General features: G+C 57.8%; 1 protein-coding gene across 1 annotated transcript; it reads left to right on the forward strand.

The window, feature by feature from the left end:
* The first annotated feature begins 1651 nt into the window (after positions 1 to 1651).
* FIBCD1 (fibrinogen C domain containing 1) lies at positions 1652 to 50143 on the forward strand. The gene is made up of 11 exons (XM_075559553.1): positions 1652 to 1750; positions 2931 to 2989; positions 16844 to 16983; positions 17067 to 17203; positions 17415 to 17837; positions 27486 to 27965; positions 32465 to 32624; positions 33005 to 33141; positions 43422 to 43518; positions 49009 to 49188; positions 49652 to 50143. Exons 1-11 carry the CDS (start codon positions 1652 to 1654, stop codon positions 49909 to 49911), a joined length of 2172 nt encoding a protein of 723 aa, XP_075415668.1. The 3' UTR covers positions 49912 to 50143.
* The last annotated feature ends 3079 nt before the right edge of the window (positions 50144 to 53222 follow it).

Genomic DNA, 53222 nt, shown 5'->3' on the forward strand with positions numbered 1-53222 from the left:
GATGGGTTAGTAGGGTGTCCTGGGTGGGGTCTTGAACAACTCACCTGGTGTTAGTGCCAGCCCACACGTGAGGAGGTCTCGTGGAGATGGGTTATGGCAGCTCACGAGACACCTCATCTAAGAGCGGGACGAGTGCAGCGTGGAGACGGCTCCTACAGACGGGCAGCGTTCCAGGCTCGTGGGGACCCAGAGGAGGGGATGGCACTTAGCAGGGTACAGCTGAGGGAGCTCAGGGACATCTGGAGTGGTGTGTCACGTCGCTGGGTGCTTGCTCAAGAAGAAGCAGGTGTCCTGGCAGCAGCCTCTCCAGCTCCCTTTGTGTTCCCACCCCTACCGGATGCCCCCTCAGCACCCCCGCCGGGCTGGCAGGAAGAAATCTGTCTCCTCACGTCTGGGGAGCATTTCCAGTTCCGTTGCCATTTGTTTGCGTTTTCTCCCTCTGCTCTCGAATGTTCCGCAGTATCTGGAGGGCCTGTGATTACACGGTACTAAGATGCGCTGCTTCTCAGGTTCTGCAGCTACGCGTCAGCGATGCCCATTTCTGCATCTTCAGGGCGGGCAGGCAGGCACAGAGCAGTCAGTGATTCCAAGGGCAAAGACATGGGGTGAGCAGCGCCTTCCAAGGGGTCACAACTGTGTCAGGACAAGGTCCCAGCTGCTGGTTTCCACCCCATCCCGGGCACAGGGGGGCCTGTCCAGTGGTCTGGATTGGCCCCAGGCCCCTGATGGAGCCACCTTGCTTGAGGACAACCAGCAAGCACTGACCCATCAGAGCACTCAGCCCTGGCTCTCTGCTCTTCCTTCTTGGGTTTTGAGAGCCACCCTCCACCCCTGTAAAGGTTGAGATGGGTGGTCCGGGTGGCTGACTCCAAGCAGGACAGCAAAGCCAACCATCTCTGGCCTCTGAACTTCTGGGCCTGCTTTTTTTAGGGCCTCCCTGAGGGAACTGGGCGTATCCGAGAGCAGAGCCCACGCTGCTGTGGGCAGAGTAAGCCTCAGCTGTTTGGAACTAGGCAGAGCTCTCCACCCAACCACAGTCAACCCCCACCTCACCTCCCATCACTGCCACTGTCTTCCTTGTGGCCTCGAGGAGGGGGACAGCCAGGGCTGGAGCAGGACTTCTGGGTGTAGGATAAACCATCGCTAAGTCTCACTCCTTTCCAGGGGACCTGGGTCCCACGGGGCATCCAGGGGTGTCCCTGGGGGTAGAGTCTTGGGATAGTGGGAACCACTGATTCCGTGCATACCCTCTGTGAGCCCCTCAGCTCTGACATTACCATTTATGAGGAAAGGTGAGGGGCACAGTAGCAGGGGGGAGAAAATCTGGGCCAAAAATAGGCACGCTTTGTAATCAGCCCTGCAGGGTGGGCCTGAGCTGCAATGGCTTTGGAGGTCGGTAATCAAGAAATTAACGCTGGACCGGAGCGTTAACTCTTTGCACACTGCTCAAGGGTCTGTTCAGGTTTGGCCCAGCCCCTGGGTGGGTAGTTCTCCGATGGCCTATGGAGGGACAAGGCAAGGTGTAAGAGAGGGAGGCAGGACCTTTGCCTGAGAGGACAGGAGGGTGGTCGTGGAGGTGTAGTGACGGCGGTGGTTGTATGGGGACTGCAATGGAAGTGTGCTAGTGACAGTCCTGGTGGTGGTGGTCATAATGGTCAAGGTGATGGTGACAGTTGTGATGGCAATGGTGGTAGTGGTCATGGGGGTCATGGTCATGGTCATGAGGACGGTGGTGATGGTGATGGTGACGGTAATGCTGGTGGTGGTAGTGGTCATGGCTACAGTGGTGATGGTGTTGGGAAGGTGACAGTGGTGATGGTGTTGGTGGCAATGGGGGTGGTGGTCATGGTCATGGTGACAGTGTGATGGCGATGGAATAGTGACGGGACAGTGGTGATGGTAGAAATAGTTGTCGTCATGGTGATGGTAATGGTGGTAGTAATGATAACAGTACCAATGCTAGGAATCCCGGTGGTGGAGCAGGTTCCGAGTTGGGCTGCTAACTGTGAAGTCTGCAGTTTGAACCCACCACTTGGTCCTTGGGATAAAGATGAGACTCTCCTCCTGTCAAGATTTACAGCCTCGGAAATGCACAGGGGCAGTTCCACTCTGTCCTGTAGGGGTGCTTTGAGTTGGAAACAACTTGAAGGCTGTGGGTAAGAATCAACATCTATTGAGCCTCTGCTGTCTTCCAAACCCCGTCCTCTGAGTGGATTTCCTGTGCACTAGCTCTTTGCATCTTGATGGCCACCTATCGCAGCGCCGTCATCAACCCCACTGACAGGTGGCAAGTAGCAAGTCTAGGACTACAATCCATGTCTGTCTGTGTGTCTGTCTAGCCAGCACCATGGTAAGCCCTAACAAGCAGCCTGTGCTGCACGGACACAAAGTGGCCTGCCCACTGGAGGAATCTGGCACACCCTCCCCATTGACGCGCCCTGGGCCACCTCACACACTCGGTCAGCCGCCTGCTCCATCAGCATCTGAGTCTGTGATGCCTCACTAACCCATCTGCAAAGTGGCCTTTCATCCCTATCTTCACGGGCCTCCATGGGCCGGAAGACCTAGACCTGATAAACAGGTAGAGAGCCTGAGGTCAGGGAGAGGCCACGCCTCTCACCCAAGCTCTTCTCCTCTCCCTGTCCAGCGCGACCCCGGACTGACTGCCGCGGACTGACTGTGAGCTGTGGGGACGAGGGACACCTTGGATGAGGGTAGTCCAAGGTAGTGATGAAAACACTTCTTGACCATGCACCCCTAGACAGGTGTCTCCGCCTCTCTGAGCCTTTGTCAGGATTTGACTCAGGCGCTGATTCATATGAGAGCTGTCTACTAGAGCTTAGGAGAGACCCAGGCTGACTCCAGACACAAAGGTGGAAGCCCTGAGACTCGAACCCATGAGGACAGTCACCCCTGCCGTCTTTGCCCAGGATGGAAAGTTCTGTGACTCCCGCAGAAGAGTAGTCCTCGTGCTCCAAACCGGTTACAGGTGAGGAGGCTCAGAGACCACCCACATGAGGGAGGGGGCTGCCCACTCTATTGGGATCTGACATCGCAGACCATGCCCAGCCTGCTCGGAGGGGGTGAGCCCCGTGTCCTGATGGCACTCTGGTGGCCAGGCCACCGGGCAGAGGGGGAAATCCCAGCCAAGTGGCAGCCCCTTCCACAACACCCAAGCTGTCGGCACTGGAGGGAACGAAGAAACACAAAAGCAGATGCTTCTCCGAACATTCCTGGCACTCAGAAGGCAAGGCAGTTCATCCCAAAGGCAGCTCTCCCCCACCCCATCCCTGCTGCCTCTCACCTCCCCCTCCTGCAGGCCCAAGCCCAGCATTACGGGGGGGGGGGGGGGAGGGCTGTGCCTCGCTGTGGGTCTCAGCGGCCCACCCAAGCCCACACTGCCCCCACCAACCCCTGCAGCCCCGAGCTCTCCACCTCTCCATCTGAAGTGCTCCGTCTTCCAGCTCCGATCAGGGCTCCAGCCTCCCCTGGGAGCCACATTCTGGGCCAGCTGGACAGGTCCTGCGCCTGGGCCCACGTTTTTGTTACTCCCCCTTCACCTGCCCCCTCCTGTGCTGCAGAGAGGCCGTGGCCTTTGCCAACCTCAGGGGAACTCCTGTAGAGGAAATGAGAGCCGTGACTCATGGCTTGGGGCTCAAGCCACCACCCTCCCCCACTCCTGGGCACAGCAGAGAAGGGGCTGGTCCTCTGGGGGGCTTCAGCAGGACTGTAGCACTGAACTGGAAGGGAAGTTGGGCCACCTGCCAGCTAGAAGAGGGGGGAAACACCAGGACCCCAGGTGTAAAGGCCCAACCCCAGGACACTTGTTCCAGGGTCTGGACTGGGAGAAGTCTGAGGAGGGGGTCCAGGCACGTGGCAAGTCCCTAGGGGCCTCAGTCCCCCACCTAAAGGGGTTGAGCTAGATGGTCACTACCAGCTCTTCTAAATCTTCTCTTGTAGAATTCTAGAAGAGTTCCCCTCCCCACCCCACCCCCATCTCCCTCACTAAGTGGGAAGAAAGGGAAGAAAAAACACCCACCCCATCTAATCCTTTCCCGGCTTATACCATGCAGCTCAGCTCTCTCGCAGGCTCCTCTGGGGGATGATGGAAATGTGAATTTAAATAGAGTTATGTTGAAAGAACATTACCCAGCACGGTCCCAGCAGGGAGGAGTCCCGGGTTTCGGTCGGCTGGTGCAGGAGTGAGGCCAGCACCTTCGGACAATTACAATCAGGATCGCTTGATTAGCCTTCCTCCCTGGCTCACCCCCTGCCCATGAAGCTCCTTAATAGCCCACTGCTTCGTTCCGGGCACTGCCGGGGGACTAGCCGGGTGTGGATAATCTCCCGGTGGCACCCACCACCATGACGGCCACCGAGACAGAGCGGGACTGCAAACCTGCTTGCTGATGGCTGGGGTGTACTCCCCACAGGGGCGGCCACCAGCCCAGGATAGGATTATTTCCACTGCCTGCTCTGAGCCAAGAGCGAGCCACAGGGCTCTGGGCAGAACAGAGCTGGTGCTGAGAAGGTGGTGGCCTCCTACCCCACAGGGCCTCAGTGACTGCCCCTGGCCTGAGTTCTGCAGGGAAGGGATGGGCAGGGTTTGAACTCAGCTGGGATGACCCTCCTTTGTCTCATTTTGGAACAGACCCACCAGACTCACTGCCACCCAGTAGATGCCTATTCACAGCGACCCTATGGGCCTAACTGCCCCTGTGGGTTTCTGGGACTCCCATTCTATCCGGGGGTAGAAAGTGCCAGCGTTCTCTCAAGGAGGGATGGATGGCTTTGAACTGCTGACCTAGCAGTTCACAGCCCGATGAGTCACCATGAGGCCACCAGGCTTCCTTCCACACCTTCCCTACCGGGGGCTTCACACAGCGTGAGGAGAAAGCCCACAGTCTGCATTCCATTGTCCCCTAAATGCGTTGAAGCTCCTTGCATATTTCAGCAAACTTGGCTATGAGGGGGCAGGACTGGCCGGGGGCGGGGGGCGGTGGTCTTAGAGTAAGGTGACCAGACGTCCCGCTTTTGGCAGGACAGTCCTGATTTTTAACAATTTGTCCTGCAGCGTTTTTAAAAAGTCCTGATTTTTGGAAAGCACGCACAACAAGCTAGGGTATACGGTTTTCGGTTGCCATGTGGCTATTTCTCCAGGATATGAAGTTTATCAATGGTGTCCCGCTAGTGTCCCGCTTTACCAATGTTAAAATCTGGTCACCTTATCTTAGAGGTACACCCTGGGGGCTCTGGACAGTCCAGCTTAGGCCAAGGGGACACAGCAAGCCTCCATGGAGAAAGCCAGGAGCTGGGGTCTCCTACGAAAAAGAATGGGGGGACACCAGAACAAGAGCAGATGGGCCCAGGGGACCCGGTCCTCATGCCTTTCAGAGTCAAGGGTCTTCTGATCATGTGTGTGGTCCCAGAGAATGCTGTAGCCCCCTGCCACTCCCTGTTTCCCCCCACCCAGCCAGCCCTTCCTGATACTGTGGGGAGCCTGCCCTGGTGCCCCAGCCCGACCTCCTCCCAACGCAGCTCCCCTGGCTGCACTGTCTGGCAAAGGAGCCGGGGCCACGGGATGAAGAGTCTTAAAGCCACGACTGCCTTTTGCCCCGGCAATCCCCTTCCTGGGAACCTGCCCTAAGGAAATAATTAGCGAGGCCAACAGCAATCGAGGGCAAGGTTATTTATCGACTGTAGTTTTCCCAGTCACCAGAGAAGAGAAATGAACGCGCACAAAGTAACGAGGATTTACAAACACCATGCCCCTCCGCCCCACCTGAGTCTGCTGGCCTGGGTGTGAATCCAGTGTCCCAGCCGTGCGGCCGCTCCGTACCTCAGCTGCTCCCCCGTAAGTGGGGGTGAGACAGGACTTAGCAATGGCAGCAGGCATGGAATGCACTCCTACATGAACCCAAGCGGTTGGCTTGAACTTGCCCCAGCGACCATGAAAGACAGCCCTGGGGACTGGAAAGAGGCTGCAGGCCAGTTCTGCCCTGGGACACACAGGGTCAACGTGAGGCAGAATCGACTCCGAGGCCACAGGTTTGGTTTGGGTTTGAAGGGGCCACCTGTCAAGGTCGTCTGCTCTGTCAAGACTGAAGCCTGGGAAACCCGGCATAGGACTCTCTCAGTCAGAATCACCTCCACGGCGGGGAGTTTGGTTCCGGGAATGGTAAGGAGCATTTAAGAGTTGGGCTGCGAACCACAAGGTCAGCAGTTGGGAACCACCAGCCGTTCCGCGGGAGAGAGAGGAGGCTTTGTGCTCCCATCAAGAGTCACCGTCTCAGAAACCCACCTGCTGGTCTTCTGGAGAAAGAGGAGGCTGCCTGGTCCCATCAGGACCCACCCAATAACTCAGCAACACCGTGCAGGGTTTCCGTGAGTCAGAACTGGCTTGACGGTCTCCAGTGTGGTTGGGGAAGCACTAGGGAGCTTGCCTACGTCCATGCCAAACCTTGTTTCTGGCACCTGGTAAAGGTTTGACACCTATTAGCTAATAGGTCCATTCTTAAGTGGGCTCTGCTTTTGAGACGAGTGTTTAAAATTGGATGCACATGAGGAAGCTCTCACACTCAAGCTGTGAAGTGGGATCGACTGTGACACCTCAGCTGGTAACTGGGTGTGAGTCAGCAAGGATTCCCTGGGCTTTAACCTAGGCCCCTTGCTGGTCCCCGGGGCGTGAACGCTGTGTGACCCCCCCCCCCACATCATCACACCTGCAGTGGTGGGTGCAGGGCAGTGGGGTGCTACAGAAACACGGGGCAGTTTAGACTTGGCTGAATGGTTCTGAGAAGGGTCCCCAGCAGCAGACTCTGGGACAAAGATGGAAACCCAAGTCATTTAGCGGGAAGTGAATCCAGGCAGCCCCGGAGGAGGAGTCGGGAGTGGGACAGAGAGGGTAAAGCAGTCAGTGTCAGGTGCTGTGTATCAGAATGCACCTATGGACCCAGCCCACTGACAGCTCTGGTTAAACACACCCCCCCACATGATCCCTCCCAATGGGAGGGAGGCTGGGATACACAGCTGCTAACTCATTCCAAGGACTGCCCGGTGGGGGCGGGTCATTATTACATGTTCTGGGATGGAGAGTGCCAAGGGGGTGGGAGATGAGCACCATCAACGTCGGATGCCGTGGGATATAGTAAATGTTGATTTAAATGCTACTGACATCTTCCCATTGCCACCCAAAAGCTATCCCCCCAAACCAACATGGGAGCCCTTCCTCCATCTGCGTGGCCTACTGGGGCGCGCAAACAGATTCCCCCAAAGTCAGCCAGGGCTGCGATCATGCTGACGGATCGTGCTCCCTGCATGGGCACAGCGTGTCTGACAGCAGTGTGGACTTTTCTGGCCGGCTGGGCTCCGGGCGGCAGTGCCTGTGTCTCAAACATCTGGGGGAGAGGCCCCCAGGACAGGTTCTTCTTGTGGCTCTGAGGGCCGTGCGCTCGGCTGCCATTATAGGGACTGGGCTCAGAACAGCAATGCGTGCTGCTACCCGCATGTTATTAACGCCAAGTCACAGGGCCAAGTCCAATCGGATGGAGTGGGAGCCCCAGAGGCCACCAGGATGAGTAATTCTCGAAGAGGGAGGGAGCAGAAGAGCTCCACCTCCCCCAGGGCCATCCTTGCTCCTGGACTGACAGGCAGCATCACATCAACAGAGAGAAGACTGGCTTCATTGCAACGGGCCCCACCATCACGATGGACCCCCAGTTTGCAGAAGGCTTCGGAAGGCAGCGGAAGCTCAAACGCTATTTGCAGGGCCTCCACGTGGATTCAGCTCCTGCCCGCAGCCCAGAGACGTGACTGGCCTTGTTCTCAGACACAGAGCAGCACTGTACAGTCGGTCATGTCAGGGGCAGTTAGGTTAAACTGCAGCACCCTGTCATCTGATCGCCCCTCGGACCCATTTAGAACTTGCTTTGGTTTTCAACAGTCATGCTTTCTTGTCCACTGAGGTTTTCCTGTGTTTTATTTTGTGATTGTTGTTGGGGGTTTTGTCTGTTTTGATCTGTTTCTTGATTTTGTTCTGTATGTTTCTTCAATTCATGAAACCCAGGATAGGTAAAGCTGCAGAAGTAATAACTGGATTAACAATTACCGAGTGACAGGGATGGCTCTGGTGGCCTCGTTATGTGTTGGGCCGCTAACCGCAAGGTCAGCAGTTCGAAACCACCAATTGCCCTGTGGGAGAAAGGCTGTAAAGAGTTAGTCTCAGAAACTCAAAGGGGCAGTTCTACCCTGTCCTTGGGTCACTATGAGCCCACACATCTACTCAACAGCAGCGAGTTTGGTGTTTGATTTGAGGGGAGGTTGGGGCCAAATGGGAAGCTAACCACAAGAAATATAAGAACATGCTTTACAATGGATTGTGGTACTGATTGCTCAACCAATCTCAATCTGATTGCACTATGGAATTGCATGATATAGGAAATATATGGTAATGAAATGAATTAATAATAATAATAATAAGAAATCAAATGGCATCTCGCATTGGGCGAAGGAGCTACACAAGACCTCTTCACAGTATTGAAGAGCGTAAATGTCCCTGTGAGGATTAGAGTGTGCCTGTCCCGAGCGAGCCAGGGTGGCTTCAATGGCCTCATGTCGTTGGAGCCAGACAATAAAAAAGGGAGAGTGAGGAACCGATGCATTGAAATCCCGGAGCTGGCAAAGAATATTGAATATGCCAGGGACTGCCAGTGGATCTACTGGAAGAAGGACACACAGAATGCTCCTCCGAATGGAAGGTGGTGAGCCTTCTCGTCAGGAGGGACCCATACCTCAAGTTCATCATGCTGAGTAGAGTCAGCACCCCCACCACCCAAATAAGCCCCCTTATTGATCTGGGTGTGCCCGGTGTCTGCAACAACGGCCTGAGACACAGCAGCCTTGGCGAGGATGGCACAGGCCTGGCAGCATGTTTAGTGTTGGACATGGGTTGTCTGTGAGTCGGGACCGGCTTGCCAGCACCTCACAGCTGGCGGGGTCCCGCTTGGATCACAGGGTGCCTCTCCGCCCACCCGACTGGACCCCAGACCCAAGTATTTGTTTGTTGTGAAGAAGTGTGTGTGTGTGTGTGTGTGAGAGAGAGAGAGAGAGAGAGAGAGAGAGAGAGATCCCCTCTCTTCCCACCTCACTCTTGGTAACCGTCCTAGAATGTCTCTTCAGTGTGAAAGCCGCCCTTGGTGTTTCACAGTGACGTCCGCTACCCTCTCGGGTCCTTTGTGATGATGACTCATTCCGCCCGGCTTGAGTGCCCTCTGGGTTCATCGCCTGTTTCTTTGTTCCATCAGTTTTCCCTGCCAGGTTCATTTCACTTGTGGGTTTTCTGCTCGTGTGCTTCCTTACTGCTAGTTTCTCCCCCAGCCATCGCGCCCAGGCCCACTCCTCTCGGCCGGCCGTGCAGGACAGGGTCGAGCTGCCCCTGTGGGTCCCTGAGCTGGCTGCTGGTGTAGTGCTCACTAAATCCTTGCGGCTTTCCTCTTTTCTTTTTTACGAGGTTGGTTGATTCATTTTTAGGTTAATTTCCGCCCAAGTTTCAAGCAGACTCGGGCTTAGGTTGTCTGTCCCATGGCCTTCTTCTCTGTCTGACAGGCACCTGCAACCTAACAGGGACTAGAGCTCCTGCGGCCGCCGCTCTGCCCCAGCCCTGCCATGGCACTCAGCCTGCAGGGAGGTGGCGGCTGCAAAATGATTTGGATGGTCGAATGAGTGAGTGAGTGATGGGACATCCGTCAGACACACCACCCAATCCATCCCCCACCGCAGCACCCACGGGAACATTGGGCAAAAGCCAGGGCTGAGACAAGGGACACCCAGAGCCCCACGCACGGCTGATGGGACGTGAAACAGCGCAGCCATGTCGGAAAGCAATCTAGCAGTTTCTTATAAAGCAGAACACACGCCTGTACCAAGAGCCAGCAATTTCATGCTTTTTAAAAAAATCATTTTATTGGGGGCTCTTACAGCTCTTATCACAATCCATACATCAATTGTATCAGGCATATTTGCACATATGCTGCCATCATTGTTTTCTAGACATTTACTTTCTATTGAGCCCTTGGTATCAGCTCCTCTTTTTTCCATCCCTCCCCACCCACCCTTATGCCCCCTTGGTAAATTATGAATTATTATTATTTTCATATCTTACACTGTTGTCTCTCTTCCCCACAGTTTCTGTTGTTCGTCCCCCTGGGGGGGGATGGTGGTTATGTGTCAATCATCATGGTCAGTTCCCCTTCCTCCCCTCCTCTCCGAACCTTCTGTTACCAGTACTCCTAATCCTGTTCCTGGATTCCATGTGTCCTGGGCTCTTATCTCTTATCTGTACCCATGCACATGCTCCGGTCTAGCCCACAGTGAAAGGCAGGACTGGGGTCATGATAGTGGGGGGTGAGGAAGCCTCAAAGAACCAGAGGACTATTGTGTGTTTCATCGGTGCTTTACTGCACCCTGGTTGACTCATCCCTTCCCGGTGACCCCTCTGTGAGGGGATGTCCCAGTGTGGACAGGTGGACTTTGGGTCTCTGTTTCAACCCCCCTTGTTCTCAACAATATGGTTATTTGTTTGTTTGTTTGTTTGAGGTCTTCTGATGCCTGTTACCTGGTCCCAGTGATACCTCATGATCACACAGGCTGGTGTACTTGTTCCATTCATTCTTAAGTAGACGCCCAAAGAACATATTCATATGTACGCCAAAGGGCTCAGGGCAAGTGTTCACAGCAATACAGTTCTTGGCAGCCCCCTCTAGAAACGACACCAACGCCTCCCAAATGGAAACTGGCGAATGAGTGGTAGCACAGCCATGCGATGACATGAGACCTCTGGCAATGTCAGAGCACGGACTGTGGACACCGAAACCATGTGATGACTCTCAAAGCTGAATGCTGATCAGAAGCAGCCAGGAGATAGATACTACAGGGTTCCATTGACAGAACCTTGAAGGAAGGGTAGAGCTGAGCTATGGAGCCAAGATCACCTCTGGGGGTGGGGAGAGGTGAGGCAAGAACCAACACCAGGGTACTTTCTTTTTTTGGTAAATTCTCTCTTTATCTATTGATTTTTAACAGTTTTATTGGCAAGTCGTTCACATGCCGTACACTTCAATGATTCATTCCCATCCGGAAGGGTGGTACAATCGGGACCACGATCCATCCCAGGCCCTGGTCTTCTTCCCGGTGCTCACTGTGATTCACGGATGGGGAGCTTTCGAGGCTGACGGAGATCTTCCGGTCTTGGTCAGGGCGGTGGTCAAAATGGATCGAGCTGTAGCTTTAAGATCTTTGCATTTGATGACCTGCAACTTTTCTTTTGCAGGAAAGAACAATAGGCAAGCAAGGGAAGGGATCTTTGTTTTCAACCCCATGGCAAACTGGACACCCACAAAAAAAGCTCTACACTGTTGGATAAGCTATCACAAACATCCTTTTAAGTAGGTGGGCCAGACTCACTAGCAAAGAGGGTGGGGTCAACAGGGGCCAGAAAACAAGACAGGGCAGGGAGCCTGAGTGGAGGTAGCGATGACACCAGGCTGCCTGATGGCATCTGACTACCTCAGAACCCGTGCCCTGTGCCCCACGGGCTAGGAGAGAAGGCCACCTTAGGGTCTAGCCGGCGGGGCTGGGATCCAACACAAAGGACAGACCCCAAACTCCTGGCCACGGAATCACTGCCGATTCACAGGGACCCTAGAGGATATGGCACGCCCGCCCCGGTGGGTCTCTAAGACCATAAATCCCTATAAGCAGAAAGCCTCCTCTTTCTCCTGCAGAGTGGCTGATGGCTTTGAACCGCTGGGCTTGTGGTTGGCAGCCCAACCCATCATAACACACGAAGCCACCGGAACTTTTTGAATGGCCGGAGTAGGAGCGCAATCCCCTGCAGAGTAGGGAAGATGGCAAGAATACTAGGAAGACGACAGAAAGGAAAACATTTCCCTACAAAATAATGACCAGAGGCGCACCCCCGTGAAGATGGGGAGTCTGAGTCTGTCCCACATGCCAAGCACGCAGGAGAACTTAACTTCAAGTGGTTCCGGGTGCAGCATGCCCTTGGGAGCCGAGCAGAACCAAACAAAGCCTTCAAGGAAGGAGGAACTTCCGGCTCCAGGCACACTGGGTTCCCCCTGACAGACCTGAAACTACCAAACCAAGAGTGCACCCACGTGCAAGTGCAAGCCACCATGAGGGAGAGTCCGCCGAAACAACCGGGCCCAGACATGCCATCCCACAGGATCCCACAGCCGCCCCGAGAGATCAGAGTTCAAGATAAAAGAACGTGTTTTCAAACTGGTAGTGGCGATGATTGTACAAGGACACTTGATCTAATTGAATGATGAACTGCTACCATATCTGTAAGATAATAAAATGATTAAAAACGACAACCCCCACAAAAGACAAAACTTTAAAAAGAGAAATGGACGAAATGACACACATGCACACAACACCAAGACAAGAAGTTGGAAATAGATGCACGCGGGCTTTGAAAACTTGCTCACTTGTAGGGCACGATGACTTGACGACATCCAGACTTATGAGCAAGGGTTTGTGGTCTGTGTCCAAGTCCTCTCACTCAACAGCCGCGTCTCGCTGCCCCGGGGACCGCAGACACCACAGCTGAAGCTTTGCAGGTGGGCTCTTGTGTCAGACTTCCGGGGGTCCGTGGCACGCTTTGAAGCGTATGGGACACGGAGCCTGCAGCAAGGTGCTTGCCTGCCACATCCTTCGGGGTTTCGTCTGTAGAGTGGGGAGAACAAATCATCGGATCTGCTTCTTTGGTCCCTGTGAGGATTTCAACGAGAAGACCCAAGTCTGGTGTGTACGGCGCCTGGCACAGTCTAAGGGCAGCTGTCACCAAGCCCAGCCTATGTCCATTTAAACAGCTTCAATGCATGTGTTCCTGAGTCGCCTCGGGCCCAGATTTCCTGCCATGCTGCATCCTAGGAGGCTGGGGCATCCTCCCCGCCCCTGTGCTGCCCTGGGCATGGGGCGGGGTCTACTCCTTTGGCTTCCCCAAACCATCTGTGCCAACTTCTACCAATGGTGAGGGGCAAACAGGTGGGCTCCTGCTGCAGCATCACCCTGGAAACCCCTTCCTACTCGTCCATGAGAAGCTTCCCATTCACCTTCTCCCCGGCTGCCCCCTCCCCACTCTGCCTGGGCCCTCCCTCACCTTTCCTCTAGTTCCGGGGTCCCTGGCTGTCCCCCGGGGGCTTTGACAAAGCTCTGTTCTTCCCTGGGCTTCCTGTCTCTCTCTCTCTCTCTCTCTCTCTCTCTCTCTCTCTCTCTCTCTCTCTCTCTCTCTCTCTCTGCTCTCTCCCCCTGGCCAGCCTTGAACCTCTGCGTAGCTCATCAAGATGTTATGCAGGATGAAAACCAGGCTTCTCCCTAAGAAGAACCCAGCTTCCGGGCTGGAGAATGCCGTTTTCCCCTCCCCGCTGCGGCATCATTGCACGCTGGCTATGCTTCGGGAGGAGCATAGTGACAAACAAGGCAGATTTGGCCCTTGTCCCTAAGAACCACGCAGTCCTGGGCCTGGGTTCCAGCATTGGTTAGCCTTGGCACACGTCTCTCTGGTTACATCTGGCAGACCTGCCACAAGGTGCCACATGCAGCCTCTCAGTGGGCTGGAAGAGCAGACCCACCACACTCATGCACAGGATGCTGGCACGCACACGCGCGCGCACACACACACACACACACACACACAAACACACACTCTCTCTCTCCTTGCTAATCCTTGCTTTGATTCCAGCCTCTAATCTGTCATCGCCAGTCAGTGTTGATAAAGCAAAAAAAAAAAAAAATCAGCACCATCATCATCATCATCAAAAGAAAGAGAAAGAAATCCACCCTGTCACTTGGACTCCCTCCCCGCACCCCCCTGCTCCAGGACTTGCCAGCCCCCACCCCACCCCCGCCATTGTATTATGGGTTTATGTCAAGGTATGTTGGATTCTAAATTAAATGTCAGCTCACTGTACATTTCTGGCTTCAGCCGCAGAAAATGAGGGGCTGGCGCTGGAGAGTATCCAGTTGTTTGGCTCCCCGTGCCTAACCGTGAGGGGTGACAAGCCCATTGAATCACTGCACAGAAACTTGCCAGGCCACGGGAAGCCAAGATAAATTTGTTTTTAATGATCCATGTGGCTGTCAGAGTTAACTTGAGACAGCTTAATGGTGAAAGCTGAATGCCCTCGCCTGGGTAGGGCACAGGCTGGGGGAACGAGGGCCAGCAGTTCTGACCTCTGAACCAGCCAGGTCCCCAAGCCCCAAAAGACCAGCCCATTCAATTTCCAAGCCACGTCACTGATCCCCGCCACTCTGTGCACATCAGCTCAGTGGTACTTGTGCACATCAGCCAACTGAGAGGGATGGAAGCATTTGGCAAAGAGAGATGGGTTCTGGATGTGCAAAGACCTGGACTCAAATTCTGTTCACTGACTGCTGTGTGATCTTGGGCAAGTTACTTAACCTCTCTGCCCTTGGATGGCCTCATCTACAAAATGGTGAAGATTACGTGAAATAAGAGGGTATTGGTATCCAGCACATGGGAAAAGATATTGAATGGTAACTATTAGTTACATCATACTGGTAATACATGATGGGGCTTCAGAAAATTGGTGGGAAAATTAAAAGATAAACAAAAAAATTCTGGGTTCCAGCTTTCCTGAGGTCTCAGATGGTCCCTGAGAGTGGCTGGCTGGAAGCCCCGATTCCGCCCTGGGGAGGCTTTAGAGCATCCCAGGCCTCGCCCTTGGTGAAAGCAAATTACAGGGCGAGGGGCTGTCCAGTTGGTGGGTCCTTCAGCACACAGATCTCTGGATGGAGGGCAGATATGATGCTCCCTCCTGGGGTCCACCTCCATCTCACTCCCTCTCTACCATGCACCCTGTGGCCCCTGAAACACCCCTAGTGTCTCAGGTGAGCATGGTTGGTACACAGTGCTGAGCAGATGTCAGACCCACATCAGCACCAACCCCTCTCTTAGGGTTCGGAGCAAAGGCATCAACAAACTCTGGTGTGGTGGCAGGGTGAGAACCCCACATACCTTCCCACCCACCCCCGTGCGCGCACACGTGCGTGCGAGGACACACACGCACAGAGGCATCGCACCACTCCTGACAGGAAAGTTGAAGCGCCTGCCCCTGAACAGGTGAGAAACTGGACAGCAAACAGTGCTGGGAGGAGCCACTAGGTGGCGCCAGCTTACCTGTCCATCCTCCCTGCAGCTGACATGGGAGAAGATCCCCCAGAGTCCGTCCTCCCTGCCAGTTTGTCCTGTATGCTGCTGCCTCCCCTCCCCGTCTGCCTTGGCTTTGCAGGCCGGGCACCTGAGATGCCTTCCTCCCTGTCCATCCAGATACACCTGACCCTCCCATGTCCATCTCCTCCAGGATGCCTTCCCTGATGCCCTGCGGCCTCCCACTGCCCTTTAGTAGCCCTGTGCCAGTCCTCAGCTCAGGGCCCCCAATCAGACCGTCAGCCTCGGGAGGCAGTGGTGTGGAGGCAATGGCTTGCACGTGATGGACAGGGTTGGAATTCACATCCTCTCCCCAGTTTTGCAGTCTCCAGGCACGTGCCTGCTTCTCTCGCTGGGCAAGGCCGCCAACCTCGCAGCTCACCAGAAAGGGCAAAGGCTGGCTGCGGGTCCTTGTTGGAGGCGGAAGCTGAGTCTCAGGCTGTGAGTCTGCTTGAGCTCACACAGCTCCTCACTGCCACAATGTCTGAGCTCCTATCCTGCACAGGCCCTGTGCTGAGTGGTTGGGCCCACACTTTCGGAACCTCACTGGAGCCCTTCTGAAGAAACAGGGCGTTGTTAGCTTTTGCTATGCATGGGGAAACTGAGGCTCAGAGAGGTGCAGTCGCTTACCCAGGCCATTAAGTCAGGAAGCATGCTTACTGCCACATTTCACTGAAGAAAGGTGTGTGCTGGGGGTGGGGGTGGGGGCGGGAATGGGTGTGAGGAGAGGAATCATCTAGTCTAGAAAGTGCTCTGGAGCCTAATTTGCTGACTGCCAGCCAACACCCCTTTCCACCATGTGGGCAGCGGAACTGGGGCTTCAGATAAGGTAGAAAGACACCCTCCAGGGGAGATGGGGGGGGGCCCTCAGTGGTGCACGAGCACCTATCAGGTGGTGACAGTTCCCCCCTCCCCCCCTCCCCCCCTCGACGGAAGACGGCATAGGGCCACCGGGTCGCTCCCCATTCAACGCTTGGGCTCAGATCTGGCCCCAGACTCCTAGGAATGGTAGCCCAGCTTCCCTCTACACACCCGGGCAGTTCCCACTGCCCGTCAGGGCTGCAAAGGGCCTGGGAGGCGGATGAAGATGGGGGACAGCCTGGCAGCCCGCGGGGGAGAGACGAAGCCTGCGCCAAGGAACAGCTTGGCGGGCCAAGCGCCCTGGGAATCGGGAAAACAGCTTTGGGAGAAGCTGGGGGGCGGGACGGAGGGCGGGGGAGTCTATTCTGGAGCTGGGGTAGAAAAAGAAGATGGGGGGCCCCCCCGCAGGAAAGAGCGGGGGAGGGGAAGTGGGCTGGGAACGCGGCTTTGGGTCGTGTGGGCACCTCCTGGTCAGAAACCACAATTGCAGCTCGTTAACAGCACAGATTAAGGACTTTGTCAATTACCCCGAAGGCCGCTCCCGGCGGATTAAACGGTTTTAAAGTACTGCGCATGAGAGGGGCAACTAAGAAGCCCCCTCCTTGCACAAATCCCTCTTCTCCTGGACCAGAAGAAGCAGTGCGCACCTGGGGAGCGCGGGCGATCGGAGAGGAGGGCGGGCAGAGCGCTGGGACTCCCGACCGAGGCGACAGCTTGGGGTCCCCCATCCAGTGCAAGCTGGCGGGGCAGGGAGACGTCGGGCGGGCTCCCAGTCAGCGCGCGCCAAGGCCGGAGCCCGCGGGCGCGGGCGGGTGTCTCCCAGCGTGGGGAGCTGGAGGAAGGAGGTCCCCAGAGGCTGGACGCTGCGGGCAGTGCGCACTTGCCCGGGGGCGGGGGCTTAGCCCTCTGAAACCCGAAGAGGGTGCGTCCCTGCCGTCCCCCCTCCACTGCCCAGCCTGTGTCTCCGAGTGGACACTGCGCCCTGATACCGGTGGAAGCCTGGAGGAGCGCAGCTCCCGTCCCCCGGAGGCACCCGACGGCCCGGCGGGGGCGCCCAAGGGGTGCACCCCGGAGCCGCGCCTCCCGCGCACGGTGAGTAGGTGCGGGTCCAGCTCGGGAGGAAGTTTGTGCCAAGGTGTGGCTGCGGGTTTCAGGCCCCTCCCGGGCCCGGCGAGGGCTTGTCTGCCAAGGGCTGTCTGCTGCCCTCCCGGGCTGCCCGGGGGTGCTGGGGACGGCGATCCCGGCCTCTTTGGAGGTGTGGTTGCACTCTCAGCCCACGGGGTGTGCGTGTGTGCCTGTGTAGTGGAGAGCCCGGGAGAGAAATACCGGCAAAGAGTCCGAGACCAAAAAAGGGCCGGAGATGGAGGGGGAGGAGGGGGAGGAAGGAGGGGGAGACAGCGCGCGCGCAGAGGGAGGCGCGGGAGCCGCGGCCGCGGACGGCGGGCGCGTAGCGCGAGCGGCAGGCGGGCTCCGGCGGCCGGCGGCTGTCGCGCTCCCGCTCCCACTCTCGCCCGCACTCCCCGCCACGCACACCCGGGCGCCCGCACCCACTCACACGGCACCTGCGTGCCCGCACGCCCGGGCCGCCCGGAGCCCGCGTCCACCTCGGCGCCTTTGCGCTCTGCAGCGGCGCCCCCGCCAGTCCTGCCGGAAGATGGTCAACGACCGGTGGAAGACCATGGGCGGCGCTTCGCAACTTGAGGACGGGCCGCGCGAGAAGCCGCAGGTAACGCGCGGGCCCGGGGCGCGGGGACGAGGGCCCGCGCGGTCGGTCAGGCTACGGCCGCTCCAGCCCGCCCGGCGGACGCCAAGCTTGGGGGTTGGAGTTCGGGGCGCACCCACGGGAGGCTCCGGGCGGGCGGTCACTCTCCCCGTTTTCTGCCCCCTGCCCGCATGGAGGCTTCAAGTCAGGCGCGGATGGGGCGGGGCCTCCAGCAGGGACCCTGGGGCGGGTGTGTGCAGAGGAGGATGGGCTTTGAGACTGACCCTTTAGTGACCACACTTTAGTGACAACACATAAGTCACACCCCTTGATGAAGCGCTTGTCCCTCACCTCTATAATGGGCATATTAAGCACTTACGAAGTCCCCACTCTGGGCGTGACCCTGCACGAGGCCCCTGCACGTGTAACCTGAGCATCAGAGCCAGGACCTGGTCCCCGGATTTCTATGAAATGCTAGATTTTAGACAACCCGCCCCCACCTGCAAGCAGGGCAGATCAATAAATATTCGTCTCCTGTGAAAGTATTGTGATTCGTCAGCGTTCGTGGCCAAGGAAAGGGAGGCTCAGAGACCGTTGGTTCCTGCCTGAGGCCACTCAGCTCCGCTGGGATTTGAACCTGGGCCTGTGTGCTCCAGGGCTGGTTCGCCCTGCATTTCCTACTGCCTCTTTAAGAGCAGAGAAGGAGCAGCTCCAGAGGGTGCCTAGGGCCGTGTCCCTTAAGGAGGTGAGGGCCAGCGCCAGGCCTGGCCTGAGTGGAGCTGGAGGAAGGACAGGAGGGGCTGCCCTGGGGCTGCTCCAGGCCAAGTGACAGGGGACTGGGGCAAGCAGGCAAAATGATGAGGCCCTGCTCACCGAGCAGAAGAAATAATGGGGCTGCCAGTTTTGAATTTTAAATTTCTCCCAGGCAGATGTCACTGGGGAAGGAACAGTTCCCGTTTGCAGAGGCAGGAGGGGGGCGGAGGGGGCGGGGCTTAGCCGCCCCTCTCTTAGGACTGAAACCTGATGGCTCTCGCTGGGCTGACACGGACTGCCTTGGCATGGGTAAAGCTTGGCCTACTACAGCTTGTAAGACCCTATCCCATCCGTGGGCACCACCCCCTGCCCAAAGCAGTCCTGGAGCTGGGCAAGGATGCAGAGTCTGATGCCACAGACCAGGGAGGTCAAGCATGGACCCCAGTCGCCCAGCAAGTCAGCCCGAGCACTAGGATTCCCACCTGCGTGTGAGCCCGAGCCTCTCATTGAACCTCCCTGGATCCCCACCGGCCCTTGCACACGCAAGCTGTCCCAAATAATGGCAATTCACCCCTGGCTGAGATCCGACCTCTCCAGACCTTCCCACACCATGCCTGCTCTGTCGCACCTCCACACCTTGGCTTGTCTTGGCTCCGTCACGCTCCCCAGTGCATGCGCATGTGTGTGCACTCACACACACACACACACACCTTTACTCAGGCAAGGCTGTCTGCAAAACTCAGCCCAAGTGCCACTTCCTCCCAGAAGCCTTCCCAGATGCCCCGTGCCTGTGCCTAGAAGCCTCTGCAGAGTTGAATCTCTGCCTGCCTGCTTCCTTAATCTCCTTACCTTGTCCGCTAGCCCCACGCTGACTCCTCCATCAGAGCGCCTTCTGGATGGGTGTGAGGGGTCTCCCACAGCCCTCCCCAGTGCTCGTCGAGGGACCCGAGGGGCATTTGATGAACCGATTCCCTGTCCAGGAGGAGTCTCAGAAGAGAAACCAGCAAGCCCTGGTCTCTCTGAAGGGAAGGCGGCTTCTGAGCGCTCTACTTGAAGTGTGGCTTCACTTCTACTTGAAGTGTGCCTCTGGGGCTGGACCCAACCTCTCTGTATGTAACACCCTGGGGACACAGGTGGCAATTAACACCAGGCCTGCGCCTGGATGTCTGCCCGTCGGCATCAGAGGTTGCAGAGAGTTGTAGCCCCAACTACCCCATCAAACACCTGCCTCCCTTCCCCGCAGATAAGCTGTTCCCTGAAGCTTCAGACATGTGCCCGATGAGGAGGGAGTCTTTCCTCCCCTGGCCCCTTGGGGCTGGCCCTTTCTTGGACCCCAGCCCCCATCCTCTCCCACTTCGACTTTCAGCTCAGCCGTGGACATGTTGCGTGACTCCAGGCCTGAGAAACAGCATTGCCTGTGTCTCTTCGCTCCCAAGGGCTGTTCTGGGGCCAGGGGAAATGCTGGTGTACTTTGTCAGCTGTCAAGCACGGTGCCCCTGTGAGGAGGACAGGTCTTTGAAAAGAGCAGCCTGTGCCCTCTTGACAGGCTCCCCGAATCCTGGGCTCCCCTTCTCCCATCAGAGGCAGCAATCAATCTAACCAGCCAGTCCCCAGCTGGCTCTCTAACAGTGGACCGGGGCACTTCTTCAAAGGGAATAAAATCCAGCGCCCCACTCTGGGCATCTCTTTTTTGTTTGTTTGTTTTAAACGTTTTATTAGGGGCTCATACAACTCTTATCACAGTCCATACATATACATACATCAATTGTATAAAGCACATCTGTACATTCTTTGCCCTAATCATTTTCTTTTCTTTCTTTCTTTTCCCTTTTCTTTTTTTACATTTTATTAGGAACTCATACAACTCTTATCACAATCCATACATATACATACATCAATTGTATAAAGCACATCCACACATTCCCCGCCCCAATCATTCTCAAAGCATTTGCTCTCCACTTAAGCCCTTTGCATCAGGTCCTCTTTTTTTTTTTTCCCCTCCCTCCCCGCTCCCCCCTCCCTCATGTGCCCTTTGTAATTTATACATCATTATTTTGTCATATCTTGCTCTATCCGGAGTCTCCCTTCCCCCCCTTCTCTGCCGTCCCTCTCCACTCTGGGCATCTCTTGGTCACATATCGCCACCCATCATTTCTTAGACTCAGCCACCCTGGGAGGTTGGTGGCGGGGTGAGCAACCCAGTCAGCAGATGAGAAACCAAGACTAGGAGCTAGAGGCGGAGCCTAGCTGAGAAAGGCGGGGCTCTCTATCCCACCTGCCTATGCAACGCACAACGAGGGGCTGCGGGTACAGGGTGCCCACAGCACTGCTGCCCAAGGAAGGCCTATGCCCAAGTGCTCCCACCCCAAGGACCACTCAAGCTGCTGGGCCCCACCCTGTCCAGGCCCAGTTCTTTTGCTGGATGACCTCGGACAAGTAGCTTGATTGCCTTAGCTGTCTCTCCACCTGCGGAGGAAGGACCTCTCCTCTCGCACCCTTGGGGCAGGGAGCCGAGGGTGGGGTGATTTTTCCCAGGAGTGTGGAGTTGCTTACATGAATGGAATTGGAAATAGACATGAGTCTTCCTGTGGCCGAGTATGAGGCAGGGAGTTGTTGGATCAGTGATCACTTTCTGCTGCCTCGTTTCTGGGCAGATCTCTATCCGAGCTACCTGACAGGAAGTCAGCCTTAGATTAGTGCTGTGTCTCTGAGCAATTTGAAACTTCTAAAAACATTTTTAGAAAAACATTTTTCTCATTGGGAAGTTCTTTCTGATGTCTCACCTAAATCCCTGTGGCATCTCTCAACGACGTTTGGAGTCTCTGGAGCCCTGCTGGCACAGTGGGGTATGCCTTGGGCGGCTACCCAGAAGGTCAGCAGTTGGAAACCAGCAACCACAGTAGAGGAGAAAGATGAGGCTTGTGACTTGAGTCAAGAGTCACAGCCTCCGGAAGGCCCGGGGCAGCTCGACCTTATCCTGTAGGGTCACTGTGAGTTGGAATTGACTTGATGGCAATGAAGCGTTCTTGTTCGTTTGTTTACCGTAAGCCCTGGCTGTTGCTGCGGGCTGGGTGTGGTGCTCTGAGGAAGAAGGTTGGGGCTGTGTGCTCTCTTAAAGATCTACTCTTGGAAACCCTGTGGGGCAGCTCTGCTCTGTCCCATAGGGCCGCCAGAAGGAGGGGGGCAGGCAATGTTGTTTCGTATTGTGCCTGAAGCCAAGAGGTATAGCCGTGAGCCTGGTGCATACGGTCGGTACTTCAGAGTGCGGATAGTCTCGGGGAAACACGCTCCCAGTCAGGTATTGTCAGTAAGCATGATGGGCACTATAAGGAGAAAAGATGTCTGTCTCTCCCTCCCGTTGTCCCCGCAGCTAGCCTTGTGGTTTGCAAGAAAGATCTCCTTCCTATACTTGGGGTTGCGCTAGGGTCTCGCTCAGGGGTGTGGGCTGGGGTGGGGGAGGCCCAGCTGAGGAGGGGACCAGGGAGCCCTGAAGGACTCCTGGAGGAGATGATTGCTAAGTTGTGCCACAGTCAGGGAAGAGCATGTGCCAGAGCCTGGCTTTGAAGGAGATACAGGTGTGTCCGGGGGAAAGGGAAGGAGGTCAAGGGGTGGAGGGGGAGGCAGAGAGCAGTAAGGCTGAGATGGAGGGAGGTGGCCTGAAACCTGGGCCACTTGGATCGATGTGCTTTTAGCAAAGGCCCTTAGAAGAGCAGGCTGACATGCGAGGGGGCAATCGGGAACCATCGAGGATGGCTGAGGGGCTGACGATGGACCTGGGCTGGGGCAGGAGCTGAGGGCATCGGGGCAGGTGCCACGGGGAATTGGAGGAGGCGGAGTGGACCAAGCTAGGTACTGGTTAGGGTTGGAGGATGCAGAGTGTAGCTGGGGCTATCCCCGGTTTGAGATCCTTGGCAGGGCTCCGGCTGGGTGAGAGAGGGGCCGTCTTTCAGGGCATGTAGTGCAGCACTCTGGAGAGGGGGGTGAGCAAAGCCTTTACAGGAAATATCTGGGGGACGACACTCCCCAGAAACGGGCTCAGATCCGAGCGGGGACAGTTCGGGGAACTCAGGGTATCTGGAGTGGCTCCCTAAAGCTCCGTCCCCTGTCCCTTTGGGCACCATCAGGCACTTCTCCTGGCCTCACCTGGGACCTGAGGCTTCAGGCACCCCCTAGTATCAGTCCCACTTTAAAGGTCGAGCAGGACAGGGGCCTACAGACACTTCCCTTCCCCCCACCATCCTTAGCCCATAGGACTTAAAGGCTTTTTAGCAGAACAACCAGCCCCTCCCTCCCAGGGATGCTCCAAAACGCTCTTCTGGGGCCCGGGGGGGGGGGGGTCAGAGTTCAATCCAGGTGTGGGGTTGTTTGCTCAGGATAAGGTCAAGAGGAACCCCTCTCTCCCCAGGGGCATTGGATCAGAGTCCCTGCCCTGCACCCCTGGTCCTTCACTCAAAGCCACTAGAAGCGCTTGGTACTGAGAGCTGGGAGACAGGCTGGGGAGGGAGGAGAGCGGCCAGCCTGCACCTGGTTCACTCACACCTGCCAGGTCCCCTTCTCCCCCTCAAGGCCAGCGGACCAAGGAGACTTTCTTCTCCAAGGTGTTTGATCTCTGGATTCCCACCCAGGGAACCCTGCTGCCAGCCCCTTAGAAAACAAGGAAGGAAAAAAATTTTTTTTTAAGAAAACAAGGAAGGCGGAGGGTGGGCAGGACTATTCCCAGTGCAAGTACCCAGGGCGACTTTGAGTCTGAGCCCGTCTGCCCTCCTACCACCACCTCTGCTGAAGGCTGGGGACTTAGGTCAGCAGTGGAGGCCCCTCTAGGAATATCTCACCCATGGTCAGCCCCCCTCCCTGCCCGCCTCCTTCCCCCTGGCCAGGGTTTCCCGGGGAGTCACAGATCCTGGGCCAGGCACTGCAGGTCATCCAGAGAACAAGCCCCAGGTCCCTCCAGTGGGAGCTTAGGTGAGTGGCAGAAGAGGGTCTTGAACTCAAGTCTCCTGACTCCTCATGCCACCCTGGGGAGGTGGGCGTTTCCTACGCTCCCGCCTCTGTCTCCTGCAGAACCCAGGCAGCACCTAGGCTGAGGGCAGGGGAATCGGTCCCTGAGCAGACTCAGTTGGGCTGCAAACCACAAAGGACACTCCCCCACGCCCCACCCCTTATTATCTCGGGCAGATTTCTTTGCAAGGCACGTAAAAGACGGCCTATAAAAGCAAACCGTGCTGCTGTTTTAAGGGGGCCTCCGAAGACTCATTCTCCTCTGCTGAGTGGCCTGTTTCATCTCCAAGCTCCGTCATCCCCTGCTCATCCGTCTGTCCCTCCTCGGACCCCTTGCAGCTGCTGCGAGCCCCTCTCCCCCTCCTCGACCCTGTCTCTCCCCAGTGGCCAGGACGGAGGTGGAAGGAGGGGAAGAGCCTGTGAGAGAGCTGCTAACCTGGACACCGAGAGGCGTTGCACACACTCACACACACACACACACACACACACACAGCCAGGGGACCTTAACCCAGGCAGTCTGAGGATACATGCAGAGCTGCTTGCTCAGGGCAAGGTGCCTCTCAGGGTGGGCAAACCTGGGGAGCAGGCGCAACACGGACTTGCTGACACTCAAATTTGTCCCTCGGACCCCAGCCACACTTCCGGCAGAGGAGAGAGCATTGGAGGAGAGTTTGGCAAACAGCCCTGGCAGAGATGGGCATGACTCCAGGGCCTCTGCCCTGGGTTCCAGTGCTGGCTCTGCTGCTGGCTCCTGGCCTGAGCTCAGGGGAGGGTCTTCTGCCCCCAAGCCTCAGGATGCCCCTCTGCAGAATGAAGTCCAAGAGGGAGCATCCACTGCAGAGAGGCTGGAAGATTCCCGGGTGGGGAGATGGCCCTCAGGGATGACAAGCTTCAGGCCATACCATCTGAGCACAGTAGGCAGTGGGTCGGCACGGGAGTCAGGCTTAGCAGGGAGGTCACACGCCCCGGCCATGACAAGTGGCTCCAGTCCCAGGAGCGCCCCCACCCCCGCCCCGTGAAGCATTGGCCCAGCCCAGCTGTCATCCTGCCCTCTCTCTCTCTCCCAGGGCACAGCCACCAGGACCACTCTGTGCCAGGCCGAGAGCAGGGCAGCACCCACTGCCCTTGAGGACCTCAAAATCTAGGACCCACAAACCCCAGAAAATGTGTCCACCACTTTCATCCAATCCCAAAAGGGATTGGCACCCCAAAAGAGGGAAGGCGTCACAATCCAGAGGGTGTGAACACTCCGGGTGCGGGGGCCAATCTGCCTGCTCCACTGTGCCGCCAGCAGGCAGCAGCCTAGAACCTGGCTCCGGATGAGACCCCGTGAATGTGGAATGAATGGAGTAAAAGACGTGACTCCGTCTTGATAAGCACCAGTGGGGGGATCCCTCACAAGTCAAGGAAGCCTTCCTGGATGAGGTGGTAGATGCCTCCTTTCCCCTGAGTCCTGAAGGGGGAGAACAAACAGGGCATGTGGCAAGGATTTCTGGGAAGGGAGACATTCCAGGCAAAGGGAGCAGGGAGCAGAGCCTGCCAAGGGAATTGTATCGAGTTCTGGTCTGGCTAGAGGCAATTGATTGGTACCACGGATTGCCTCCGACCCCCAAGCCCCCAAAGAAACCTGGGCTGGGTGTGGAGACAGGAGAGATGAATCACAGAGCCAGGCAGGGGGTGCCATCACTACGGAGACACCCCAAAGGGTCCCTTCCTCAGGGGGTCTGCTTGTAAACCTTCACCTCATACCCCCTTCCTCCAAGCAGTAGACTCACGAGACGCATGCAGAACTAGAACTTATGGAAAGGAGGCTGTTGCTCAACTGTCATTTGTCAAGTGGTGAGATGTAGTGACGTAAGAGGCCTCACTAGTTTATGCTCCAGAGGACCCCAGGGTCTCGGGGGAAGGGGTGCGAGGCTGAGAGAAAGCTGCCTATGAGTGGCAGGTGTAAGGTGTTTCCCAAAGCCAGCGGACAGCCCGATGTGAGGCGGAAGGAGGAGAGCTCCGGCACTGATACACAGAAATAACGCTTTGGGTGCAACCCGCCGCCCCCCCCCCCCCGCCCCACAAAAAAAATACACAAACCACCAGTCATCCAGATGCACGGAACACATCGATCATTAGAAAATAAAACCGGCCAGTATTTACATGCCGTGCCTGGCTCGGCTCTAAGAGGTCTGATATACTAACTCACCTCAGGCCGCATCTCCAGTCCAGAAAGTTGAGAGAGAGTCAGAGTGAGAGAGAGAGTCAGAGTCTTAGAGCTGAGGTAGTGCTGCAGCCTGGTCCTGGGAGAGGGATGGCAGGTCTGGGGCCCACCGAGCTCTGCTGCCCACTTGCTCTGTCACGGTGGGCAGGTCCCTCAGCCTCTCTGGGCCTCAGACCCCATGGGTGCAAATGCTCAGGGTGAGCTGTGCTCCATGCTGTGAGGGACTCCGCCCAGTGAACCTGAGCCTCCCCATCCCAATGTCCCTGCTGGGCCCCTCCCCTGCTGAGTGCTGGAGGGACCACCCAGGAGCCCACTGCTGCTGACTTGACTCTGACTAACGGGGACCTCTCGGGTAGGCTAGGGCTCCCCGAGGGTCTCCAAGGCTGAACTCAGAGCCGACTGCCACGCCTTCCCCTCGGGGCAGCTGGTGGAAGTGAGCCCCTGCCCCTCAGGACTCCTCATTCCACTGCGAGGTGCACTTGGACGTCCTCTGTGGTGAGGGCCCTTGTAGCCACCCTGCCACTCCCGGGACCCAGTTTTAACCAGGCCTGCTACTTCCATTCGCTGTGTTTGGGGTTCACAACACCCCGTGGCCCCAGGCAACCCCAGCCCAGGTCTAGGTGGAAATAGACAGAGGTGGCCATGACACCTCTCTGCCCAGTTCCTTGGGGCCTGTCCCATCTCTTGCCTGCTCTGGGAAGGAGGGGAGGAGAGGGGAGGAGGCTAGGGGGGAGGCCTGGAATGTGGCTGCCACGGGTTGCAAGGGACCGTCAGTGACCAACACTCACTACCCCCAAAGCCCCTGGCCTGCTGTGACAGTGTGGCCATTTCATTGTTGCCACCCGAGGCCTGAGTCTGAGTGGCAGGTAGCTAGCTGTGAGATCTCAGTAGCCCAGAGAGGTGGGTGTCGTGGTTACCTCCATTTGACAGGTGAGGAAACAGGTTCAGAGAGGTGAGGCCCCTTGCCTGAGGTCACCCAGGTGGACACAGCAGTGCCAGGGCCTGAGTCCAGTCCGGTCTAGCTGCAGGGCCAACGTTCTCACCTCTAGCTGGGACCAGACCTGGAAAGGCTCCAGGGATCTCATTAAATCCATGCCCACCTCCTGCCATTCCCTCCACGTACCCTTGGCCACTCCCTCGCTCCCTCAAACCCACAGCTCCTGGCAGCCCTCCTGAGACCCAGCTCTGCAGAAACTCCCGGCACTGGCAGCCTGCTGGATCCCTGGTATCCTAGGTGCACGTGGGTCCCCCACCTAATGATGTTGTGTCTCTGTGCAGGGTTCCCAGGATCTATGGCCCACAGGGGTCAGAGGTGACGAGGGATAGGAGGGGTGCCCACACCATACGGGGCACGTGGGGCAAAGCGCTGGCAATGGCAGATGGCCCATCTCTCCACTGGTCCCCACTTCTCTCTGCTTCGGTCTCCATTTTGCTCCTCTCCACTTGCTTTCCAGTGTCTTTTGCTCTGGACTTTCTCTTCCTACCTGTCTCGCTCCCCATCTTCTCTCTTACCTGCGGCCCCGTTTCTCTGTCTCCCTCTGGGATGCTGTCTCTCATCTCTGCCTGTCTCTGTAGCTCCCGGATCCAGAACCGAGGGCCTCTGAGCCTTGTCCAGATTCCACCAAGGCCAGAGGCCCAGCCCTGGAGCTGCTTGAGCTGAGGCGCAAGCCCCGCCCTAATGCTAAGTCTCTTCTCTCTGTCCGTCTGTCCAGCGGCCCAGCTGCAACACCGTGCTGTGCACGGTGCTGCTGTCGCTGGCCGTGCTGCTGGCGGTGGCTGTCACCGGCGCTGTGCTCTTCCTGAACCATGCCCACACCCCGGGCACGGCGCCCCCGCCCATCGTCAGCACGGGGCCAGCGGGACCCAACAGTGCCCTGGTCACCGTGGAGAAGGCCGACAGCTCCCGCCTCAGCATCCTCATCGACCCGCGCTGCCCCGACCTCTCAGAAGGCTTTGCTCGCCTGGAGGGGGCCCAAGCCTCGGTGCTGCGGGCGCTGACGGACCACCAGGCCGGGCCGAGGCAGGTGGGCGAGCAGGAGCAGGCCCTGCTGGACACGCTGGCCGATCAGCTGCCCCGGCTGCTGGCCCGGGCCTCAGAGCTGCAGACTGAGTGTGTGGGACTTCGGAAGGGCCACAGCCTGCTGGGCCAGGGGCTCAGCGCCCTGCAGAGTGAGCAGGACCGGCTCATTCAGGTAAGGAGCCAGCTGGGCACCTCGGCGTCCTGGGGGGTGGGGGTAGGGGGCATGGGGCTGCCGTTGCTTCGTGCTGGACCTGCTCTGGGCACTGATGTCCACAACTTCACGAGCTCTCTAAGTGCTGGGACACTGGACATGGGTTATTCCCAGACAGCGGTGAGCAGTGAGACCAGAGTGGTAGTATGTCTTACCCCAGGCCACACAGCTCCTGGGGATGTCCCCCGGATGTCCAACAGTCAGATGGAGCCCAGGTCTGGGGAGGGGTGGCCTTCCTGGTGCCCCATGCCCCAGGTGAGATGCAGGAGAGGGGCATTGCCCCACCCATCAGTGGATGGGCACCTTGAGGCTGGAAGAGGGAGGCACTGGTCAAGGGCACATTGGCAATGTGCTGAGTGATAACCCCCCCCGACATTCCCACTGGGCCAGAGTTGTGCCCCCCTCCTTTGTGCCCTAGTCCACTGCCAAGTGATGCCCACCACTCTTCAGGCTAGGAGAGACATGTGGAGAGAGGCCGGCAGGACCCTTCTCCCGTCTACACCCTTCCCACCTCTACACTGCATCAAAAAAACAAAACAAAAAACCCCTCTTTACGTGAGGAGAAAGCCTCATCGTTCTCCCTTCGAGCTGGCTGGTGGTTTCAAACTGCTCGCCTTGCAGCTGAGCACGTATCCTCTCTGCCACCAGGGCCCCAGCCCTGCAGGCAGACTCTTTGTGCTGGCTGGCTGGGTTTCCGCTATTGGCTTAGAAGACACACCCCATCGCCAGCAGGAAGTCTGCCTTTTGCCGAATCGGGGCTTTCGGATCATCTCATCTCTCCTGCCCCATTTTCCAGAAAAGAACACTGAGGCCCAGATAAAAACTCAACTCTCTATCATCAAGTTCATTCCGACTGATAGTGACCCTATAGGACAGAACTCCCCTTGTGGTTCTCCGAGGCTGAAACTCGTTACGGGAGTAGAAAGCCTCATCTTTCTCCTGAGGAGCAGCTGGTGGTTTTCGAACTGCTGATCCAGTGGATTGCAGCCCAGCGAGTAACCATGACACTACCAGGGCTCCGGGATGGGTGGTGATTTGTTCAAGGTTCAGCACTGAGGCTCGCCTGGAACCCCATCTCCTGTCACCCTGCCCAGCCTCTCTCCTTGCCCCTGTCATCCCTCTGACTCAGATCCCCAGGGAGCTCGAGGCCAGGCCGCACTCCACATGCCCCACCAGTTCCTGCCAGCCCAGCTGCCCAGCCCTTCCGCCTACCCCCCACCCCCACCCCCACCAGGAGGCCCAGATGACCAAGCAGTCCGATCACCCAACAGCCTGTGAGCAATGGGCCTTTTCGCTCCCTCGGAAGGCTGCAGCTGGAGAAATAACGGTTTTCGTCACCCTGTCTGGGTGACTGATGGGGATGGCAGCTTCCTGCTCCCGGGGCGGGGTGGGGGTGTTGAGCTGCCCTTCCGGCTGCCCCCACCATCTGCAACTTCCCCAGGCTCAGCAAGCCCAGGGAGACCACGCCTTGCTCTCCAAATGCTAAGCCCCAAGTCAGCTCAAACCCAGGCCACAGATGCTTACTGCTAACGCTGGGCGGGAGCCTCAGGGTGCCCTGACCCATAACCTATGAAGAAGCAGAGAACCATTTCTGAAAGACTAATGGCTTTTCTGGGGCGCTGGAGTTCTGCGGCTTCCCTGATAGGTTTACTCCTCGAGAAAGGCCTCATTTGACTCACAGACTCGGGATGACTTCACACCTGATTTGTCTTTGTGTCCCGTTCGAGCCAGCCAAGGCTCCACACTCTTCTCCAGGCTTCCCGGTTCTCAGCTTGGAGGCCTGGGTTCTCCAAAGATAGGCCCGTGGGCACCCAGGGCAGTAGTGCCCTTGTGCTCATTAAAAAACAGGTCCCTGGGCCCTATCACCTGAATTCTAATGGGAGGGAGCAGGGGAACCAGAGTCACCCCCATGGAGTTCATGGTTCATCGGGACCCTACAAGAGAGCAGAACTGCCCCTGTGGGTTTCAGAGATTGTAACCCTTTCTGGAAATAGAAAGCCTCGTTTTTCACCGGCAAAGAGGCTAGTGGTTTCGAACCGCTGACCTTGTGGTTTGCATCCCAACACATAACCCACTATACCACCAGGCTCCTTAAATCGAGAGAGAAGGCAGGAATTGCATTTGACATGTTTTGCCCCCTCCCACCACCCCGTCCCCTAGTCAGTGAATCATACATGCACTAGCCTTCACGGTCCCTGAGAGTGCAAGCCAGCAGACCCAGGACTCAAGCAGGCCTCCAGCTGTGGGCGCTCGGGCCAAGAGTGTCCCCTCTCTGGGCTGGGCTCTCTCATCCATAAAGGGAAGAGGCTGTGGGCACCGGACTCCAGAGGGCTTGGCTGGCAGCCGGCACTGCCACTGTCTACAATTATTTGTTCCTCCCTATTATTACGGTGGAAAGTGAAGTTTAATGTCACTGGGGAGATGCAATGTAAGATCCCTTTTAGAATGCCAGTTTACGAGATTCCAATTCACAGCAGAATAAAACCCTGCCCCTTCGGGCTTTGGGCGGCTGGTTTCGTGGAAGCAGGCCTCCTTCTGAGGCACCTTGAGTCTGTGCAGACCTCCAGCCCTCTGTTAGCAGCCTAGCCCACCCGGGGAGTTCCTCCCTGTACACTAGCGAAGGGGAAACCACCATCAGCTTCCCATTCTCCGGAGGGGCAGACTGAGTCCCCCCGCCCGCCGGCCTTGTCTAGGCATGGCCCACAACCAAGAAGTGCCCGAAACAGCACCTCTGGCTTGCTGCCTCATCGGCAGCCTCAGCTCGGCACATAGGACCAACTTGCCCATTAATTCAAGTCATGTCTGTCTGTATGTATTCAGGTTGAATCACTTGCTGGTTTAATCTGAGGTCCTTCCTGCCCGTTGGCAAGAAGAGGCCAGGCCACGCTCCTCCTCTATGGCAGAGCCTCTTCAGAAGAATGGCTTTCAGGCAGGACAGGGGTAGTGGAAAACATTGAGTCAGGAGCCCAAGGAAATCTTCGCTGCTCACATCCTGCAGGCTGGTCTGACCCCCTGCCTGCCAGAGCCCCTCTCCATGGCTCCCCCAGAGCCTGCTGACAAGACAGGGCAGTGATGCCCAGGAAGGAACCCCACCTCCGTGCCCTGTGAAGCTCAGACCTGGCCAAATCGCCTGCCTGCAGAGGGGACGCAAACCGCTTTGCAGGGCATGTGCCGTGGATGAACCCGAGAATGACATTTTGTAAACGATGGAACTGTGGAGTTCTGTCTCATTCCTCCGCGGGCTATCAGCTGATCACTGGCAGGTCTGCATGGGAGGACCCAGCCACTCTGTGCCGCCTGCCCCCAGGACCCTGCCTCCCCCCGCTGTCTCCTGAGGCTCAGCATGGGGAGGCGAGGAGTCGCCTGGAGAAGCAATGCTACTCTGGATGAGCAGGTGGAAGGGGCCCCAGTGGGAGGAGGAACAAAATAGATAACATTTCTGAGCAAGGAAGCTCCCGCCCAAGCCCACGTCTGCTTGCCAGGTTTAGGGAGGAGGGGTCTGGCCGCCATTCCAGAATCACACGGATGGTGTGCGGGGGAGGGGCTGGAGTAAAAACCCAGGCCACCACCCTTAGGATCTGGGTCTGGACCACTGTCCACCACCTGGCCCCTCCCAGTCCTGCACTGTCTCCCACGCTGGGTTCATTTCTGGTGGCCATCCCTGGGAATGGGCTGAATCGCAGTCACCTGTCAACTTTCACTCTTGGGGACCACTTCCTCTGGGTCTCCCATGACAATGTCTCTGTGGGGCGGGGGTTGTTGGGGTGACCTGCTGAAGTTGTGGTTCTCAGAAGGCCGAGGAGATCAAAGTGCAATTTGCATGAGGGGCCGGGCGGGGGTCCCTAAAGCGTCCCAAGCCTCAGGGCCGCCATCTGTTAGGTGCAAATGAGTCACACTGCCTCCATGACCTTGAAAGGGGCTCAGAGAGCCCTCAAAGGGGAGGACGCTTTGCAGCTTGTGTCTGTCCACAGAATGAACCCAACCTCCCCACCCCTCCACCACTACCCATGTTGTCACTGGTCTTGAGAACAAGCCATCCAGGGAGGTCACAGTAACCTCTTGCCCAATCACACAACTGGGTAATGGGTGAACTGGACTTTGGGTGAGCCTGGTGCTGGGGTTGCCTTTATGCATGGCAGGTCCTCCACCAGTTTGCCCTCCCTGAGCTGAAGGCACACAGCAATGGTCGAAGGACAGAGCTTGAGGGCAGCAGAGGCCTGCTGAAGCCGCCTTGTCCCCTTTTACCTGAGTCCCCTCTTCTGGGTACTCGTGATTCCAGACCAGCAGGCTTTGTGAGACCCAGAGTCTGGGGCTTGGACAGTACTCAGGCTGCCATGACCCCTAGAGCCCACCTCTGCCTCTGTGAGGGCTCGAATGGCCCAGGACCTGGCCGGTGACATGCTGTGGTCCCTGCAGGCCACCAGAGTCTCTACCCTCTGCTCACCCCCTGTGCCCTGCAGCTTCTCTCTGAGAGCCAAGGCCACACAGCTCACATGGTCAATGCTGTCAGCGACGTCCTGGACGCCCTGCAGAGGGAGCGGGGTCTGAGCCGGCCCAGAGCCAAGGCTGATCTGCAGAGGGCGCCTTCCAGGGGATCCAGGCCTCGGGGCTGTGCGAACGGTGAGCGGGGGTTACTGGGGAGCAGGAAAAATGGGGTGAGGCTTGCCCTGTCTCCTGGATTTCATGGCCATCACACTCTGACCCTCCAGCTTCCCACCCCACCCTGCTGAGTGTGTTATCTGCACTCTCAAGTGACCCTCCTCCCAAGCCCAACAAGGTGGGGCATGATGCCCATTTCCCAGAGGAGGAAATCAAGGCTCAGAGAGGGCAATTCACTCACCTCAACTCCCACAGGGAGTGGCAGGCCCAAGGCGCCAACTCAGGCCTGGATTTGTGGCTGAAAGGGACAGTGCTAGTGACCAAAGACCTGGGGACAAGCAATAGGGCGGGGGAGGACACAGCCTGGACCTGAGGCCCCTGACTGGCCTTCTGTATCCCAGGCTCTCGGCCCCGAGACTGTCTGGACATACTGCTGAGTGGCCAGCACGAGGATGGTGTCTACTCCGTCTTCCCCACCCACGACCCTGCCGGCTTCCAGGTCTATTGCGACATGAGCACCGAGGGTGGCGGCTGGACGGTGAGTTGCCTGGCCTGGCAGCTCAGCCAGACCAGGCTCCCCCAGCTCTGTGGACAGTGGAGGCCCCTAGAGTGATGCAGAGGACCACGCAGACAAGTCCAGGGTGCACTTGGACAAGCTCTGCCCTGGGTGCCTCCTGTCCCAGCCCCCATGTGCTAACCATGATCTTCCCAAAGAACTGAATCGGGGCGAGTGGAGGGGCCTGCAAAGGGCAGAGAGTCCGTCCGTGCTATCCCCATGGTCTGTCCACCCTCTGCAGTGTGTCCTGTCAGTAGGAGAGCAGAGAGAGCGCCTAAAACCATGGGCGTGGCTGTGCTATACCAGCGACCGGGTTGCATCTCATTCCCACAAATCATGAAAGATGCTTCTGATTTCTCTGTAAAAAATAATTTCAAACCACTGCTGAAGTCATTCTGAGCTGACAGGCGGTGCAAAGCCAGGTGGCAGGTGAAGGATCCGGGGGTTTCTTGTGCAGGTGATGAAGATGTTCTAAAACTGTCTGTGCTGACGGCTGCAGAACTCGGTGGCGAGAGGGAGAACCATTGGGTGGTACGGTGTGGATCACAGCGCCGCACGGGCGTGGGGACCAGCAGGCAGCAGGAATGAATGGTTCAGCCCAGGGGACATAGTTTGCAAAACCCCGCTCAGCTCCAGGAGCCCGACTCTGTCCTCTGTCTGGCTTGGCCTTGGAGGCAAACATGATACTGACAGTTGGATGACTGTGAGCATGTTAAAAAAAATCTATGGTTAAAAAAAAATTCCACTGAGCCATGAGTAGGTCATGCTTAGGGCACGGCGGGTAGGGCTTGGCGAGAAGACAGATGTGAACCCTCTTTCAACCCACTCAACCCCCTGGCTGGAGCCCTGGTTGTGCAGTGGTTATACGTTGGGCTGCTAAGCACAAGGTAAGCAGTTTGAAACCACCAGCCACCTTGTGGGGTGAAGACCAGGCTTTCTGCTCCCATAGAGAGTTGCAGTCTCATAAAGGGCCACCATAGTCAGCCTCAACTCAGTAAAAGTGAGTTTGGCTTTTGCTTCTCTTCTGGCCAGGTGCCCTTAAGCAGTGAACAGCCTGCACCATTGTCCCTGCCCCGAAAGCTGTTTCTCGGGGTTGCCTCCAATCCAGGTCTTCAAAGAAACTGAGTACCTGTGGAGGCCTGGAATCAGCAAAAGAGGGGAGAGGCTCTGAATGTGCTTCCTGGAAAGCAGGGTTTGGGGGATGAGCCTCAGTGGGCAGGTTCCGGGTCTCTGAGTGTTCAGGGGAGAGAAGTTGTTCTCGGAGGAGGAAGCAAGGCCCAGGAGTCGGAAGGGTGGGTGGCACCATATTCAGGGAGCAGAGAGCCCAGCGGAGCATGTGGCACTTTGCCAAGATGAGGGCACAATTGTCAGTATCCCAGGCTGCAGGATTGGGGAAAGACCCAGGGGAGCCATGGCGGGATTAGAAGGAGGCACTATGGGCTACGAACTGTACGTCAGAAACCAAGACTGGGCTCTGTCCATCCTAGAGTGGGGAGAGAAGGGGAGGAGCTGTTTTACCTCGCCCCTCCACCAGAGGGCCGCATCATCCAGGCTGAGAGCCCCGCTATGCGACCTTGGGCAAGTTTCTCTGAGCCTCAGTTTTCTCCGCTGTGAAATGGGACGCTCCCTTGCATCAGCTAGAGATCCTAATTACCAGAGTAGAAAGTGACTGAGTTAAGGCAAAAAAGGAGTGTAGGGAAGGGAGGCTGAGGAACCAGTTCAGGGCCTGGGACAGAGCAGGCCACGCCTTGGCTTGGTGAAACCTCCAAAGACTGCTGCCGCCGCCCCTGCCACTCACCAAACACAATCCACCCACCGCCCACCAAGATGGCATCCAGTGCTGGCTGGGGGGTGGCCTCCCTGATCACCATCACAGATGGTTTGATTGGTGGAGTCTGGGTCACATGACTACAACACTCACTGAAAGGCAGGCTGAGACAGCAAGATGCTGGTGCCTATAGCAGCCACAGTGGGAGCTGATTCTGCCTCCATCAGTCTGCAGAAGAGGGGAATTCCCCATCGGAATGAGGGTCCCTAAGACGCTTGTCCACTTCAGGGGCCCAAGGGAAGGACCTACTCTTCCATTGCCGCTAACACACAGAGCGGCTAGCATAGGGTGGCTATTCGATGGCGTTTACAACCCCCAGGCCACGGTCTGGGTAAGACACCGGCCACCCAACCATGACCAAGACACATGTGATCCCGCCCTCCAGCACCACCCAGTGAGGTGTCCCACCATGGTCCAGGGAGCAGCCCACGGGCCTCATGGGGCCATGAAGAGGTGGGGCCTGGGGGCTCATTTGTTCCCAGAGGTGTCCATGTGTCTCCCATCTTGACACTCGGAGCACGAGGCAAGGCTGGGACGCGTGTGGCTGTCTCACGGAGGAGCGTGGCGTGGGCTATTTCCAGCACATTGATTTCCGGAGGAAGAGTTTCACTTCAGATAAAACAAGTGACGGGGAAGGGGAGGGGAGGGGGAAGCCTCCTTGAAGGATCACGGGGTGGGAGGGGAGGGGAGAGCAGCCTGGGTGAGTTTTCAAAGGGACAGCTAGCTGAAGCAGGGGCAAGAGGGATGCAGGGGTGTGGTGAGCAAAGAGGGCAAACCAGCCATGCAGAGCCAGCGAGAGAACAGACGTGAATCCCCCAGGGGCCCTCAAAGACAGACATGTCTCTCAGCCTGTCTTCAAGCTCCATCAGAGAGCTTTTAGATGTACTGGATCCGTGTCTGGGGGCTAAAAGCTCTTTCGTTTTCCTAACTCTGAGAGCATCTGAGTTATGGCCTTGGCCGCTGAGAACCCCTTGGCAGGCCGAGCCGCCCAGAGGCACCAGCTGGAGCTCAGAAATCAGAGTCAGGGGTTGGGACAGGCTTAATGAGAGGCTGGGGCGCCAGTCAAGCCATGCATCTTCCACTAGGGTGGACGTGAAGCCAATCTCAGGGAAGTCACTCGGGAACAGGGTCAGGAGGCGGCAATTCCAACAGCGGGGCTGCAGGGCGGGTAAAGAGGAGCCCCGAGGAGCTGCGCCCGCTCAGCCTTGGCACTCACACACCTGGAGCGGGGGCTCTGGGCCCTGGCCGCCACAGACGCAAGGCCGTTATTGTCTGAGAAGTGCTCGCCCAGCCGCTAAGCGTTAATATCCATTAGGGCTCCCGTCAGAAGCAATCCTTTCCCGGGTTCCTGCGGGCATCCGTCAGGATCACCGGCCTGCCACACAGAATCTCTGGGAAACTCAATTGTTGTTTGGGCGGGAGATGGGTGCCGCCTCTCTGGACCCCAGGACCATCCATCCTCATTAGGCCTGTGTCCACACGGCTAGGCCTCAGGTGTCAACACCAGCTTGTCCTCCCTGGTAGACAGGCTGCCCAGAGCCATGCCCCAGAGGCCACGGGGCCGCAGGGCACCCGCCATTCAGAGAGAGACGGTATGGGCAAGGATAGCCAAGGGCCTTAGGCAGCCTGGCAGTGTCCTGCCCACCTCAGGGACCTCTGTGGTTTAGGGTCACGCTGCCCTGCCTGGCATTGCTTTGCCCCCTCTCCAACCATTGAAGGCCGGCAGTGCAGCCTCAGAGAGGGAGGAGGTTTGCCCAAGGTCACCCAGCAAGGCAGTGTCCAGGCTAAGGCGCCCCACAAGGAAATGAGGTCTGTCGGGGGTGAGGGCTGGCAGAGGTGACTGTCACTTGGCAGGGCTCTCTATTTGGGTGTCAACAATGTGCAGGGATGAGGCCAACCAATCAGCTCCCAGCGGGAAGAGGAGAAATGGACAGGTCAGCCGACAATGCCCAGGCCCAGATCAGAGGGCCATGGGGGCTTCCCAGACAAGGGGACTTCCAGACTGCTGAGGGATGAGGCCGAGGGCCGCGGGGATGCTTTCCTGGCAGAGCTAGGTGCTGGCGGTGTGTGGGTGTCTCTGTGCTGCCAGCCATGTGAGCATAAGGGGGATCCTGGATCTGGACGCTACACAGGCATGTTAGGGGCTGGGCTTTCTCCTGAGGGCAGTGTGGGCTCCGGCTGCCACATGCATCTCCTCAGAGAGAGAGTCATTCCAACAGGTGTCCTTTTGCACAGGTATGAGGCAGTTCAGAAACCAGACTCAGTCACTGAGTCTGTGCTAGCTCATAGTGACCCTACAGGGCAGAGAAGACCTGCCCCTCTGAGTTTCTGAGAATGTCACTGCTTACGGGAGTAGAAAGCCCGATATTTTTCCTGCAAAGGCGGCTGTGGTTTTGAACAGCTAACCTTACGGATTGCAGCCCAACACACAACCAGCAGTGTTGGGAGCCCTGGGAGCAGGTGGGGAAGTGTGCAGTCTGATGCTCTTTGGGTTCTGGATGCAGAGACTGGGGGCTGCTTCCTGGGGATCGACCAAGTGCCTGGTGGACAAGGGCCTCATGGTGGCCTTTCAGCCCATGTGGCCACTGACTCTGGCTTCGCTAAACGTCCTTCATCAAAGGCCACATTGGTGCAAGCCCAGGTCACACTGCTCACCAAGGCCAGGTCTGCGAGTAGCTGTCATCCCCACTCTTGAGTCTGCCCAAGGGAAGGAGGGCGAGACGCCTATATCTCTTGGCAGGAAGCACCCTGGCTTGGCTGAACTAACACTTCACCCCTGTTTGGCTCTGGCCAGGCTGGCTGCTCTACCCTGGGCTCAGTCCCAGCTGTCTCCCATGAGGCAGGGACCACATCACCCCATGGCCAGCCCCTGGGCTGTAGCACAGGGTCCAGGGCCGGCAACCCTGGTAGGGCAGTAGGTACATGTTGAGCTGCAATCTGAAAGGCCCACAGTTCGAAACCACCGGCCACTCCGAGGGAGGCAGATAGGGCTTTCAACTCCCACAAACAGTTACAGTCTCTGAAACCCACAGGAGCAGGTCTACCCTGTCCTGTGGGGTCATTGGGTGTAAGCGTCGACTTGACTAGATAGCAGGGACTCTGAGTCTGAGACGCCCTGGTGGAATAGTGGTTATGAGTTAGGCTGCGAATCCCTAGGTCAGTAGTTCAAAACCACCAGCTGCTCTGTGGGAAAAGTGCGGGGCTCTCTACTCCTGTAAAGTCTGGGGAACCCATGGGAGCAGTTCTACCCTGTCCTGGGGTCGCGATGAGCTGAGGTCGACTCGGGCTGAGAGTTTTCGAGGCCATCAAATCAACCTGACTCACAGCAACCGGCACCAAACGCAGCTTGAGCCCCGGACGCAGCTTCTGGGTCAGCCTACCTCGGTCAGGGCCTGCCTTTGTGCGCCTCCCCTCCACTTTACCAAGCACGCTGTCCCTTCCCAGGCACCGTTCCTCTTGGTGGCATGTCTGATAGACGTGAGGCACGGTGTGTACACTGTGGGCACTGCATGGATGGTTTTGGCAGTATGGCCTCACCTCCCTAAGCCTCCCTCCCCTCCTCTGTAAAGTGGGGATCATATAGTGTAGCTGCACAAGTATAGGGGAGTCAGTCCTCAGGCCACTCATCTATGGCGGATAGGGAGGAGGTGAAAAGGCCAGGCTATGCCCAGGATCTCGATGGGCCTTGCAGTCAGCTGTTTACCCACCACCACAGGAAGTATTTTTTCGGTTGCCAGGTGATGTGTGGCATGAAGTGGGCCCTTTCCACCTCACCTTGCACCGGGGGCTGGTGACCAGATAAGCCAGGTAAGCACAGGCTGATCTGTGCTGTGTTTGCTAATCTCTAGCCAACGGTTGCTTCATTTTTAGCTCATGGGGAATTGTTCGAAGAAAGCTAATAAGCACAAGTCAGCCTGTGCTTACCTTGCAGTCACCTGTCCCTGGCTAGAGCACAGCCCTGGCCCTGCCAATGCCCTCCCAGGGTGGCAGTGCCCTGGGCCACATTGGCCAGTCATCTTTGTGTACTCACCAGCCAGGCCACGCACACCGGGTCGTCTTAGTACCCTGGAGCAGGGCCTGGTCTGGAGAGTGGGATCCAGGCGGTGGTCCTTGCTGCTATGTGGCCAGCCTTCCCGATGCCAGGGGCCTTCCTGATGCCAGGGGTGTGAGTCTACTCTGCCATAGTCACACGGGGTCGGTGGGTTCACAGTCTCCTCTAATTGGCTCTGTGCACGTGAGCCCCGCCCCCCTGTCACGCACCCCTTGGCTCCTTACCTGGGCTCTCCAGGAGGGAAGGAAAATCCTTCTCTCACTTAGAAAACATAAAAGGAGCAGCCACCAAGCCGAGCCTGGCCAGTCACCGCTGGCACCGGGCTCTGCAGATGAAAGCCCCAGCCCCGGCCCGGCTGCAGAGGCAGATGCTGATGCTGATGCTGATGCTGCCGGCCAGTCTCTGGGCTCGGGCGGAGGATGTGGCTGGTCCCCTTGTCCCGAGGCTACATAGGGAACATGCTTGGTGTCTCCACACGGCCGCCTGGCTCCAAGCTTGTCCCTCGCCCTCTGGGGGCAGGGTCATGGAGCCCACAGGCTTTCATTTGACGGTGGTACCTGGTGCCTGGACCGGTCCTTGCAGAGAAAGCCAGCCTCCAGGAGAGCAGTTTCCATTTGTCAGACTTTTCATGTAAACGGGACGGCACGTGTGCAGCGGTCGGCCCGGTGCCTGGCACGTGGCTCTGTGTCTGATAATGGTACCGCTGATGGCTGCTTTGCCAGGAGCCGGCAGGCGCAGGCTGCCAGGCCTGGGAAGTATGGCAGGGCGCCAAGCCTGGGGGTACCACTTTCAGTCACAAACAAGGAGTGGGCTTGCGTTCCTTCTGGGCTTGGCAGCTGGCTCTGGAGGGGCAGGAGGAGAGACTGGTTAGGCCTACTGTGCGCTGTCCCTACCGAACGACTGAAATCCTGAGGTCCTCGCCACCACCCTGGGGGGCAGCTGACGGGGGCTCAGGAGGTTTCTGCGACTCATCCAAGGTCACGCAGCCAGTGAGCGGCCAAGGCATCGTGTGCCTGCAGCTCTGTCTTATTCCAGAACCCGCAACCTCGATGGCGGGCAGCCCAGGGCTGCCAGAGGGCAGTGCCCAGGGGTGTCCGGGAAGGATTTAAGGAGCCTTCTTCCAGGAACTCAGGCGGAGCCTCCCCGGGGGCTGCCTGGCTGGCTCACATGGCCAAGTTCTTTGTTCTGTAGAAAACAAGCTGGTAATCTGCCTCAGCACAGTCTCCCCCTCCTCGCCCAGAGCACCTGCTCCTGAGCCTGGGAAGTGGGGCGCCCAGCCGCACTCACTGCCCACACGGCCCGCCTGGCACTGGGTCTGCCAGTGGGAAAAGTCCCACACACTGCTGATGTCAGAAGTGTAAACCCTAACCCAACCCACTGTGAGTCCCACGCATAGCCAGCCTGTGGGGGGTGGGCCGGTGGGACCCCGAGCAGAGCTGGCCCATGGGCTTTCCTGGGCTGCGAATCTGTAAGAAGCAGACGGTCTCATGTGCCTCCCACAGGACAGCTCGTGGCTTTGAGCCGACACCTTCCAGGTCTCAGCAGAGCACTATGGCAGGGTTCCGCTACACACCAGCCCAGTCGGACTGTCATCAACCCCATCTCACAGAGGGGGAAGCTGGGGTGCAGGGAGCGATGCGTGTGTGAGGGGCTTCTCCCTGCGGGTGTCCCTCCATCCCGGGCTTTCCGAGGAGGGAGCCCAGGCAGGCCAACCAATGCCCTCGTTGGCCAAAGAGCAAGCCAAGACTCTGTCCATCACCCCAGCCTGTTGGCTGGAGTCTCAGTACAGCGCAGGTCGCCTGGGTGCCAGTCCTGAGGGCCTCTGGGTCTGGCTAGCCCAGCCAAGCACGCGGTCAGTTCCGTGCAGAGAAAGCTCACGGTGTGGGGGAGCACTGCCCATGCCTTCTGAGGCCCAGCATTTCCACGCTGCCGACACCCTCCCTGTGGCCTTGCAGGGGACACCCTGAGCTCTGCACTCCCCAGGCCTTCATCGCCCGGCTGCCAAATGGCAGCGGGGTACCCAGCATCTGGGTGCCTCCCTGGTCCTCGGGCCCACCTGACCAGCCTGGAGATCAGCCTCTTCTTCCTTCGAAGCCTGCAGCACCATCTGCAGAGCCATGTGGGCCCCAGGCTTCCTTGGCAGAGCCCCCCTTACAGGCACTTTGAAGACGGTGCCGGGCAGCAGGCAGCTGGCTTCGGAGGATCCGCACCGGGAGAACAAGCCATGTCTGTCCGCCCACTGGTGGCACCCGCCCAGGCTGCGGCGGCGGCAGCAGGACCAGCACTCCTACCGGCGAGGGACCCAAGCAAAGGACCCAGGCCTCACATTTCCAGATTCTTCTCCCTCCTTTTTGACCTCAGCCAGCATTTCCTGGGCAGGAGAGATGGGGGCACATGCCAGCCCCCTCTTCCTATCTGCCCAGCAACCGATGCTCTGATGAGGGGCCTTCCCCGTCGAGCATTCTGACGTCATGTCCAGCTACTCCCCAGAAAGCAGAAGCCGCCACAGTGGTTCACCCTGGGCCTCGGGGTCAGACAAGACCTACTGGGGAGCCTTGGAGAGTCCCCTAATGTGGGCACAGAGGCAGTGGCACTTGTGGCAGCACCTTGGGCGGTGAGGGGCCAGAGGGCAAGGCCAGGGTATACCGCACACTGATCCCAGTGGGTGTGGGCACCAGCATGCCCCAGTCCCTCAGTGTTTGGCCCAGTGAACCCGGGGCTTCGAAGCAAAGGCTGGGGGCTTTGTTTCTCCACTGTGCCCCACGGAGCCCAGGGTTCCTCCCAACCGCAGGGGCCAGTCCATTGGAAGGTGGTGAAATCAACTTGATGAGTTGTTTTTAAACAAGATAAGTGAGGTAGAAATTGTTCCAGGGCATCGTTCAGTAAGGTCATGATGGTTTCAGGAAGCCTCCGACTTGGAGGACGTTTCTGTGGTGCTGACAATGATGGCGTACACTGTATTTCCACTACGGGTCATGGTTTTTCTTTCATTCTTTTTTTATAAGTGTCACAAAAGATCCCTAACCAGTGTGCTACTCCACCTGTTGTGGGCCCCCCTGGTCAGCACCAGGGGGTGCCCAGAGCTTTGACATGCTAAGAAGACCTGAGTCCCCTCAGGGCCAATAGCCCAGTGGCCATGCCGGCCAGAAACAGCTGCCTGCTGCCAGAGCGGAGTGCACCGCTGTGTCAGGATTCTGCTCTGGAAAGGCATGTGCTCAGGGCCCCTCTGCAGCCATCAAGACTGCTCCCCGGGGCCTCTCGCCATCCCTTAGCCCCTCTCTCTGCGCCCAGCCAGCCCCTTCTGAGGGTCTGCAGTTCCAGGGCTGGTCTCATTAGAGGCAGTGGAGTGAGAAAAGAGAGGTGTCATCCCCCTCCAGCTCCTTGACGTCAACGCTGCCCAAGTGCTGTGACTGACATGTCCCCACGGACAGACGGAAGCATCCGGCAGGCACTCACCTGGCAGCGACGCCAGCACACCAGCCCCCGGGGCTGTTCCGAGCCACTGAGACCAGGCTGCTAGGGAAGGAGACTGGCCACCGCAGCCAGCCAGATCTGGGCCCCTCCTCACCGACACAGATGGAGGCAGGTCGGCAGGAGCAGGGAGAAGGCTTGTTAAACAGAGGGTTTGCAGTGCGGAGGGGGCGGGGAGATGCGCGCGCACAGGACTGTCAGCGCGTTGGTAAATACTCCAGGCTGCTCTGGCCTGGACCAGCGCGGTACTTATTTCAAAGCAATTTAACCGATGGGATTCCCGACTCCCAAATCAAGAATGCTATTAACATGAGGAACCCAGGCAGTTGGGAAGCTGGTTGGTACCCGAGTCACACCCCAGCTCGCTGCCCACGCCTCCCCACCCCTCCCTCCTCCCTCGAGAGTTGGCTGGGAGCTGCTTTCTCAAGCCCCCACCCCCCGCCGCCAGCCCCCTCTGACCCAGACATGTTTTTTTGGGGGGGTATGGGATATGGGGAGGAAGGCTTGGTGATGTGGGTGGATCTGTCTCGAAGTGGATCTTGGGGTCCAAGCACAAGGCTTTTAAGAATTGAGTTCTGTCTGGTTTTGCTTTGACCGGGGAGGGAGTGGAGGGAGACACCCGGACTTTGGGGGATGGGGAAACTGGGCCCAGAGAAGGAGGAAGACCCATGCAGGGTTCAGCAATGGAAGGACGGGAGGCCCCCATCTCTACCCTCAGCACAGTGCTTTCTCCTATGAGTGGATGTCCCAGGAATTAGGGGACCTAGTCAGTTTTACCTGGGCCACCCCCAGCTCCTGAGCCCCTGCTCTGTCCAGGGTCAGGTGGGTGGGGAGCAGATAGAGGGGAGAGTGTGGGGCAGGGAGGGGTGTTGGGGGGTTCCAGGATGGTCAGCTCACCTGAACCCCACACAGGTGTTCCAGCGCCGGGAAGACGGCTCCGTGAACTTCTTCCGTGGCTGGGAGGCCTACCGAGACGGCTTTGGCAGGCTCACCGGCGAGCACTGGTTAGGTAAGGCTTCCCAGGACTCTTCCCGTCCCACTGAAACCCCCTCACCAGGACCTCGCCTGCAAGTTCCCTAGTCTCGCCAGGTGTGTTGCCTGTAGCGTTTGATCTGGGTGAGGTGGATGAGGCTGTGACCTGTTGTGGAATGTTCTCTGGGAAACGGGCCCTGATGGACGTGTGGGGGAGGCATGGGGAGTGAGAGGGTGGGCATCAGGAGATGAGAGCTCCTCCTCCATGGTGCCTAGTGGAGATGGGAATGTGGTGAGGGAAGACAGGAACATGAGGGTCTCACACTCTCTGACCTGTCCTAGAACTCTTGGAGTGACCAGAAGTTAGAAAGCAGGGGACCTCTGTCTGCAGGGGCCACCCTGGGACCCAGTCGGTATCCTGGATTAATCAGGTTATACACAGGTTCAGGGCACACTGCCAGCACTAGAGGTCCCTGGTGACCCAGCACTGCCCTGTGGGCAGGGGTCTGAATGTAGGAGAGGGGGCCCGTGTCAGTGGCATGCATCAGAGGGGCCAGGGGGTGCTTGCTCGTGTTTCCTGGCTCAGCCCGTTTGCCACGGCTGGCACATCCTCTGTGCCTGGCACCGAACAAGGACTCCAATCGGGGCTTGAGTATCATTGCTATTATTGGCTTAATATTTGTCTCCATATTAACTCAGTATTGAAATATTGAAATGCTCTACTTGCTTTCAGTCCAAACCAGTATATCCCCAAAACCGCAGGTCCTGAGGACCTGGTGAGACATGACTATTGTGGGGGTCATGGCTTGAATCAAGGCTAGTTTTCGTTTTGGAGGTCAAATTCACACCACACGCTTCATCGTGTTCCACAGTGTCCAGTTCAGAGGGCTTTAGTACATTCCGGAGGCTGTACAGCCTCACCACAGACACTTTCTTCAGGGCCAAGGGAGACCCCATAGCCCAGAGCAGTTACTGGACATCCATGTTTCTAGCAGGTGTTAAACATAGTCGCCTTGCCATGAATTGCCTGCCTGTGCATCACCTGGGCCCCAGTGCACCACCCAGCCCCCCCTGCGGAGTTCCCTGCGGAGGGGAGGACACAGGCAGAGGTCCGCAGAGCCACAGCGAAGCACCAGCTGGAGGGACTGAGTGAGGGAGCCGTCTCTGCCAGCTGGGGGTTTAAGAGAAATCCAGAGCCTGAGGAGTGGATGGGTCCACCCTCCCCTGCAGGCACAAAGGCTCCCGGATCAAGAGAGAGTGCATTGCTTAACGTCCACCGTCCCGGCCCGCCGAGGGACATGAAGGGCAGGATCTGTCCCCACCAGATGCCGGACACCTCAGAGAAGACTGGGTGGCCATTCTCGGCACTCACTCTGTGCCCAGCCCCAGGCACCCCAAAACCTCATGCCTACCCTGGGAGGGAGACACTGCTATAGATCTCCCCTTTTACAGATCAGGGAATGGAGGCTCCGAAAGTTGCAGTGAGCATGTATGTGTGTGCGTGTCTAGGGGTGTGTCCTTATGTGAGTGTGCAGGAACATGAGTGTGTACATGCCTGTGTGTATCGTCTTTGTATTGTTGTATGTGTGCCAACGTGGACGTGTAACGCGTGCCTGTGTGGGCGGCTACAGGTATGTCCCCGGGTGTGTTTGTGCATGTACATACGCAATCGGGTTGGGGTGGAGGGGTGGGTGGGCTTCACACCCAGTTGTCTGTCATTCACCCCATTCTGAATGAATGAAAAGTCAAGGGTGGTGGGGCGCCGAGAAAGAGATGCATCACCAGAGAGGAGAATCCCTGCTCCCCCCACCCAGGTAGGGGCATTCAGGCTGGGAGAAGGCAGACGGGGTGGGGGCATCACCTCCGCTACTGCCCACTCCCTTGGAGTGACGCTGCCTTGGCATCTTAATTGAAATCTATCAGCAGCCACAGAAGGTGCGGGAGGAAGCATTTAAGCGGGGCCTTGATTAGCTCCGCAGCGGCTGCTGGCGAGAGGGGAGTCCTGACATGAATGTCAACTCTGGGCCCAGCCCCTCCCCTCCCTGCCCCTCGGCCTCCCTCTGCTTCCCTTCCCGAGGCGTATTCTGCCTTTTCCTATTGAGTCCTTGGGGCTCTTTATATATTAGTTATTGACCCTCTGCCTGACACCCACGGAGTGTGGGCTCTGCCACACCACACCCGGCGTACTTGCTGCAGCTTACGGCAGCTCCTGGAAGTTTTAAATGTATAGGTAGTCAGTTTGGCCAGGCTTTTATTTTTTTTCTTTCTTTTTCTTTTATTTTATGAGTTCCAGCTCTGCCTCCCCTTTGTCGTGTGTGTGTGTGTGTGTGTGTGTGTGTGTGTGTGTGTGTGTGTGTGTGTGTGATCTTGCCTACAGCTGCTGCTTGTTGCAGTTTTCTGTTTTAGGTGCGGAAGCAGTTCAGTTCTAAAGGGTCCCATGAGTCCCTTCTAATCGATGACAGCGAACTTGGTTCAGGGCGTTTTCCTCGGAGGCTCAGCCCTTTGATTCAGCAGAAAGTTCCTTTCTACGAGTGCCCTGAGTCTGGGTGTCTCCCTGATACTCCCCCATCCTCTGTGATCTGGATCACGATCTGGAGGCCCAGGGAAGTCGGGGAGAAGCCGTGATCCTCCCAGCTGCAGGAAGCGTGGAGATGGTGTGTGCCCCAGCCCCTTGACCTAGCCTGGCAGCCCCTCATGTACAGGGGTGTTGGGAGCTGGGCATCACTTAACCCAAAGGGGGTATGTGGTGGGGGAGAGAGAGCCTTCAGGATCCCCTGGGGCAGGCCTCCCGCCTGACCCATTCCTGAGGCTCCTTGGTGCCGCCATAGACACGGAATCGGAGCCCGGAGCTGGGTCCATTCTGTCAGCGCTGTGCACTAGGCACCTGGCTACTCCACCTCCCTGTGCTGGCACCCAGGGGAAGCAGGAGTAAGACTAGCACCTGCCTGGTAAAGACAGCGGCAGCCCGGGCACTGCCACCACACGTGTGTTGGCCAGGCGCTGTTCTAAGAGCTGCGCAGGGACACTTTAATTAAATGTGATGCGTTCTAATTCACTTTGATTAATTAGACGGTGGGAAGGCCTCCACACAGTGCCTGGCCAGGCTGCGTGCCCCCAGGTGGCGGTGATGACTATAGTCCTTTATAGCCCCACCCAGCCCCACCCCACCCCCTGAGGCCTACCCACAGGTGTGCAAGCGGGGGCCCAGAGAGGGAGAGCGACTGCAGACCAGAGTGGCGGGAGGAGCAGGGAGATGGGGCCCTGGACCTCGGCAAGACCTTGATGTTCTCCGAGTTGATGTCCTCTCTCCCTCCCTGGTGGAGGGAGACCAGGCAGGAGTCGGCCAGGGCAGGAGAGCCGGGCCTGCAGCAGGCTCACAGCTACCTTTCCTGTCCCTGGACCTGCAGCCTGGGTCCCGCAAAGCCTACCCCAGAGGACTGCGTGGGGACGGTGCCCACTGCCTCGACACCCTCCAGGGAGGCACATGCTGGCTCCACTGGGTGGGGGGCGGTTAGGAGTGAGAACCTTGGGGCGGGCGCAGGATTTCTGAGGATCTGGCAGGGAGGACGTGGACAAAGGAAGCATCTATTGAGCATTTATGATGTGCTGAAGGTGCCCTGGTGACATAGTGATTACGGCTCGGATTGCTAGCCACAGAGCCAGCCCTCGGAGCCCACCAGCGGCTCGGTGGCAGAAAGACACGGCTGTCTGCTCTCAGGAGAACTGACAGCCTGGGAACGCTCAGGCGCAGCTCCGCCCTCTCGCCAGGGCCCGTGGGTCTTGTTGTTTTTGTCACCTGCTGTTCATGTGTTTCCACTTACATGACAGTGTATCTATGCCGTGCATCAGGGACCCTAAGTTTGCCCCTAGTTTTTCATTGTTGTTTTTTTTATTATTGATGATCTTTATAACGCTGGGTTTTACATTTAGGACTTTGATCTATTTGAGTTTGTTTTGGTCTATGGTATGAGATAGGGGTCCTGTTGGATTCCGCAAATGGATATCCAGTTGTGGGCACCATTGATCAAGGAGACTATCTTTCCCCCCATTTAATGTGTGTGAGCCCTTTGTCCAAGGTCAGTGGTCCTTTGTCCAAGGTCAGTGGTCCGTAGGCGGATGGACTTACCTCCAGGCCCCATTGGTCCGAGTGCCACATGTCCATCGTGTATCAGCACTGGGCTTCTGTGGCTGCGCCAGCATTATCTGTGAGAAGTGAGAAGCCTCGTACCTGGGTCTTCTTTAGGGGCCCCTCGCTTGTCCAGGTCTCTTTGGGCTTTTGTTGCACGTTGGTGACTCATGTATTCATCTCAAGAACGAGGATGGAATCTGGGCTAGGATAGCTTTATATCTGTAGCTCACTTCCAGCATTGGCATTTTCCCCGTTAAATCCTCCCATTCATACGCCTGGCATATTCTTCCATTGATACAGGCCTCTGGTTTTTTTGTAGTTTTCTTTGTTTCTCTGGTTATATCGATTCCTACGTATTTCATCTTCGGAGTGGAGGGCTATAATAAATGGCATCATTTTCCGGATTTTCATTCAGAGCTCTGTTAGTGTAAAGGAATCTGACTGCTTTTTATTGATCTTATATCTTGCCACTGTGCTGGATCTTCCATTTTGTCCCAATCTATTTCTTTAGGGTTTTCAGAATTTTTTTCTGTATTGGCCCATACCATCTCAAAATAGAAGTTTTACTTTCTCTCTCTCTCTCTCTCTCTTTCTGCCAATTTAGATGCCTCTCTTTCCTTCTCCTGCCTGGTAACTCTGGCTAAGACTTCCAGTGCTGTTGAACAGGAGTGGCGATCGTGGACACCCGTGGCTGGTTCCCACTAGCAGGGCGAATGCTCCCAGTTTGTCTCCATTGGCAGCAACGCCAGCCTTCGGTTTTGCCTTTATTCTCATTGAAGAATTTCCCTCCGACTGTGGTTTAGGGGTTTGTTGCTGCGGTGGTGGTGACGTGAGGGGTCCCACCCAATAGTATAGGCAGACACACTACCCTCGCGAAGCTTGCACCCTGGAGGGGAGGCCCACAGACGCAAGCAGATGGGTCACAGTGATAGTCACTAGGGGCAATGTGGCTGGGCGGAGAATTGGCTGTCTGCCCGTGCAGGTGCGACGTGGGAGACCATCCAAAGTGCCCCAGGCAGAGGGAACAGCAAACCATATTCAAAGGTCAAAGCCAGGTTCAGGGAAGTGCAAGTACCAGGCCGTCTGGCTGACAGGGGTCCAGTGTGGGAAGGCAGGGACGAGACCATCAGCTCTCCCTGACTCCTGCTGTCTTTCCACCAGCTTTAGCCCGGGTGTTTGAAAGGCATAGCACAGCTTAAAGGGGAGTGACAAGCCAAACTTCACCAGCTCTCGGAAACACAGACCTGCAGGAGAGAGACGGATCAAGCGCACACACCTGGTGGCTGTCCCTATCTGCCACCGACCACAGAAACGCTCACCATCACCCCGTTCTCCCAGGGGGTCATTCTCTGAGGCGCCCCGCCCTGTCTTCTCCCTCCTTTGCCTCCCCTGCTCCAGGGCTCAAGAGGATCCATGCCCTGACCACACAGGCCGCCTATGAGCTGCACGTGGACCTGGAGGACTTTGACAATGGCACAGCCTATGCCCGTTACGGGAGCTTCAGTGTGGGCTTGTTCTCAGTGGATCCTGAGGAAGATGGGTACCCACTCACTGTGGCTGACTACTCGGGGACTGCAGGTAAGGCTGTGGGCTAACAGCAGGGAAGGAACTAGACAAGCCGGTCAGTCCCCCACCTGGAGGGACAAAGGGGTCCCACCAGACCCAGCATCTCTGCCCCCTGGGGTCACACTTCAGGCTTCTCACCCAGAGATGGTGGCCCACACTCCTGTAGACGGGAGGTGGAAGGGGCCAGGCTTGTCACCCATTTTTGCAGATGAGAGAGAACTGAGTCCAGAGCCCTGGGCCTTCAAGGTGAAGTGGTTCTGCTTCCTAACCTGCCCAGGCACTCAGCTGGGGGCAGGGAAGAAGCCGGAGGAGGGCGGAGAGTGGCTAGAGCCGGGGCCTCCTAGGACCCCGTGTGTGCATGTGAGCCTGCATGGACACACGGCATGGGTGTGTCCACAGTGCACGCCTGTGGCCGTGCTTGCACACGCGTATGTGTGCCGCAGGAGAGCACATCTGTGTGTGCTTACCTGCACAGGTGACTCCCTCCTGAAGCACAGCGGCATGAGGTTCACCACCAAGGACCGCGACAGTGACCACTCAGAGAACAACTGCGCCGCCTTCTACCGCGGCGCCTGGTGGTACCGCAACTGCCACACGTCCAACCTCAACGGGCAGTACCTGCGCGGCGCCCACTCCTCCTACGCGGATGGCGTCGAGTGGTCTTCCTGGACCGGTTGGCAGTATTCGCTCAAGTTCTCGGAGATGAAGATCCGGCCGGTTCGAGAAGACCGCTAGGCCCCTCCCCTGCGGCCCCGCCCCCGCCCCCTGCTGTCCCGCCCACACGTCGCTGACCCGCCCTGCAGTGCGCCCTTGGCGATGCCCCCCTCCCACCGCCAGCCCCGACGGAGCCCCCTGGGCCTGTGAGGCCACCTCACCTTATCACTGCCCCACCCTCCAATTGGCAGCAGTCTCTCCTGCCCCTCCCCCCTGTTCGTGGGAGGCAAACTTGACGATCAAAATTTCTACCTGCCCGATTTTGAATCCTGCGCGAAGTGTCTGCCATCCCCCCGCCTGGACCGCGAAGTCTGTACGCGCGCCTGGGTCTGGCCGCCAGGTGCCCCAGTCTGCCTGCGCTTAGCTAGCCCACACCCTCAACATTATGGGGTGCAGAGTGCTGAGTGGCCGCGCGCACACACCCCCAGCTTCCGCTCAGAGAGACCCGAGGGCACTGCTTGGTTTTCCTGTCTGCATGCCTGGTTTCCACGATGCGGGGAGACGCGAGCGCCCCTAGAGGGCTGCAGCCGACCAGGTGGCCTGGGTGGCTGTGGCCCCCACTCCTAAGACCCGTCTGGGGCACAACTGCCTGCTGGGACCCAGGATGGAGGTGGGTTCCTTGGACCCACCCACCTGCCCATCTGTGTCCTGCAGGCCTCGGAGGTCTGCAGCCCTCCCCAGCCCCCATCTCTCCATCCATCCACATGGGCTGAGCTCCAAGTCACAATCCACTTCCCGCGCTCCTCTGCCCAGAGCAGCAGGTGCCCCTGGCTCACCACCACCCCCAGCCCAGGAGGCAGAGGGCGAGGGTGCAATGCTGGACTGGCCTGAGCCACTGGAAGTCACTTGGGATCTGCAGATTGTAAACCCACCTGGCCCCAGAAGCCTGGATCTGTGAGGAGACTGCCTCCTGCTAATGGCTGTGTGCAATGCCACACTCCTCACCCTGGCTGTGTGGCCAAAGGGAAGAGCAGCCGCAGGGCACATGGGGCAGAGGAGGTGGGTGACCTGAGGCAGCAGACCAAGCTCCTCACACACAGCCTCATTTAACCTTCCACCCTGAGGGTCTAGTACTGCCCCGCTTCCCCTCATACACATGCACACGTATGCACGTGGGAGCCAAACCTCTGCGGGGAGTGCCACAAGGTCGCCAGCCAAGAAAGGCAGCTGGAACCCAGGTCTGAGTCCAGACCCCCAGCCCTGGGGCCCTGAGCCAAACCCAGGGCTGCTTCTCCAAGTGCTGGGGGCAGGGGGGCTGATGAGGCAGAGGCAGCGTCCCCACAGCCATGGCAGCCCCAGGCATCTCCTCTGGAGGCAGGAGGGGCCGTGTCTCTCCCTGACCCACCCAAGCTTGTGCTTAAATAGAATAAATTGGAGATGGCCAGAGGCCGCAGGAAAGACCTGGGCACACTGGTTGACAGTGCCCAGCCAGCTGTGTGCTGGACACATGCTACTGTCAAGCACTGCTCTGGGTGCTGGACAAGCCAGCCCCTGCCCCCTTGGCACTCAGAGCTGGAGGCGAGGCAGCCAAGAGGCAGGTGGGTAGGACCAAGCAAGGACACGGAGGTTCCCAGGTGGAGGAGGTGGGGGTGGGGAGGTGCCCCAGCCTCTGGCCCTGCCCTACCTAGGTTCTCCCCTCAGGAGACTGCCCCACCCCCAGCCTAGCCCATGGCAGCGGCTGCTGCCAGCCTGACAGTGCCAGGCAGTGTTTAGGAAGTGCCAGGCATTTACAGATCTGTCATCACACAGACTCAGCGAGTGTGGTGCTAATAGCTCCCAGGGATGGGTGTGCGGCGGGCGGTGCAGAGTAGACCCGTCAGGGTTTGCCTACACAATAGACATGCAGCAGGGGAGGGCCTGTAGGAGCTTGTGATCGGTCCAGCGCTATCAGGGACCCCAACTGCTTCCAGTGTCCAGTCACGGCCCTAGAACACCAGCCCTGCCCCCAGCTCCTGGCCGGCCCCATGGCCACCCAGGTGTCACACTCTAGTTGGAAATATTTATACCCCCTTGCAGTGGGGAGACCTAAGTCCCCCTTGCAGGGGACTTGAGCCACAGCCCCCATCCTAACAGGCAGTCTCTCAAGGGGAGGTGCTAAGACAGATGTTTGCTGCACGCCTGCTCAGGGCTGGGGGTGGGAGGAGCTAACATCACAGGGTTGTGCTCAGCACCAGTGGCCATCACCTGAGACACAGCTGAACGTGGGACTTGACAGGACACAGTGGGAACCAGGGTCCAGTCCTTCCACTTGACATCGGAGCAAATGGAGGTATGGAGAGGCCCGAGACCTCCCAGTATGTCAGGGACCTATGGCCAACTACACCCTATGCCTTGACCATGAGAAAGGAGGTTGTAGGAGAGCCAGGGGGCCCCAAAGGATGAGTGCCCCAGTCTTATTCCCAGCCGAGCCTTGTCTCCCTGGGTCCCCTTTGACATCTGGTGACAGAATGCCCCTGACCAAGTGTCTGGGGGTTGAGGGGGGCACTGGTGAGCTCTATACTGAGGTTTGAGGCAACACACTTAGTCCCCCTCCCCAGAAGCCTCCCCCACTTAGGACCATGATGGAGTTGAACCAATGCTGGCAGAGCTTCAGAACCCAGAGCGGGTGGGAGGGGTGGAGGTGTCGGAGACCCTTTGTGTCTACCCTGGTGGCTTCAGTGAGGGAGATAAGGACAGAGCTGTGAGCCACTCTTACAGTGTGTTTTAAACCCTGAAGCCGCATGTAAATAGGCTTTATGCCAGTTTCTTTGGGGCAGAGGCAATGTTGTAGTCACCTTGCACCCACCCACACCGGCCCCCTGGCTGTCGGTAGCTGAAAACATGTGCCCTGTTCCCTCCAGGCCCCTCTGAGTAGGCAGATTGGGAGGAGTAGAGGGGTCACATCAACAGGAAGCCCTGCCCACATCCGCTGACTTTGCGAACCTGATACCAGGGAGGAGGAGGGGGACAATAGGGGAAGTGATGGGCCAGTCCGAGCTTTGACTGGAGTTTGCTGAGTTTTGAGAGGGACCCTGCAGGCACACCCAGGACCAGAGACAGTACACCCAGGTGACTGGGCTCTCCCCTCTACCTCCTCCTCCCACACACCGAGTGGGCCTAGCAGCCAGCAGGCCTCTGGGTGCACATTAGTGGTTGTAGGCGGAGGGCTCTGACCTGAGGACACTCCTGGTGGCCTGCCACACAAAGATTGGGGGGCAGGCACTCCATGGTGGATAGACAGCAGAGGAGTTGCTTAGCCCAGGCTGTGTGCCTGATGCCCATGTGTTGCCATCTCCTGTGGTCTAGTGGCGCCCAGCCCTGCCTTTGAGCCCACTCAGCACCCCAGTGAGCCC

The sequence above is a fragment of the Tenrec ecaudatus genome, chromosome 10, assembly GCF_050624435.1.
Source record: "Tenrec ecaudatus isolate mTenEca1 chromosome 10, mTenEca1.hap1, whole genome shotgun sequence".
Classification (NCBI taxonomy): domain Eukaryota; kingdom Metazoa; phylum Chordata; class Mammalia; order Afrosoricida; family Tenrecidae; genus Tenrec; species Tenrec ecaudatus.

Excerpts from the sequence above, each read along its gene's own strand:
- FIBCD1 (XM_075559553.1), top strand. The coding sequence starts at position 1,652 with ATGGTCAAGGTGATGGTGACAGTTGTGATGGCAATGGTGGTAGTGGTC. Across the intron at positions 33,142-43,421 it reads CCGAGGGTGGCGGCTGGACG|GTGTTCCAGCGCCGGGAAGA; the intron begins GTGAGTTGCCTG and ends AACCCCACACAG. Across the intron at positions 49,189-49,651 it reads TGACTACTCGGGGACTGCAG|GTGACTCCCTCCTGAAGCAC; the intron begins GTAAGGCTGTGG and ends TTACCTGCACAG.